The sequence below is a fragment of the Vipera ursinii genome, assembly GCF_947247035.1.
Source record: "Vipera ursinii genome assembly, chromosome: 2".
NCBI lineage: Eukaryota > Metazoa > Chordata > Lepidosauria > Squamata > Viperidae > Vipera > Vipera ursinii.
In genome coordinates this window covers 209,228,897-209,300,985 of record NC_139513.1, presented here as the reverse complement: position 1 = coordinate 209,300,985, position 72,089 = coordinate 209,228,897, and the positions used below count along the sequence as shown (strand labels likewise).

Sequence of the window (72,089 nt, the reverse complement as noted above, 5' to 3'; positions counted from 1 at the left end):
TCTCAGTCATTTCTCAAGACACTTTTAACTTCGTGTGTAGGCACAGTAGCAATTGGGCCAAACTAAGACCCTCAGATATAATCCTAATGGATTTTCAAAATGCTCATGTTAAAGTTAAGGGAGAAGCCACTTTGTTGGTAAAAATTTAAAGGGTTTTTGGGGCACCTGGATGTAATAGTAGTAGGGGGCCAGAAAATGAGTCTTATTGGACTCGATTGGTTTGATGCCTTAGGTATTCAGATTACTGGCATAAACCAGACACAAACTGCAGACCTCGTGTCAGTGTGCAAGGAATACGCGGATGTTTTTGATTCAACACTTGGAACATACACAGGCCCACCTATCTCTTTTAAGCTAGATCCCAACATAGTTCCAATCAGGGTTAAGCCTCGTAGGGTCCCCTTTGCCTTAAAACATAAAATTGATTCTGAAATTGATAAGCTTGTAGAACAGGGCGTGTTACAGCCTGTTGATGGTGGGGAGTGGGAAACTCCTATAGTCACTCCACTTAAAGCCAATGGGGAAATTCGCATTTGTACTGACTATAAATGCACTCTAAATAAAGCCCTCAAGCAACACGCTTACCTGGTTCCAGTGGTCAACCATATTTTAGCCTCCTTGCAAGGGGTTACTATTTTTGCTAAACTTGATTTAGCACAGGCCTATCAGCAATTGCTGGTTGATGAGGCCACAGCCGCAGCTCAAATGATCGTGACCCACAGGGGGGCTTTCAAAGTTAAACACTTACAGTTTGGAGTCAGTGTTGCACCGGGTATTTTTCAGGGAATCATGGAGTGTACACTCAAGGGTATTCAGGGCATCTGCCCTTATTTTGATGATGTTCTTATTGCAGGGGAATCCCCAGAAGTGTTGGCCAGTAGGCTCAGGGCTGTTTTGCAGAGGTTTCGCGAAGCAAGCCTCAAATTAAAAAAGAACAAGTGTATTATTGGGGTTTCTTCAACAGAATTCCTGGGTTTCCAAATTGATGCTAATGGCATTCACCCCGCTGATTCTAAAGTGAAGGCCATTAAAATGGCTCCTAGGCCCAAATCAAAAGGAGAGCTACAAGCATTCTTGGGTCTCCTAAACTTCTATCACACATTTCTACCTCATAAGGCCACAATAGCAGAGCCCCTCCAAAGGCTTCTTGATAAGAAAGCTCCATGGAAATGGACTAACTTACATGAACAAAGTTTCCAGGAATTAAAAGCACTATTGTCAGAAAAGTCCACTGTAACTCACTATAAAGAGTCTAAACCTGTATGTCTTGCTTGTGATGCATCTCCCTATGGGGTGGGGGCAGTTTTAAGTCACATAGAAGAAAATGGGAAACAGGTTCCTATAGCATTTTCCTCAAGGACATTGTCTTCTGCTGAGTGCAACTATGCTCAGATTGACAAAGAGGCCCTAGCAATCATTGCTGGAATAAAAAAATTCCATGACTATTTATATGTCAGGGATTTCACGGTCTACACTGACCACAAACCTCTGTTGGCACTTTTCACAATGGACAAACAAACCCCACACATACTATCTCCAAGAATGTTGAGATAGTCTATTTTCCTATCTGCATACAATTTTAAATTAATTCACAAACCGGGCAAGGAAATGGGCCATGCTGATGGCCTCAGCAGACTAACACTGCCACTAATGGATCCAGATCCGGCTCCTGCTGCTAGAATATTGTCCATACAGGACATACCTGAGTTTCCCCTCCGTGCAGGGGACATTGCTGCTGAAACTGCCACAGATAAAATACTTAATAGTGTGTTGTCATGGGTATACACGGGCTGGTTGGAAAAAAGTCCAGACTCAGAATTTCAAAGCTATTTTGTCAGGAGGCATGAGTTATCTGCACATAAAGGGTTCATTTTATGGGGAAACAGAGTCATAATTCCCACTTCCCTAAGAGACAGGGTTTTACAATCATTACATGAAGGCCATCCAGGCATTGTCAGAATGAAAGCTTTAGCTAGAAGTTATCTCTGGTGGCCTGGCCTTGATAAGGACATTGAGGCTCAAGTCCATGGTTGTTATATATGCCAGCAATCTAAGCCTGAAATGCCACAGGCTCCAGTTCACAGGTGGGAGGCAATGCACACTCCCTGGTCTAGGGTTCACATAGACTATGCTGGGCCCTTTCAGGGACAGCTCTTCCTTATAGTAGTGGATAGCCACTCCAAATGGATGGAAGTAATTCCAGTTCCTAATATGACTACTGCTAGGAACATCCAGGTGCTGAGAAAACTCTTTGCCACACATGGGTTAGTTTCAGACAATGGGGCCCAATTCACTGCTGCTGAATTTCAGGCCTTCCTTAGAGCTAATCTCATCAGACATGCAATGTCTGTGCCTTTTCATCCATCTTCTAATGGTCAAGCTGAATGCATGGTGAGGACAATGAAGGAGGCACTCAAGTGCATTGTCACAGTTGACTGGCATCACAGACTGACAGATATTTTACTCTGCCAGCATTCTACGCCCTGCACTGCCACAGGCAAAAGTCCTGCAGAACTACGTTGGGGGAGGCGTTTGATCACTAAACTGGACAGGTTGCATCCAGATAGAGTGGCAGCAGAAGCCTCTCAACCAAAACCCCCGAGGGGGCTGCACATGGGGGATTGGGTTTGGGCCAGGAACTATGGTCATGGGAATCTGTAGGTTCCTGGTCAAATTACCAAGGTATCCGGACCCCTATCTTATGAAGTGGGGTTGGAGGGAGGGCGAGTTGTCAGACGACACATTGATCAGCTCAGGAAACGGTTTCCAGAATGGCCACTAAGTGAGGACTGCATCATAAGTCCCTCCCAAGGTCCTCAAACATGCGGCCAAGCCAGCCCTCACATGGACTACCAGGACTTTTCCTTCATAACTGAGGTAGAACCAGAGGGAGATCTGGGGAGCTTTGAAGTGCAACATGGACCCCCTGAAGGAGCAAGCCAACCGAACTTCAGCAACCGCTGTGCCTACTCTGCCAAACAGTCTGACTCTGGGGTGGGCCAACCTGGAGAGGCCAGCCAGAGTGCATCGAATCCCCTTGACTCAGGAGCACAAAAGGACACAAATCTACCCAGCCCACTGGGTAAGCTGGTAGACCAGAAAGTGATGGGAACTCTGAGATGTTCCTCTAGGGCACACAAGCCTCCTTCATATCTTGCAGATTATGTTGTAAAATAAAGAGCTATATATTGTTGTAAATCCTGTTGCCACTAGACTACAGAAACTAGTGCTATGATGTAACTGTTTAAAAGTACCATTTTGGTAGCCTATTCATTCAGATGTTGTTTAATAATATTGTAGTTCACATTGTCATTATTATTATTATTATTATTATTATTATTAGTATTAGTATTAGTATCACTTTTACTTTAGTGTGTTTGGATATTGAGTCTTGACAATTGTTGAGACTAATTGGTGTTATTATGGTCTGATCTAAGAGGGGAGGGGTGTTATGTACTGGGCTTTTTGAGGGAATACCACGGGGGTTTCTGGAACAGCTAACAGCTCTCTAGCAACCCAGACTACAAGTCTCCTGTGCTGCAATTGGCTATCTCCAGGCGGCAATGGTTGATTCAAACCTATTGGCTGCCGCCTAGGGGCTAGACTATATATTGTGGCTAGTTGCAGCCATTTCCCCAGTACAGTCACTGCACAAAATAAATGATGAGTTACCCTGTACTCCATTCCGCGTCTTCATTCCTGTGCCAAAGAACCGGCTATTTAACAGTTATCATCCTATAGGAAGACATGAAAACTCCTAAAACTCTGTGCTGCATAGTAAAGAAGGAACAAATCCTTTAATCACTGAGCAGAGATGAAAATACTTGAGAAGCCTCTTGATGTCTGTCGGTGTGGTCTTGAATGTCAAAAAGCCTGTAATAAAACTCAGCGTGAAAGAGCTATAAGCCCAAGGCAAAAACTGAGAAATTCTTCACTCAGATCTAATCTCAACAGGCTGGTCCCTCTCAGACTCAGTGTACCTCTTAGCTGCAGGGTGATCAAGCTGGATGATGGGCAGATGACAAATGAATTTTAATATTTAATAATTGCAAGCAGGCCTTCCAAAATCTGGAAGTAAATTGGTTTCCTCTATCTGTTAGGACCCAATCGACTAATAAGTTTTACTTCTGTACCTGAGCCTAGAAACCATTTGAAGAAATCCAAGGTCAGTCCAGAGATTTTAAAGAAGAAAGGATATTTCTTCATCTGCTGCCTCCTCACTAGTGTCTTTGGAATTATTATTTGTGATTCAGTGTATCTCCACTTTAGCCAGTGAATTTTAATTTCTTAGTGAGAGCCAGAAGTGTAAATAAATCAGTGTTTTTTTCTCATTAAGCCTATGAACTACAGGTAGTCTTCGGGTCACTATGGCAATTAGGACCAGAATTAGGATTATTTTTAATTTGGGGAACAGCCACCACCCCCACCCCCACACACACATTCATAATTTTGTCCATTCCCATTCCACTTATTAAAAATTATTCTGAAAGAGATGCCAATATATAAATTGCAATCAATGGAAGCAATTTGCCTAGTTTGTCATAAGTGCTCACTTCAGTTTTCTGTTAGAACTTTGTCATGGAAATATTAATTTTCAGTTCGGTATACCTCATCCCATCCTATATTATGAACTTGTGTTTACTGCAAATTATCTGGGTTCATCCTGTAATATGTATATATACATAAACAGTCATGCCTCCAACACACCTCTTGTGTCACTATAAGCAACTATTTATTCATACATATGTTAAACAACCAAAGAGGCATTGCATATCCTTATTTATTCCCTGCTCAGTGTTGAACCATTCTCTAAGCCTTCAATTTTCTTTTGATGCTTTACTTCTATCAGGCCATTCTTACCACATCTACAGCCAACCTTCAATACCAAACATTCAACAATCCAAGCCTATATGCTTTCTGTAAATGAAAATGTCCAATAAAATTTCTTTCTCACATGCATATAATTCTCAATTATCTTCTGAAGAGCAAAAACTGGGCTGTATAGCCTCTATCTGGCATACAGCCTTGCTATGCTATACTATACCTCTCACCTTTTGTGCATCTTTCTGCCAAATATTTTTTGAGATACACTTACAGCTTTCACATTCACTTTTTCAACCTTTCCCATCTAACAATGTCATCAAGTTCCCCGAGTCCCAAATGACCCCCAATCTGCCAGAGCTATAATGTTCTGGTTTTTGGCAAGTGAAGGTGAGTTTTCTAAAAAATTTGGCAAACCATATAAGGCTCCTTGGTGGGCCTCACTCACTAAAGCAGGGGTCTTCAAACTTGGCCCTTTTATGACTTGTGGACTTCAATTCCCAGAATTCCTCAGCCAGGCACGCTGGCTGAGGAATTCTGGGAGTTGAAGTCCACAAGTCATAAAAGGGCCAAGTTTGAAGACCCATGCACTAAAGTGTACAGCTGCTCCATTAACATCTCACATCCATACTTTAACATTTCTCCAGTTACACCATCTACACCAACAGACTTACTACTGTTTTTCAACATCTCATAACATTTATGATTTCTTCCTCGTGAATTGCTTCTTAGGACATATAATTTATTTATATTCCATTGTTGGACATATCACTATCATTTCTATGTCAAGCATTCCTTCCTGCATTTTCTCATTTCAGTTTCATCCAAATGATTTTTTTTATCACTTCTTTTTAAAGAAAAAAAAATCCTGTCATTCTGACAGAGGCTCTTTGTTTACCCCTCTTCACCCAATTCTAAAACAATTTATTTTCATCAAATCATTGGGGGGGGTGTTCCTGCTACTATTAACCATTAATTGTTCTCTTTCATTGCATTCTCCCTGCAGCTATTTCTTTTCTGTCTATATGCACTTTATACAATATATTTCCTCATCCTTGGTGGAGGCACTGCAGAAAGCCACTGTATTTTGGAGAATGTGGTGACATCTTTTAATTTCTCCTTCACATTAAGAAGTTTCTAGAAGTTTAAAATTTGTTCTGAGTCATGATAATATTTAGCTCGCTTATTTTTCATTCTTGCTTGGTAAATAAAGAAAAAAAGTGGGGGCTGGATACTCCACACAGCATAGGAAACCCCAAGATTTGGATTAGTCCTGGTTTATCTCTATAGTTCCCAGACTCTTGTTCCCATCTTGTTCAGTCAGTTTGCGTGATAAAGAGATGCACCATCCAATCAAGGTCAAGTCCTGCAGTTTTGTTACCAGGGGAACAGAGTTATGAGATTTTAGTAACAGGCTTTAATAAAAAATCTCAGTATTGCCCTTTGAGCTTCAACCCAGACATAAGCCATGATGCTCTGTAATCTGGATGATTTGGGATTTCTTCCCTGTTGTTTCACTGAGGCTTCCGACAGCTGAATGGAGATCTGCATTCTTCCCTGGTATATTATACTTTTGTGTTTCTGTTTACATCTGTCTGCTAAAGTTAATAAAAGGTAATGGTTTCCCCTATACAGTTGTGTATGACTCTTGGGGGGTGTTTTCATCTCCGTTTCTTAACCGAGGGAGCCAGCACTGTCTGAAGACATTTCCACGTGGTCATGTGGCCAGCATGACTATGTGCCAAGGGGCATGGAACGCTGTTACTTTCCAACCAAAGTGGTACCTCTTTATCTACTCGCATTTGCATGCTTTCAAACTGCTAGATGGACAGGAGCTGGGGGCAAGTAACAGGAGCTCATCCTCTTGCACGGCGCACGGATCTTGAACCTGGGCTGTCTGCTTTCCAGCTGACAAGATCAGCATCTTTAACTGCTGAGCCATCACCCCCCGCCACCCACTAAAGTTAATAATAAACCTTAACATCTCCTTACTCATTTGTATTTCCCTGGATCCTCAAAGAACCAATTTTCTGGCATCTGGCCACTGCCTGGCACTTGGCAATATATTCCTCATTTTGGCAGCAACTATTCTCTTATATGTAATTTGCATCTCCACAGCCTCTTCCACTTAATCATTCTACTATCGTTTTTCACTCTTTCTGTTAAGGTAACTCCACAACCTAGCACCTTGTCGCATAATTCATTCCTCCAAGCAGTTTCACATCCTCCTGCCTTATGTCCACATTCCATTAGTAGCTCATTACTGGATATTAAGAGAATTCCATTTAACAAAACTGGAAAAAAAATCTATGAAACTATTTTTTTACCTCCACTACTTCATTTTAAACAGTAGGTATTAGAGAAATTTACCCTAGATTAATAACATTGAAACCTATCACTACGTAAGCATTTTGAATCTTTGGATCCAAAAAAATCTTTGGATTTTTTTTTAAACTTCAGTTCTCTTGATTATTTTATTTATTTATTTATTTATTTTAATTCCATTTATATTCCGCCCTTCTCCGAAGACTCAGGGCGGCTTACAAGCTTAGCAGTAGCCTTCATTCTATGTATATGCCTGCTTATTAGGGCTTTCACACACACCCAAGCGGCATTATTACAAAGTCAGCTTAACTGCCCCCAACAATCTGGGTCGTCATTTTACCTACCTCGGAAGGATGGAAGGCTGAGTCAACCTTGAGCCTGGTGGGATGCGAACCTGCACTAATTGCAGGCAGCTGGTGTTACTTAAGGAGGCATTAGCCCACTGCTCCACCAATTTTCTCCTGGATTTTATCAGCTTCCAAGAACTTACTTCTGCCTGAATATCAGCTTGGCTTCTCTGTCAAAGACCTGGAATACCAGAAAGAATTTCAGATGTAGCATTCACTGGTGCAAGACTAAATATATTCCTTAGTGATTCTGCTATTATGACTCAAATCTTGAATTAGGGAATAGAATTCTGATACAGTACTTTAAGTGCTGAGGTAAAGAAAATCTTGCTTTGCTATATACATCACTAATATAGAGAGCCATACAGTACATTAAAATATTCAGGTGCACAGTATTGCACAGAAGGAATACAGTCTTAAAAAGATAACCAACACCCAAATGAGAAGTGTGCTCCCCCCAGCATGTATTTCCAAAAGTAGTGGTTGTCAAAACTTTGACAGTATAAATTTAGCTTTCTAAAGCAGAGGTCCCCAACCCCCGGTTTGTGGACCAGTAGTGGGCCGCAGCATGCCTGCAACCAGTCAGCACAAACAAGCAAAGCCCCATCCACAGGATGCAGGCAGCACACAAAACCCATGTCCCCTCCAGTCCGTGGAAAAACCTTTCTCCAAGTAACTGGTCCCTGGTGCCCAAAAGGTTGGAGATCTCTGTTCTAAAGAATTAGACTATATATGACCTGAATAAGAGACCTCTTTTAACTTTTGCATATATCTTAACAAGGCTGTTAGTGAAAGTGTCTAACTAGGGGCATTTGTTTTAATTGATACCTTTGCTTTCTTCTAAGTTATGTCTGGGGAGCAAGATATGATATGATATGATATGATATGATATGATATGATATGATATGATATGATATGATGATATGATATATTTATTTATTTATTTATTAATGGGATTTATATCCCGCCCTATCTCCCGAAGGACTCAGGGCGGCTAACAACAAAACATATAATAAGTACAGAAATTAAGATAAAAATAAAATTAAAATCATCTGTGCAATAAATTAAAATTAAAAACTAAAAATAAATTAAAAATTGTAAATATAATTAATTAAAATGCCTGTCAGTCCAGATCAGCCTGGTGGAATTGGAGTGTTTTGAGGCCGTGGCGAAAGGATTGGAGATATGATATGATATGATATGATATGATATGATATGATATGATATGATATGATACGATACGATACGATACGATGATATGATATGATATGATATGGTATGGTATGGTATGGTATGGTATGGTAAGGTAAGGTAAGGTAAGGTAAGATAAGATAAGATAAGATAAGATAAGATAAGATAAGATAAGATAAGATAAGATAAGATAAGATAAGATAAGATAAGATAAGATAAGATAAGAAGATAAGATAAGATAAGATAAGATAAGATAAGATAAGATAAGAAGATAAGATAAGATAAGATAAGATAAGATAAGATAAGATAAGATAAGAAGATAAGATAAGATAAGATAAGATAAGATAAGATAAGATAAGATAAGATAAGATAAGATAAGATGATAAGATAAGATAAGATAAGATAAGATAAGATAAGATAAGATAACCTTTATTGTCATTTTTTCACTGTGGGCACAACGGCACACATTAAAAATGAAATTTAGTTGCCCGCTCTCAAAGTGAGACACATCTAATCAGCGGAACAGCTTGCCTCCAGAAGTTGTGAATGTTCCAACACTGAAAGTTTTTAAGAAGAGACCGGACAGCCATTTGTTTGAGATGGTATAGTTTCTTCTGCTTGACCAGGGGGCTGGGCTAGAAGACCTCCAAGGTCCCTTCCAGCTCTATTCTATTCTATTCTATTCTATTCTATTCTATTCTATTCTATTCTATTCTATTCTATTCTATTCTATTCTATTCCATACCTATTATCTATTCTATTCCATTCCATTCCATTCCATTACATTACATACCTATTTTCTATTCTATTCTATTCTATTCTATTCTATTCTATTCTATTCTATTCTATTCTATTCTATTCTATTCTATTCTATTCTATTCTATTCTATTCTATTCTATTCTATTCTACTAATGTATCTAATTTAGGTTCTTATTCCAACTACATAATAAGGAAACATAACAAGAAACAGGTATAATAGTACTTTGATCTTCATGTGCTTTCATTAGCCCTTTTTATTTCTTTTGTCTTCTAGGGTGATTTGGTTTTTCATTCTCCTTGTTGAATTTCCTCTAGTCTCTAGCTTCCTTCAAGAATTCAGATGCTAGGTTCTGCTGCCACCTAAGTGTTTCCTTGCTACCTCACAGTGGTTTCATGTCTGATTTCTAGATTTTTTTTTTCCAGCAAGATTTGTCTGGATGGAAGGAGTGCTTTTTTCCCCCGACTTGGAACTCTTCTCATGCTTGGACCCAGATACCAACTCTTCTGTCATTTCCTGATGCTCTTAGTAGCACTATATTAATAGCTCATGGTATGAATTTTATACATGAATTTTCATGTATCTCCACCAGGAAGGAAATTAATGCCATTGTTCAGGAAAAGTAAAAGTTCTTTCTTCACTGCAAGAAACCTATTACTATTACTTGTTATTTTAAAAAGCCTATTCTAGAAATCAAAGTGGATTTAAGAGCTAAATGAAAAGAGGAATTCTATTAGCTCTGTTCTACTGTCACTGTAGCACTCCTTTCTGACAAGGTATGAGTAGTGACTACAATTGTTCCACAAGCTGTTGAGCAGAAAAGTAGATGGGAATGAATTGACATTAAGTGCTTTTGAATTAGAAGCAGGATGCAAGTATTTAGTAATGATGAACTTTTCCAGTCAAAATTATTTTGCACAGCAAATCCTTATAGCCTTCATGGACCATTTTACTTCACCGGCAAGTTACCTTCTAGGAAATGAAGCTGACCTTATTTTCAGTGTGCTAGTTCAAACATGCAGTCTCAGCTTTGCACATGCTCCTTGCAAGTGATTGTGTAAATGTACCCTGGAAAAGATAGGTGAACTTAATTCATCTGAATAAAAACGAAAGGAATTACATCTTGTTGCAAGAAGAGACCAGGTAAAATATTGCTTGTCATCTAACATGTCACGTAGAGAAGAATGCATCAAATGTTGGTAATATAGGAAATGTCTTCAGGAGAAGCTTTTCAGTTAACCTCATTATGCTGAATTTAGGATTTGCGATTGAGGCTATGACAATTGTTAATCCATCCTCTTTAGACAGAGCTTTTGTGAAAAGAGCTTTTTCTTAAGATGTCTTGTTCACTTTTCCTTATGATGATGAAAGGTACTTTTTCAGCAACATCAGGAATAATCCAGCTGTTGTCCAGCATGGAAAGTTAAACGAACTTCCCAGAAGGAAAAAAAACAGTGGCAAATTGCTTCTGTATTGCTGTCCATAAATCTCCACCAAGTTGCCCATTCAATTTGGATTCAGTTCGAAAAAGCCACCGTTTCTATAAGCTAATATCCTTCTATACAGCCATCACATGCTTCTTCAGTTGGTGCCACAGGGGTTCTACTGATTTTATCAACTACGGAATTAAAGAAGAAATAATTGTTCAGATTATGTTGCCACTTTCCCTTTGTGTAATGTATGTGGAAGGACTCTGGCAGACAGGAGGAAGAGCTGAAGACTAGATCGTGATCAGGCAAGCAGCAGGTTTGCTTGCAAAAACATGGTATACTACTCACAAGGGCCCTTCCCTAACAGTTTTCTGGATTGTTAAAGTAAGGAGGGAAGAGATCAGGGGTGGGATTCAGCCAGTTTATACCACTTTGGCAGAACTGGTAGCTACTTTCTTGTTGCCCAGGCCCAGAATGGACTTCCAGAAGCGCCATCCACACAGAGAACCAGTTGTTCACCTATTTGAATCCCACCACTGGTGAAGATGTACTTTCAAACTTGCAAGATTCTATTAATGTAACCTTTGCATACGGTTAGTTAGTTCTTGGGTACTTGATGTGCTTCTTGCTTGGATTATCTCACAAGGCTAACATTAGGCCACTTCAGTAAAAAGCAGAAGGGTTTCCCAGGAAAAGAGCTTTATTCAATGTAAAGCATAAAATTATTAGGTGGCCCTTGGCTATTTACAATATGTTTTGGACCTGTCTTACAGGGTAGGGGTGTGTGTGTATGGAATTATATTCATCTTGAACCCGGTGAATAAATATTGTAGCCTTTTTTTAATGTATACACATTTTGCTCCTGCTGACCTCTCAATTGGATCATTATAAAGTAAGCAAGTCAGAGAACTAGTTTTATTATATAAAGTAGTAGCAGAATTCATGGCACTTGCTATATAAGACCACTTTCAAGCTGATACTTCAAAAATGATTACTCAAATTGGTCAAAAGCTCCAGGTATTTAGACTGGCACTTAGAAGCCCATTAGGAACTTGATTAGTTAGAATTCAGGTGCAGATAAAGCTCTCAGTTTGAGATTAAAAGAATCTGGTTCATTTCCTAATGCAACAAAAGGGGATAGAAAATCTTTCTTTTTTCAACTCGCACTGTTTACTAGGTTATTTCTTTGGCTCCCTTGTGTAGCCACTATATATCTCATCAATTTTCTGTTTCTTTGATTCTTGACTAATTTTCTAAGATATCTTATAAGCTTGTTCCTTGTTCTCCATGACAGTACATGTCAGCCCTTCAAGGGAGGTTAGGCTAGGAAAGAGACCTTTAAAGAATTACTGGAACTCTCCTTTGTTGATGTAGGTAGGATATAACAATAGCATCCTGAAAGCCTGACAGAGATTCTCTCTCACCCAACCACTCCTTTTATATCAAAAATAATCAAGGTAGGGCAGCATTTCTCACTCCTTTCTCCCTGTGATCTTGGAACCACCTAAAAAAATCTTTCAGTACTCCTGGAGCACCAGGGAACTACCAGAGGACTGGAAAAGAGCTGATGTGGTTCCAATCTTCAAAAAGGGTAGGTTGACATCAATATCTAGGAAAATCCTGGAGAAAAAAGTCACACGGTGGATTTGTGAGAAATGAACAAGGTGATTCCTCAAAGCCAGCATGTGTTTGTTAAAAACAGACCATGCCAGACAAACCTTATTGCCTTCTTTGATAAAGTGCCTAAATTAGTAGATCAGGGAAATGTTCTGGCTAGAGTGTACTTGAAGTTCAATAAGGCATTTGACAAAGTCCACAACCCACTTCTTGATAAGACAGAACAATTGCAAATGGACAGTACCACCACCAGATGAATTGACAGTTGGCTGACCAATGGCATTCAGTGTATACTCCTCAGTGGAGTTACATCTATGTTTCAAGGTTCTGTCTTGGGCCCGATGCTCTTCAACATCTCGATAAATGATCTAGATGAGGAGAGAGAAGGGGAACTGATCAAGTTTGCAGATGACACCAAGCTGTGGAAAATTGTCCACACTTTGGAAGATAGACTCAAGATTCAGAAGGATCGTGACATACATGAGCATTGGGCCTTATCCAACAAGATGCAGTTCAGTGGTGAGAAAAGTAAGATCCTGCATTTAGCCAGGAAAAAAACACCAAATACATAGGCATAGAATAGGAAGTACCTGGCTCAACATTAGTAACAATGAGAGGGATCTAAGTGTCTTGATGGATCACCACTTAAATATGAGTCAGCACTGTGCTACAACTGCCAGAAAAGCCGATGCAGTTCTAGGTTGCATCAACAGAAAGATAGTGTTAAGATCACAACAAATGATAGTATCATTCTATACTGTATTAGTGAAGCCACATTTGGAATACTGCATCCAGTTCTGGTCATCACAATATAAAAAAAAGATGCTGAGGCCCTAGGAAGAGTGCAGAGAAGCCAAAAATGTTAACAGGTCTGAAGGCTAAACCATATGAGGAACAGCTAAGGATAGGGTTAGCCTTTGATGAATGTCTTAGGTATGTTTAGCCTAATAAAGAGAAGGCTTAGGAGTAACATCATAGCTATCTCCCAATATTTGAATGCCTGTCATAAGGAAGAGGGATTTATTGATTTATTCTCCATAGCACCTGAGGGCAGGACAAGAAACAATAAGTGGAAACTCATCAGAGAGAGATTCAACCCGGAAATAAGGAGGAATTTCCTGAAAATAAGAATGCAGTTGTAGGTGCTTCATTGCTGGGAGTCTTCAAGAAAAGATTGTACAACCATTGTTCAGGATAGTATAAGGACTATTCTTATACTTCAAAGTTTCTTCCAGCCCTATGATTCTTTCAGGGCTAAGCTGTTATTTACTTAATAGTTTGAAATTCTTCTTCAAGGCCACCTCCATTCCCTATTCTATTTTCTATTCTTCAAAGATTTCAGTGGGACAACTTTTTGACCACCTAAAAGACAAGCCTTAGTTTCACACCCACTCTTTTGCGAGACAAATTATGTTTGGTTTTGTAATCAAAACTTTTCTTCAACTTCGGGATTCTGAACCACTATTTCTTATTGTTCTTTTGAAATTCACTAGACTTAAGCAGACCAGCATTCCAAGATATCTCTGCTGTTTTCATTACTCCAAAACATTACCTAATTGCTATTATCCACAGCAACACTCTCCACAGTCACGACTTGCAGTTTCTTCTGCATCTCAGCCATCATCTGCAGCACTTATTTTATTGCTTCTTCTTAATAGTCAACCTCCTTCATTCTCTCTTTGGCAACACAAAGCAACTTACAGACATTTCTGAACCTAAAATGGATTCTTAACCTCATAAGCCATATATTTAATATTTCATATAGCCACAGCTGAGCTGTCAATTCACAACAAACTTGTTATTATCCTGTTTCATTATAACTAAAGCCAATTTTGGCATCATTGTAGTCAACCTTTGGGGGCCCACAACTAAGGTTAAGGGTCAATGCCAGGCCAAAGTAGATTAAAAATCAACTCCTTTATCTGCAAGTTTCAGAATACCACGGTTTTGACAGAGAAGAAAATATGCATAAACCTGTCACTATGCAATCCAAAGAGCTATGTTTATCAACTGCTGATTGCTGGTTCTGGACTTAGTTTATGTATTCCCAAATACACATACGGTATTTTTTCCTATTTGAACTAAGTTTCATTTGTGGATGGTTTAATTTGAATTCTGTCTGTTCAAATGCGACTACATCAAAGCCCGAAAGAAACATCATTGAGGGGAAAGACAGTTTGTTGAATATTAGAGAATTAGAAAAGAGCTACAAATTTGTGGTTAGAGGCTGGATTTGGCCTGAGAAGTCCCTGATCCAATTTCAATTCACACATGAAAGTGGAATGATAATTTTGACTCTCTCTCTCTCTCTCTCTCTCTCTCTCTCTCTCTCTCTCAACATTATAAGATATGACTGTAGGATAATAGGAAAGAAGAAGCTGTCTACAAATCAAACTAATAAAGTCTACCTCATAGGATTCCCATGAGGATTAAATAATCAATCAATTTAATCTATAGATCATTTTATACTTAGGAGATCTGTTTAAGGATGATTGTGCTCCAACAATCTATCCTCCAGTTTCAAGCTGCATGCAATCTACAAACTAAAAGCACAAAGTCCTTTGCTGAAGAAAGAGCAATTGCCCAGTGATGACCAAACTCCATTAATTGCTGTTTTGCACATTAACCTTGAATGTGTTTACAAGGAAGAAAATACAAGCTTTCCTTTCCTATCCTTCCCACTGTCACCCTAACTTTGATTTTCTCTTTTTTTTCTAACCTAAAATAGCATGGCTGCTTGCCTTGTTTTAATCCTTGGCATACAAGGCTCTGAATAAAGCATAGATAGGAAATTTAAATTACTTTTCTTTTTATTCTCTCTCTCTCTCTCTCTCTCTCTCTCACACACACACACACACACACACACACACACACACACACATCACTTCTGTTCTGCTTTTGGTGAGAAATCTAATTTCTCATCATACATTATCCTTGTCCTTCTTCTATTTGCTTCTCATTAAAGGTAAAAAATGTCAGATTAGTAAGTAATGCAGCCTGTTCTCTAGAATGCTTTCATTATTCAAAGCTACCTGAATTTAAGACTTCACTGGAGCCTCACTGCTTCTCTTCCAAAGATGTGTTTCTGTGTTTAACCCTTCACCTAATTCTGAGCTTAAAATGGAATTAAGAATGACTGCCATGGGTTCAGATGAAAAATTTCCTGGAATTCAGAAAGGAAAGGAATTTGCTCCTTACTCACAATGTCCACTAGAATCAATCAGAGTGTCTTCTGTATGAATATATGCAGATTGCAAATGAAAGCTGAGCCGGTAAAGGATAATGACTTAAGAAAATACAACTCAGTCTAAACTAACAGATCATTTTCTTCAGCATCCTGTCTGCCAATACAATGAGCAGACAGATGTCATGATAAGGTGTACCAGTGGGGGAAAAAAAACTATTTCCTTTGATTGATCTTAATCTCTACCATATGATTGTGGAAATGTCTTCAGAGATGGGCACCACCCCCTGTAGTTGACAACTGCTAGTGGAGTAAAATCCACAAGGACTCCTTTTTTTAGAAAAAACAAAAAACAAAAACCATTTGGTGGTAAGGTATAAACTGGGGGAAATTCAACAAAATGTTATAATGTATAACGTTCCAAGGCGTTGTCACAGCAACAACCTTGTAGGGCTCCCAAATCTTGGCAGCGAAGCTCTGAAGGGCCCTTAGATAGCAGCAAATAAATGGAACTTTTCTATATTGTAGGCTCCTCAGTGCTGTCTGAGCTTAGTTGTTTTCATGCACACATTTCATTACCATCTAGTTCAGGGGTAGGCAACCTTGGCTCTTTTATGACTCGTGGACTTCAACTCCCAGAATGGCTCCCATGCTGGCTCAGGAATTCTGGGAGTTGAAGTCCACGAGTCATAAAAGAACCAAGGTTGCCTACCCCTGATTCTAGTTCAACTCTAGTTCAAATATTGTCTTCTGTTGGTACTTCTGTATTGTTCTGCGACCATTTTCTTATCATGCAGATATTTGCAATCCAGATCTCGTAGCCGTTTGCTAAATGATTTTTCAGGTTCTTCCATGCCTCCGATCATTCTGTATTAAATGCTCACCAAGCCTGGTCAACCATCCCTGGGATATTTTGTCATCACCACCACTCCCTTTTATGGATTTCTTTTGAGGAGGACAAGTAATGCCTACAAACCTTGGGGATTTTTCCAAACATGCTGATATCCCCTCTTCTGTGTAGTCATGTTATTCCATGAGAAGTAAGAATCATGCTTAATTCAGGATATGAAAGTGACATGGATAAGTAGGTATTGGATATACTAACAGACATAAATGCTAAATATTGCTGTTCCTAGTTTTTATTTATTTTATTTGTTTATATTTGTTTATATTTCCTATTATCAAACCACCTTTTTCCCTCAGAGCTCTGGATGATTTTGTGCTAGTGGGTTTTAAACTTGGGTTGAATATTGCACAACGATTTCTTATTTGTCTTAAATCAGTAGTTTATCTAGTTTAGCAAACAACTCTGATTTCTTTTTTCTTTCTTCTATTCTAAATGAAAGCATTACTTCAGTGAGATTGTTTGCTTGACGGCTAGGATTTTTAGATCTGGACTGAACCCAGAACAAAAATCCTTCACCCCCAATACTGTCAAACTCTTACTAGTACAGAGTTCCCAAATTTGTAGGCTGAGGTTTTTCACAATACTTTGGCTTTTGCCCAATTTTTTTAAACTGAAGATGCAACCCTCAAAATCACCCAAAGCACAGAGCTACAAATCCTTCCCAGTGGGAAATAAAAATTCAAAGAACCATTCAGTTGAGAGAATCATTATATAATCCTCTTCCAGTTCATATATCACAACACGAAACCCACAGTGTATCAAATCTTCTCTAATATACATTTTTCTCCTCTTCTTCTTACATTCCCCAGTCCTGTCTCATTCTGAGTGGCAACAGTTATAATCAAACAGTGCCTGCTATCTGGCTCTGTGCCAAATCAGAACATCAAAATAGAGACTGAATCTGTTTTCAACCCTGATTTGTGAGTATATTTTTGTTTGTGCTTGGGGTAATTATTGGGTAGATTGTACAGCAGAAACAGGGCCTGAAGAGAGAGAGATGCACTGCAGTTAGGCATACAGTCTTTATGAGGAAGTATTCCCAAGGCTGCTGCTTACAGGAAATAAAATAAAACTAAACTTTATTTAGGAAATACCTTTATGTCATTAGGAGGAGCAGCACATCTCAATTTATAGCTTGACTTTATGCCCCTGCTGTAATTAGCCTTTCCTAAGAGCTTTTCCCATTGCATCCATCAGCTTCTTCTCTTCTGTGTGTAAACTATTTGGAGAGAGAGTCTATTTAAGAAATACATTCCTGGATTTTAACCCTTTCTTGCACTTTGCCCACAAGAGTTCGGTCCAGACAATGGTTAGGATGCCCTCCGATTGTTGGATTCTGCTACCGCTTTTCCCATCTCACGCAAGCCAGCAAATGAAGAACCAATTGCTTCCCCGCTTCTGTGCGTGAGCCTTTGAAGGATTGGTGATTAAAAAATGGACAACACATTGTTCTTGGGCTAGAAGACGGCAAACTATTGTCAGTCTCACCCAGTTAATAAACAAGGGAACCACAATTCCTTTGATGGACAAAGAAGGGAGGAAGGAAAGAGGGCCCAACGTTTCACCATTCTACAAATTAATCTGTAAGCCCCCTGCAAGAGGCCACCCCACCCACCCCAAAAGCCCAGAGCAATCAAATAGCCTTAAAGGCATATAGAGAAGACGGAGGGGGGAGGGAAGGGGACCGCCAGCCAAATTGGCTAATAAGAGCGATAGCATTTGTATAAAATGGAGTTAAAATAGGTGAGCCTGACAGTCCTGCTTGAACCAAGAGAGTTGGGAACTTCCGAGTCAACTTCCCAGCGGGATAGAGTCAGGCTGAGGATGTCATGCATTTCTATACTCCCAGGATGGTAGGTGCCCTGTCCTCAGATTTAATGTAGAGGGAAGCAGGAATGACCTTGAAGAACCAGAGGAGGAGGAGGAGGAGTCAACAGTCAGAAACGTCTCAGACAAGCCCCTCCCTAATTCACATGAAGATGGAAGGGAAGGAGAGGGAAGCGCATTCCAACTTACAAGGTTCTGGTTTTTATAGCTTTTCAGTAAAAGTAGTGGCCTTGGTTTTCTAGTCTGGAGGTCTTAATTAACATGTTTATAAACTCTGGCATCTGTAATTGCCATTCATCTAGACCAGGGGTAGGCAACCTTGGCTCTTTTATGACTCGTGGACTTCAACTCCCAGAATTCCTGAGCCAGCAGGGCTCAGCTTGGAAACCTCTCCCTTTTCCCTCAGCATGGCTGGCTCAGGAATTCTGGGAGTTGAAGTCCACGAGTCATAAAAGAGCCAAGGTTGCCTATCCCTGATCTAGGTTAAGGAAGGTTGACTTCAAAAGTACTAAATAGGAGTAAGTTTCAATCTAATATCAAATTTAATATGGAGGCCAATTGGGTTCTGTTTGCTGTGGTCAAGCTGAGGATGCAAGGAAAGAGGAATAGAGGTATAGAAAATAAGAACAAACAGATGTTCTTTTTATGGCAAATCTCCAAAAAAACCAAAACCCTTTTAGAATGGGATAAATGAAGAAAAGCTCTACACTTTAAGTATACCCTAAGTTTGACAGGCTGGCGTCATCATTTCCAGTTCTTTTTTTGGACTGTTTTTACAGTTGTTAGTAATAGCTGTTTCCCCAAATTACTTTGCCCTCTTGCTGACTTCCCTTCTTCTTCCATAACCTCTGTTTTCTTACCTTGCCTGCTTAGGGGAGTTTCAAATCCAAGTTTACACTCCTGGTTTAACAAGGTAACTGCTTTCCTTTTTAAAAAAAATCAAGGAGTTCTGTAAAAATATTTTTAAAAGTAGAGTGCAGGAATAGTGCTTGTGTTGACAGTCTACTTCAAGGCCTGACTCTTTTTCCTTTTTTATCTTAAAAATTGGAATTGTCAAGAACATCAAAGAAGTGTTACCAATAAAGGAGAATATTTGTAGTTCAGGATTGAAATTAGAGGTCCTTGGTGCTCTTTGAGCTTGGTTGTTTCTTGCAGGCGTTTCATTACCAAGCTAGGTGACATCATCAGTGCTAGCTTGAAATGAAAATAAGTGCAACCTACAAGTTCTCCAGAAACTATTTTGTCTCAAGGATTAAAATAATAATAATTTAAAAAATAAAAATCAAGAATTCTCCGGAAGAGCACCAAGGACTTTTCACTTCAGTGCTGAACTACAAATAGTCTCCTTTATTGGTAACGTTTCTTTGGCAATAATTCCAAATTGACAATTCCTGACAATTCCAATTTTCTATTGTGGTGATGACAATCATCCTAATGACTGCCTATTTTATTTCCTCAGCAATCCTACAGTAAAATCAAAGGCACAGTGTTTATTCTCACTGCTTGCATAACATTTTAGACAACATTGCCATCAAATACATCATCATGAATCATTGGCACTCATCTCCCATAGCTCCGGGCTTTTGGTACAACATGAATATTCTCATCTTGAAAAGATAGAGCAAAGATGCTTGGAAGGGAAGTCTCATGTAAATGTTATAGTAGGAGTTGATCTGATTCAATTTACAGGTCAACTCAGTCTGTCAAATGACTGTTGGATACTCATCAAATCAATCTGCTTTTCGGATTGATTTTTCAGAGTGAAGGGTTACTTATTTTGTATTTCCAGTAACAGTATTCCTATCTTTTATTAGAAATATGAGAGAAGGAGCATGTGATTCAGATTCCAGTTAGCCTCTTCAAAGAAATGCGGACTGTTCTGAAGCAAAACAGGTCCTTCTAAGCCAGAGGTCCCCAACCTTTTCGGCACCAGGGACCGGTTACGTGGAAATACGTTTTTCTGCAGACCAGAGGGAGCGTGGTTTTGTGTGCTGTCTGCATCCCACGGATGGGGCTTTGCTTGTTTGTGTGACCCAGTTGCTGGCATGCTCGTGGTTGGGGACCCCTGTTCTAAGGCTTTTCTCACTGAAATGGGATGTTCCTAAAAGCTCAGGACCACTATGGAGTTTCTTTAAATTTACAGTAAAATCCAATTGAAGGGGCCTCATTTCAGTGGGTGCAGTATGAATGCCGTGGACCAAGCTTACAAACATCTCTCAGAAAGAAGAGGCCAGATAATTGCATCTAAAGAAGAGTGAATGAAGCAGTTAGCCTAAGGTTAATTTTACCTTCATGTTTTCTTATGCGGTTATTTACATAATAATGCTATTATGCAAGAAATAAATTGGTAGAATTATTACTTCTATATTTCACAAATAAATGGAAATAATGGGCAACTTGCTCCCCTTATTAGTCCATTAAATTGAGGTTTTACTTATATTACATTTCTTCAAGCTTTTCTGTTCTAGCCAAAAGAGAAAGGGAGAGTAGGAATATGGTTTCTGGACAATTTCATGGTCAAGCAAAGAACTTTAAGGGCTCTGTTATATTTCTAGCCAGAGTGCTTTTGGAGAAGGATGTAAACATTGGTTAAACATAAAACTGAAATAGTTTTAACTCCTGAATCCTTACTCTTTTGAATACTTGACACTATCAAGGTAATCCAGACTCTAAGGTGAGCTATTTTTTTAGGATTGTGCATCTATACACAATTTGTTTTAGAAATCAGTTCATTAAGATGGTATTTACAGCAACAGCATATATATTTTTTTCAAGCAAATATGAAAGCTTAAAAAAGAATGTGATTCCTTGAATTGATAGCAGAGGTGCTGTGTTTATCACTTTATAAAATAAGTGGTTAAAATGCAGTATTGCAGGCTGACTGCCCACTGCCAGGAGTTCGCTCCTGACAGGCTCAAGGTTGACTCAGCCTTCCATCCTTCCAAGTTCAGTAAAATGAGGACCCAGATTGTTGGGGCCAATATGCTGACTCTGTAAACTGCTTAGAGAGGGCTGGAAAAGCACTATGAAGTGGTATATATGTTTAAGAGCTATTGCTATCTACCCACTTAAAATGTATTGACAACTAACCTAGACCATCTATAGATTGGGCTGACACATACCGTAGATTCCGGCGTATAAGACTACTTTTTAACCCATGAAAATCTTCTCAAAAGTCAGGGGTCGTCTTATACGCCGGGTGCTGAAAATTTAGGGACAGGGCTGGCTGGAAAACCTGGAGCGGATCTTCCATTTAGTTTGCGCAGGGAAAGCGGGACCAATTGGAGTAGAAGCTGCAGTCTGTGATTTTTTACAGGCTGGGGTCTGGGCTTTTTTCCTTCTAAAGTTGAAGAGCAGCTGTAGGCAGGTGGGGAATGCAAGAGCAATTTGAAAGGCAGGTGGGGAATGCATAGCCAGAACAGCAGCTTAGCTCTAAGAACACATTTGACTCAGGAACTGGGCGGGCTGGCTGGAAAACCTGGAGCGGATCTCCCATTTGGTCTTTTTTTTTAATCCCATTTATATCCCACCCTTCTCCGAAGACTCAGGGTGGCTTACAATTTAAAGCACAAATCAGTGTGCTTAGCAGTAGCCTTCATTCTATGTATATGCCTGCCTATTAGAGCTTTCACCCCCCCCCCCAGCAGCATTATTACAAAGTCAGCTCATTGCTCCCAACAATCTGGGTCCTCATTTTACCTACCTCGGAATGATGGAAGGCTGACTCAACCTTGAGCCTGGTGGGATGAGAACCTGCACTAATTGCAGGCAGCTGGGGTTACTTAAGGCTCTGCGCAGGGAAAGCTTTAGAGTGAATTAGGAAAAGTGAAAAAGTGAATTAGGAAAATAGGAAAAGGGTTGCTGGAATTGGGTACGTGTAGTTTAACGAAGGGTGAGGGGTGACACGATAGCAGTGATCCAATATCTCAGGGGCTGCCACAAAGAAGAGGGAGCCAAGCTATTATCCAAAGCACCTGAAAGCAGGACAAGAAGCAATGGATGGAAACTAGTCAAGGAGAGAAGCAACCTAGAACTAAGGAGAAACTTCCTGACAGTTAGAACAATTAACCAGTGGAACAACCTGCCTCCAGAAGTGGTGAATGCTCCAACACTGGAAGTTTTTAAGAAGAGACTGGACAGCCATTTGTCTGAAATGGTATAGGGTTTCCTGCTTTAGCAGGGGGTTGGACTAGATGACCTCCAAGGTCCCTTCCAACTTATTATTATTATTATTATTATTATTATTATTATTATTATTATTATTATTAAAGTTTAATCCACTTGCACTGTTTTATGTTTACATGTTTGATGACAAACAGCCTTATGTTTATAAGTGACAGTTTTCCTACTAAGTACCTGCATGTCATAAGCATTTGAATTAAAATTACCATATTAAAATCAAATCTGATGCTTTTTAATTTTTATTTGGTGTGCGTTGGAAGAGGGGTAGTCTTATACGGCGAGTATAGCCCAAACCCTATAATTTAACAGGAAATGTAGGGGGTCGTCTTATATGCCCAGTCGTCTTATACGCCGGAAAATAAGGTATTAAGTCATAGTTTGTTAAACAATCCACAAATAACAGGGTTCACCATACAAAGCCACATACCATCACATTCATGCTGGAAGATGCTAAGGCACTTCTGGGTTGAAAGGATTAGGCAGTGACATTACGCCCAGTTTGGGGCTCCTTTCATATCCTTATTGATGTGTCCACCAAAGTGGTACCTATCTCCTTGTGATTGCACACTTTTGAATTGTTAGGTCACCAGGAGCTGAAGCGAATGACGGGAGCTCACCCTGTCACACAGCAGCACTAGGATCTCAAACATGGGCTTGCCATTTGTTAGCCCAGCATCCTAACCATGTGAGCCACCACTCTGCTAGCCATAAACCATGGTTTAGAATAAAAGAAATACTGATTCATTCATATTCTAGCATATGCATTGGAAAGTGTTTCTCCTCTGCCTAATCTTTGTTAGTAGAAAAAGCAGCTCGACTGTAGACCCCATTATTCAGATATGTGGTGGACTCCCCTTTGTTGACTGCATTCTAAAAGAAGTTAGATAGCTATCTGTCTGTAATGCTTTAATTTGGATTCCTGATCTGAACAGGCAATTGAACTTGATGGCTTAAGTGATCCCCTCTTCTCCTATTATTATAAGGCGAGAATGACCTTTGTCAGATAAGATAAGTGACAACAAACTCCCACAACTGCCAATACCTATCCTCAGGCTTATTATCATTAATAATGGATTTTAGTCAAATGCCCCTAACAATGAGAAAAGCAAGGAGATGTCCAGGGGTTTTTGTTCCTTCTTTTGAAAAGGTCAGTTTATATAATAGCATAAATTCCAAATGTTCAGAGAAAGCAACCATTTACAATTATACTTGGCATTAAGCTCAGGTACAAAAAAAAGGTCAGCATTTCTGCACCTTTAAAAACTGCAGAGAGTAGTAATTTGCATAGCAGAGTGCATCTGCTGAAATTCCATTTTTCCACAGAGCTTTTAAAAACTCAGAAGCCCTTTTTCCCCTTTTTATGCATAAGTACATCGATCTCAATAAATTTCAGACCCTGTGTAATTCCTGTATTGCTACTAATTTTGGAAGATAACTGATTCATATCCATGTTTTCTTTTTATTCCAACCAGATTCACACAGAATGCTGTATCATTAATTTGAGGAGGGAGTAATTTAGTGTAGTGTTATTATGGTCTGTAAATAATGGAATGTGTAAACTTATTTTTGGCTTATTGAACAAACTATAGTTAAAAACCTTGGGATTAGCTTCGTGTGTGAACACAGTCGGGTATATCCAACCAATCTTCTAAATTGTTAAAACAACAACCACAGAGCAGTTCTATACCTGTTCATGGGGAAATGACTTCAATGGAAAATGTACCTACATTGGTGTATGTGAAGTTGCATTCTGATTGACAGTATTTTATAAAATGATAATTTATTAAACTTGTATGCCATCTGACTTTTAATAACAGAATAACAGAGTTGGAAGGGAACTTGAAGGTCTTCTAGTCCAGCCCCCTGCACAAGCAGAAAGCCTTGTAACATTCCAGAAAGTGGCTATCCAGTGTCTTCTTAAAAGCCTCTAGGCAGTTCACAACAGTTAAAGAAACTCGAATGAAATCAGCAAAACATAAAATATAGAATTAAAAGGTAAAGATAAAACCACAAATTGTTCCTTGATAACATATTACATATTATATTGAACTATCACAATCTGATCTTCTTACAATCAATCAGAATAGATAAAGTTCATATGAACAGATTAACACTTATATTTTCTCAAGCAGTTACTAAATGTAGCATACGAAGGAAGAACCTTTTGTTTTTACATTGTATTTGGGGAAGAAGAAGGATGATAAGAATTATGAAACTGCCTATAATCTATTAAAACAAGCATGACTAAGAAAAATGTTTGAAATTTCTGGAACTTCATTGGATATTGTTGTAAGCTTGGAAAGTTAGCATAGATTTTTTTTTCAATGCCCTACGTAGTACCAATATTAGAAAACACTGCTTTTAACTAACAATTTTTTGCAATAAATGCATTATTTCTGCAGCCTCATCATGTTGCATGTTATTTGATTGATAGTTGCATAGATTTAATCCTTCTATCAATCAAAGAAACCACAAAATGGTTGCATTTTAATTCCTCTCAATGAATCCCAACTCAAAGGCCCTTTCTATTTTAGACCCTGCGGTTACAATGTACTTCATTTCTTTCTCAATTTGCTAACGAGGCTGAATGTCATTATAGGAGTGAAGAAAAAATGCTCACAATTTTGTTTTGTTTTGTTCTGGGGACATGACACATGTCATACAGATGAGCTTTGCTGAAGACACTGAGTCACAAGAATTGGGGACAAGTTTACCAAGTGTATTTTGACTTAGTGTGAATTGTGAACCAGATTTAAAAAATATAGTGCTATGCAGACATACTCAGAAATACATCTTGCTCAATCTTATGGGACTTATTACCAAGTAAATTACATATTAGAGCCAAACAACATGTAAGTCTGAATTTAACCATGGTTATTGCTGGCTAAGTCTTACAAGTGACCATTATGTGTCACAGCTTTGCAACAAAGTCTTATGTATTTACTTGGAAGCAAGTTGTACTATGCAGAGGAGGACTTACTCTTATAAGAGTTCATAGGATTTCAATCACTAGGATAAACTTATATTTGGCATGTCTACTAAACAGTTCATCTCTCTTTTCATGTCTGTTAAATTCAGATTCCATTGAATTAAATACAATTTACTCCCATATAAGTGTGAATAATGTTGCAGTGTGGATCTCATGTCTCTGCCTGAATGTGTGTTGATCCTTCCCCGAAATAGCAAGTCAGCCAATTAGGGATTTCAATCCTCCTTCCCTTCCAAGGGAGTCGGAGCCTAAATCCCTAAGGCAAGCTTTACAAATTGAACAGTAAAGTTGTGTGAATAAAGAAAACACATCCTCTACTAGAATCCCTTCTCGGTTGTAAGTTTTGTTTGACATGTCTTTCCTGGAGACTCAGGCTTCCTATAGCAACAAGGCAGACCATCTGCTGTTGGAATCCTTTGCTAATATTTGTGTTAATGCTGCCTACTATTTTGCTAAAGGCAAGGTTACGTATAATATTTACAATTAAAATATCTCTGAGACTGTTTGTCTCACACCTGCCTGCACTTTAGGGAGTTAAATCCTGTTATGGTTCACATTTTCTTATTACGATTATATTTTCTGTGAATACATAGATTAAAAAAATGTATTCTGAAATACTGTTGTAGAAAATAGAGAAGAAACATTTTCACAGATTTCTCAGGATCAAAACCTTCATACTATTTTTTTTAAATTACTGGACTTTAGCATTTCTGCTTTAAGTTCTATCTGCCTCCTGGAGAAACTCTTTAAGTTTCCATTTTCTTCTCTTATACCGGATTGGTCAGGGGTAGGCAACCTTGGCTCTTTTATGACTCGTGGACTTCAACTCCCAGAATTCCTGAGCCAGCCATGCTGAGGGGAAAGGGAAGAGGTTTCCAAGCTGAGCCCTGCTGGCTCAGGAATTCTGGGAGTTGAAGTCCACGAGTCATAAAAGAGCCAAGGTTGCCTACCCCTGGGATAGGTTATCTGCCTATATAACCAATACTATCAGTCACTCAAATATTTCTTGCTCCTAATGACCACTTGAAAGTACAATCATTGGGGAAAGGGATGAAGCGAGAACATTAAAAGGAAACAAAGTTTCTGCAACACTTTGGGCTAAGAGCCTAAGCATGGTTGCACCTACAAACAAAAAATATGTTGATAATGCACTCACCACACCCAGGCACAGTCCAAGCACTGTAAAACTTAACATGTACATATAACAATTAAAATTACAGAAAAATAAAATCAGTACACATTATAACAGTTGCAATCAGAATGAAAATACTGTAGAAGCATAAAAGCCTAAACCTACTTGCCACCTACCTTTGCTAATGTAATTTACAATAAAGAGCCATACAATTGCCACTCACGGCATCTGCTAATAGCCACTTCCACCAATCAATCTTCTTTATTAAATAAATGGGTCTTCAAAATCTTCTAAAATGCAACCAAGGATATATGGACTTGAAGTCAGCATGGAAAGAGGAATATATGGCAGGAGAATCTGAGGACTCTTGACTAGACTGGGAAGTAAAATCAGATTAGTAAAGCTAATCTATGTATTTTCTGTGCAAGAAAATAACAAACCATTATTGTAAATAAGCTGGGCAATGTTTTTATTTCAAATTTTTTTATCATGGCAAAATTTTTAAAGGAATTTGGAATACTAGTTAAAAGCTAGAAGCCTGGAAATTTTGAGTTCCACTAAGGTACAAAGCCAGTTGGGTGACCTTGGGCCAGTCTCTCTCTCTCAACCCTAAAAAGCAGGTAATGGCAACCCGCTTCTGAAATCTTGTCACAAAAAACACCGTAAAGGTTGTTCAGGTAATCACCAGGAGTTGATACTGACTTGAAGGGATCTAAATAAAAATAAAAAATAAAAATCATTGAAGGTAATAAGCCACAAATAGTCAGGGTTAAATTCTACAAAGTCTACCATTCTTGCTATTTCCATTTTATTCTGACTGGAAAAAACACAGGTGTAGCCAATTTGACCTTTACAGCTAGACTGTTTTCTGATTTCAATGCAGCTCATATGAAATTAGTTCACCATAAAATCCCATATTACAAACATAAATTGAATCTTTAAATCTTGAATCTTGAATCTCCAATCAAGGCTAAATCAGAACCAGTTGGCTGAGGCCTAGTCTCTCATGCAAACTCTACTGCGGGGGTCTTCAAACTTGGCCCTTTTATGACTTGTGGACTTCGACTCCCAGAATTCCTCAGCCAGGCATAAAAGGGCCAAGTTTGAAGACCTCTGCTCTCCTCCTTCTCCAGCCCACCTTTCTTCTCATCTAAAGATTTATTTGTGGGATTGTTTTTGACCACAAATTTAAGAAGGTTCTTAATAAAGGAATTTCAAGAGGGCTTCCCCATCCTCCAATTCATCTGACCAAGAATAATAAAATAATATTATCCATTGGAGTTCTTCTCCTTTTCTAATTCTTAATCTCCTTTCTCAAAACGTATAATAAAAAGTCAAATACCATTTCTTCTAAAACTGTCCACGGTTACTTTTCCACGATTGTAAGATCCTCTGAAGGTCCACATGGAGAATCATCAAGCTCCTTCTAAACTCAGCCTAAATGTTTCCCAATTTTGCATTCAAAGAAGATTCCAGTAGAGGACATTCAGTTACAATGTACTTGAGGACCTTCATTCCAGATATTGCAACATCTCTTAAGATTTTTATCCTGCTTTTGTTTAAGCTGATAGCTTTCCTGATAGTTGTCCAAGAAAAGAAAAGAAAAACTTTAGTACAGTACCAGATTTGCCTAACCTCCGAGAAGTCCACAATCAACAAATGACTGAAGAATGTACATCTTTCTTTTAGTAATTTTGGTTATACTTTCTTGATGATGCAAGGAAGAAACAGCCAAATTCAAAATCTTAGAAAAAATAACTTTAGAAGCATTATATACATATAATGGTTTTCAAGGCCCTACATGGAATGGATCCAGAGTACCTCGGGGATCACCTGCTGCTGGCGTCAACTTCCCTCCGCCCTGTGCGTTCCCACAGAGAGGGCCTCCTCAGGGTGCCACCGGTCAGAGAATGTCAGCTGGTGGCCCCCAGGGGGAGGGCCTTCTCTGTGGGCGCCCCGGCTTTATGGAATCAGCTGCCAGTTGAGCTCCGGATGGCAGCTGACCTTCGCTCCTTCCGACGCGGTCTGAAGACCTATCTATTTGAACAAGCCGGCCTGGCCTGATGGGGGATGTGTTGGGGTTTTTATTGTGGATTTTTATATTACTATTTATTGTTTTAGCTCGGGCTCCTATTTAATTCTTTTTAAATTTTTGTACTCTGTATTTTTGTGTGTGCCCTGTTCACCGCCCTGAGTCCTTCGGGAGAAGGGCGGTATACAAATATAATAAAATAAATAAATAAATAAATAAATAAATAAATAAATAAATCTCCCCCCCCCGAGTCCCAGTGGTTTCAAATTCTATTAAACAATAAGAATTTAAATATCATCTCTTCTAATTATGGTTTTAGTAAAATGTATAAAGTTTTTTTTTAATTGTTGCTACACCGTTGACTTTTCAGCAACAGCAAATGTAGTCCAGAGTAACTAAATGTTTCTTCTTCTTCTTCTGCATTGGCAGGCAGACAGCATACAGGGAAAAAAAAATATTTAAATGCTCTGTTCTTTCCTTTCATCCCAATAGGATTCTTTACTAAGTCTTCAGCCCACTGATTTCAGATTTCCCAAGCTGAAATCAGTGGGCTGATATATTAAGCAAATATTATCATAAGCCTCGCATCTTGTCATCCTCTAAAGCAGGCAGTTTTGATCTTTTGATCCACAAGATTTCCTTTCTTCCTACCAGGTTAACTTTAAAATCACAATAATTGGCATTAAATATAATATGTTTGGGTTATCACATACCATTTGTCAGGAAACTTTGAAATGCCTCCTGTATCTCAAAAGAATAAAATAACAACTCTTTCAAAAGCCATAAGTCATCCAGCTCAAAATCAGAAATGGTGTTAGTCTCAACAAGAGAAAAACTCTTAACAATCCACTCAATATTTTTTTGTGATTCCAAAGAAAAAGAGAGACAGTGAGAGGGAGGATTAGTGATCCAGCCTGGATTTGAAAGACATTCAAGAATTTCAGTTGCAATCAAGGTAGCTTTCCCCCAATCAGATTCCTTGGTCTCTCCAGGTCTGAGAGAGGCCTATATTTATTGCCTAATTTGCCAAAATACGTAGTCATCAGTATCATTTCAGAATTCTACTTTGGGGTATGGCACCCATTCCCAGAGAGTTTCCTGTTTAAAAAAAACATAATTATTGTAGTGGTAACACAAAGTATTTATTTATTTAGCAAATGGCATCATATATGGACTAGCAGTATATATTAACATTTCATATAGATTAGTAAAACACAATAAAATATAAATGTTACAAAAATCTATGTTCAAATTCCAATATCTAGGCCACATAACCACTGAAGCGCAGCATTATTTATATTAAAAATATCAGATACTGGACCAGTAAATGCCCTCAGCTTAAAACTGGTCACAACATGCTCTACAGTTTGACGTGGGACCCTGCAGTCACACTAAGGGGAGGATATTATACCCCATTTATACAGAGAGTCCCAGCAGACAGCATGTGAGGTGCAAATCCTATTCATGATTGTCAATTGCTGGTGTGGTAGTTCAAAACATGGCACCTTTTTGTGATGTTTGGAACTAGTTCACCTCCTTGTGCTTCACCCTGGATAGTGCAATATCGTGAACTAAATGAACAAGCAGCTGCTGGCAGCCAGACTACTCTGTAGGACAAAGTATCCATTTATCATTGAATGATCTGCTTCTTGACCATCTTCCCAGAAATGGTAGTGTTTGACATTGATCTGTAGTTGACATAACTCCTGGATGTCAAGAGAAATTCTTCAGTAACAGTTTTATAACTCCCTCATTTAATCACTAGGAATATATCTCATCCACAAAGATGCACATATATATGTATTAAGTATTGTCAAGTCTTTTTGAATGCACCTTGCTAATTAAATCTTTCTTTCCTATTTTGGCCTAACCCAAGGCTATCCACAGGATATAGTAACAACTTATGACAGCTCATTATTTGTGTAAATTATTCAAATTGCTAATAATCCTCCCTAAATTCTTTATTAGCAATTTGAATAATTTACATACATACATACATATATAAAAGGTAAAAGGTAAAGTTTTCCCCGCACGTGCGTGCTAGTCATTTCCAACTCTAGGGGCCGGTGCTCATCTCCGTTTCAAAGCCAAAGAGCCAGCGCTTGTCCGAGGACGTCTCCGTGGTCATGTGGCCAGCATGACTAGACGCCAAAGGCGCACGGAACGCTGTTACCTTCCCACCGTAGTGGTCCCTATTTTTCTACTTGCATTTTTACGGGCTTTCGAACTGCTAGGTGGGCAGAAGCTGGGACGAGTAACAGGCGCTCACTCTGTTACGCGGCACTCGGGATTCGACCCGCCAAACTGCCGACCTTCTGATCGACAAGCTCAGCGTCCTAACCCACTGAGCCACCGTGTCCCTTACATACATACATATATATATATATATATATATATATATATATATATATATATATATATATATATATATATATATATATATATATATATATATATATACATACATACATACATACATATATATACACACACACATACACATATATACATATACATATATATATATATATATATATATATATATATATATATATATACACAGACACACAGACACAGACACAGACACACACACACACACACACACACACACACACACACACATATATATATATATATATATATGGATCCTTGGTTTTTCGGGTTTCTCCCCGCGTAGAACTAAAGGTGTAGGCGCAACGTTTCGACGAAATGGGATTTCGTCGAAACGTTGCGCCTACACCTTTAGTTCTACGCGGGGAGAAACCCGAAAAACCAAGGATCCACATACAGGCACCCGCGAAAACCTCAGAGAACAAATATATATATATATATATATATATATATATATATATATATATATATATATATATATATATATATATATATATATATATATATATATATATATATATATATATATATCCATGTGGTTTTGAAAGCTACCATGAAACTTCGATTTGCATTTTATTTTAAATTTCCCTATGGACGTTATCATTTAAAGTTATATCTTGGGTAGCAATTACCTCTGCAAGGCAAATCTCTGAGGTACTATATAAAATAATCTATTTATATTTAACAAGGATGGTGATCTTAAGACTCGATACATCTATCATTCTCAAAAACAGTTTTCTTTCATTTTATAGAGAACAGGAGTCATCTTTCCCTTTCCAAAACTTCTCATTCTTTGGGAAAGAAAAATACAGAGTCTGGAGTATGCAAGCCCTTATCAAGTACAGGTAGTCTTCAACTTACAACAGTTCATTTAGTGACTGTTCAAAGTTACAACGGCACTGAAAAAAAGTGAGTTATGATTTGTTTTCACACTTACAACCATTGCGGCATCCTCATGGTCATTTGGTCAAAATTCAGATGCTTGGCAACTGACTCCTATTTATGATGGTAGCAGTGTCCTGGGAACATATGATCACTTTTCGCGACCACCTGACAAGCAAAGACAATGGGGAAGCCAGATTCGCTTAACAACCAGGTTACTAGCTTAACAACTGCAGTGATTCACTTAACAGCTGTGGCAAGAAAAGTTGCAAAATGGGGCAAAACTCGCTTAACAAATGTTTCACCTAGCAACAGAAATTTTGGGCTCAAATGCAGTCGTATGTCAAGGAGTCCCTGCACGCATCCAGTTTGCCAAAATGTTGAAGAAAATAGAATAAAAAATTGTCTCCTTTCTTCCAACTTTTCTAGGAGCTGCAGATTTCTAGCTTGAGATGCTGCGTATGCCAATGAGGGTTGCAGCTCAGTGTGTTAGAAGAAGCTCAATTTCTGAGCCATTTGAACAAATGTTTGACTTTCAGAAAGGCCTCAGGCAGCCATTTTGATTCCTTCTTCCACTTTCAACAGGTGTACAAGATTGAAGCATATCCCTCTGTTGAGGCAGACTTTGGAAAAAGAGTCTAGAGCAGCTAGTTCCTCCTTAAATTTCATTTGGCTCAAATGAAATGGCATACTGCATCTAGTATTGGTTATCACATTACAAAAAAGATGTTGAGACTTTGGTAAAAGTGCAGAGAAGAGCAACTAAGATTATTAAAGGCCTGGAGACTAAAACAGATGAAGAACTGTTGCAGGATTTGGATATGGCTAGTCTACAGAAAAGAAGGACTGGGAGTGACATGATGGCAGTATTCAAGTATCTGAAGGGCTGCACAAATAAGGGGGGTGGGGGTGGTGTCAACATATTTCCCAAAGCACCAGAAGGCAAGACAAGAAACAATGAATGGAAACTAATCAAGGAGAGAAGCAACCTGGAATTAAAGAGAAACTTCCTAACAATGAGGACAGTTAACCAGTGGAACAGCTTGCCTTCAGAAGTTGCGGGTGCTTCATCAGTAGAGGTTTTTAAAAGACTGGACAGCCATTTGTCTGAAATGGTATAGGGTCTCCTGCTTGAGCAGGGGGTTGGACTAGATGACCTCCAAGGTTCCTTCCAGATCTATTCTGATACAAAAAAACAATTGGACTTAGGCTTCTATTGGAACTAAATTACTCGTGTAAATTACTTGATCAGTTCCTGGCTTCTACAGAATTCATTGTGAGACTGACTCCTTCCTCACAATTTGGAAAAGAACTTTTGGAGACTTATTATAAAAGTTACTTTCTATTTCATATGAAGGAAGCATTTATTTGCATACGGCAGGGGGAAGGAAAAATATCATTATTCTTACTGTATTATTAGATGTACCATAGTCTCACTGGGATTTTTTGCTCATTTGCCTTCCTGCTTTTTCCGCTCTGATTATGAGCTTCTCTGGAGTTCTACTAATTAAACATTTACCATGAAAAAAGCTAGCAGAAATTAATAATTGAAGCCAGATCATGGTCACAAATTTCCTGTCTTCCTAGATATCTCCTTCACATGAACCAGGAAACAATCTTCACAACATATATTCAATGTTTGTTTTTATTTACCTGTTTTGTTTTGGTTTTTTGTGCTTGTTTGTTTTTTGCAGATTATTCTTGAGCAAAGGAATGAGACTTTTTAAAAAAAAAACAATTAGAGACCATTAAAATTAATTACAGTAATTCATGCTTTAGATTTATAATAAAATGATTATACTGTATTGCCGGATGCTTTTCTGTAAACGTCTGTTGTAGTAGTTGAGGGAGTGAAATGAAGAGGAGGAAACATTTTAAGAAATATCTATTTTACAGTTCTTGCTTTTTTTGAAGTGTTATGCTTTAATATACAAAGAAACTATACTGCTAATAGTGATCACAAGAATATATTTTTTTACAAAATGCCTGTAAATTAATTTATATGTCCAAAAAGTTATTCTCCTTGCTTGTTTATCAAAAAAATAATATCTGGCTGAAATTTTGATAATGTAAAAAAAAAAAATCAGCAAATCGTTGTTCTAAAATGGGTCTTTTCTAGCATTCCCTTAAACCCAAACTTTATATAAAGCATCAGTATTGTAGCACAATCTTTTTCTTTATTTTTCCCTCAAAATCTACTTTTGGATATGAAAAGCTATATTTTAACAGCTTACATACTGTTTACATAAAAAATAAATTACTTAAGGATATGCAACTATATTTTCTCATATTTATCTAATGGTACTTTTACATCTACCTTTTTCAATTCATTTTCTTTCTGTCCTTAATTCCCCAAGAATAAGAAATGTAAATTGTAAGCTCCTCATAGCACAGTTCTATATCATTGTTAAAATACACCAGGCAATTCATTCATATTCTTAAATAGATTGAATTGTAACACTTTCCCCCTCACCTAAGCCTGTTCTCTTGTGTGTATAATTTGAACATAGCCAGGACTTTTTTATCAGCAGTTGTAAAGAAATAGAAACAAAATGTTTAACTTATGTATTCTATTAAACCCTATTTTCTCTCTGTGTTTCTTTCCAACACAACAAAGCATAGGCTTTATTACTATCCCTCTGATTTGGCACTGCAACCAAATTTCATTTGTTACATAAATCCTCATGAAACATTGGCTTCACATAGCCAGTTAGAACTGTTTCCAGTACCACCTGAAGTTACAACAATGTAAGGATTACTGTTCCAGTTAAGATACATTTAGAGGCCCAAATCATGCTGCCTGTGATGGATATGGCTAACAGAGAACTCTCAGCTGAGAAATTTAAGTTATTATACTCTATAAAAATTGTCATGTATCTTTGAAAGTGAGTTTGTGTTAGGATACCTAGTGAAGCTCTAATTTTATGGACTAGATGCCTGTTTCTTCATAAGAAGAGGTGGTTATATAGTGAGAAAGAAAGAAAGAAAGAAAGAAAGAAAGAAAGAAAGAAAGAAAGAAAGAAAGAAAGAAAGAAAGAAAGAAAGAAATAAATAAATAAATAAATAAATAGTGGGTCTTTTTGTTATCTAAGGATGTACATTGTGTGTGTGTGTGTGTGTGTGTGTGTGTGTACGTAGTTTTCAAATGCCCCTTTGGTTGCCTTCAAAGTTATATCAATATTCTCCAGTAATGCTACAAAATAACATCTGGAATCAGTCCAGATGCCATATATAATATCTTTTGTTATGAATAAAATAAGGCTAAGGAAGTTCTAAAGCCAATTCAGTTTATGTTAATGAACTATTTGACCTTCTGCCTCCCATCAAACATTTCATGTTTTATCTTAAATTGGTATAAAAGTAAATGCAAAAAAAACCCACCTCACCATGCTAGCTGTTTTATTAACTTGAAGGATTGTGCTTTCAGCAATATATCACTAAATATTTTATCCAAGCAATATTAATGATTACATTTCCATTTGAATTTCAGCCATCACTTCATATGCAGAAAGAAACGTAGAGAAAACAGGATGGCATTAATCATGTTCAAATGATCTGCCACACGAAAAGAAATTGTGAGACTATTCTAATTTAATATTTCACCTGGATTCCCCTCTCTCCCAATCTAATTCAATAAACTGGGACTATAAAATCTTAGTGTATGACAAAAATAGCTCTTACAAAAATGACAGTAAAATCAACATTGCCTCAAAAACCAAACCAAAGGTGGACTAGAAGGTGAAATTTTCCATTACTGTTTTTGTAATAGAACCAGACTCAGGTGTAATTTGGGGGTTATTCCCCAAAATATTTCCTCCCATGTATATCTTTGGTATTCTAACTTCATACAAAAGAAGTCCTTTGAAAAAAGATTTGGGAAATTTATATTCTGCCTTTATGCCTTTAGCCTTGGTGGAGCAGTGGGCTAATGCCTCCTTAAGTAACACCAGCTGCCTGCAATTAGTGCAGGTTCGCATCCCACCAGGCTCAAGGTTGACTCAGCCTTCCATCCTTCTGAGGTAGGTAAAATGAGGACCCAGATTGTTGGGGGCAATTAAGCTAACTTTGTAATAATGCCGCTTGGGGTGTGTGTGAAAGCCCTAATAAGCAGGCATATACATAGAACGAAGGCTACTGCTAAGCTTGTAAGCCGCTCTGAGTCTTCGGAGAAGGGCGGGATATAAATGGAATTAAAATTTAAAAAAATTATGAGATTAAGATATATGTATTGTAGCATTCCCTAGTCCAGGGGTCTGCAACCTTGACAATTTTAAGACTTGTGCACTTCAGCTCCCAGAATTCCTCAGGCAGCTATGCTGGCTGAGGAATTCTGGGAGCTGAAGTCCACAAGTCTTAAAGTTGTCAAGGTTGCAGACCCCTGCCCTAGTCCAATGAGGAAGGTTGAGGTAAGAGCACAAAACAACGTAAATGTAGCTGAAGGTGGATTAGAAACTGTCAAAGAATCAGGACCATAGAAAATTTATTCAAGCCTATACAGAAGAAACTAGTCAACTAAAATTCAATACTAAATTGGTACCAGATAAGAGTCTATTGAATTCAGAATGGGTTGGATTTATACCTTTTGTAGCAAGGAAGCAACTCTAATTTTTTTGACATGTACATTGCAGGGGAAATCACTTTCTTTGATTCAATTGTATAGAACTATGACTGCATTCTTCGTTTACCTGGATTACACATTCTCTCTTCTCTGTCAATGTAGGCACAGGGGGGAAAAATTTCACTTCCATCTTAAACATTTTCTCAGATTGCATTTGCAGATTGTTCAAAACTAATACTTGTTTTAATAAACTACAATATTCCTGTGTAATGTTAATTCATAACTGTAGATTGCAAACCGCAAAGGCTGTGTTCATATATCATATTAAAACATATTGTGGCACAATATAATGTGTTATAGCAGCCATTCAAAACCGAATAGAGTGTGGTTTGTTAGAAGTGTAGCTTAGAGAAACAGCCATATCCTTTTTTTAATTCATACCCATCAGTACCCATCTTTATTTCAGTTATCATAGCTGCTATTAAGATAACTGAAAACTGAAATGAAAGAACGTATGAGGATATTTTACTGCAACACTGAACTGTGGTTCATAATTACATTTGCAAACAAGAATATTAATCAAAGTAGCAATACTTGTATCACATTATTTCTGCAGCTCTGCCTGTCCTCCAAATATCCACAATGTAAGAAGTGAATGGCTGATAATAGCCCTATGCCAAGCGTCACTTCACCATGACCAATCAGTATTACTACTGAAGACTCTATATTATATTTGCTTACTCTCTCCTTTCTGATTTAAATTGTAATCAAGCCATTCAAAATATATGTTTTTAATATACACCACCAAATACAACTGTGTACAGATTACAGGGTATGCATGGGTATACATCATTTATTGTTGTGAAATATCTTTAATCACTCTTTAAGCAAAATGGAAGTTCTCATATAAGTGTGTGTGTGTGTGTGTTTGTACATATTCATATATATACAACTACACACACACACACACACACACACAGAGAGAGAGAGAGAGAGAGAGAGAGAGAGAGAGAGAGAGAGGGAGAGGGAGAGGGAGAGGGAGAGGGAGAGAGAGAAGTTTCAGTAAAAAAATCCCTGCATTTCATTGTAATCATATATCATGATATCAGACAAATGATATCAGATTTTCAATCCACTGAGTAATTGGGACCATAAAATTGAGGGATTCATATCTTAACAGTTAGAATAGCGTGGAGAATCCATTTCTGTGTTCAGCATCAATTTCCAAGTAATACATGGATAGTTAAAAAAAAAGATATCCAGAAATTAAATCTTGTCCTTTGACATTTATTTCTAGACCATAATAACTTGTGCACATAGCAAAAACGTGTTTGAATAAAATGTTATTGTATCTCCATAGAAGTTGTTGTGTCGTTTTATTCTTTATTTTTCACTCTGATTGTATGCTTTTATGTTTTTCTGTTTCAGTAGATACAAAGGCCTGTAACAGAATCATAATTTTGAAGGAGGAACAATGGAAACTTACAAGATTGCTTCTGATTGCTTCCTTTCTTTTCTTACCTCAACCTAATGGAACATTTGTTGCCAAGTGACAGCTCTTGGGACTGAGGAACTGGGTGTGTTGACTTCTCCAGAGAACTGATGATGATTCTACTTCTCTTCTTTCTCGCTGCCTGGAATGGAATGCCCTTACTGTAAACATGAATCCATTTGTTTCTGTATGCACTAAAGACTTGTTGGAGAAATGTTATGATAATGCTAGTTAGACTCCTCCAGTTTATTTCCTAGGGCCCATGTTTATCAGAGCATATCTGTGCAAGCAGAACCCAACCTTTTTAGAGTCCCTACAGAAAGATGCTTACAGTGCAAAAGGACAAGCAAAGTTGATTATGGAAGTTCATATGTTCCAATAAAAAAAACTTGGATTTCTGAGCTTGGTGGCCTCACGAGGCTCTTAGAGTTGCATTGGCTAGGTAGGTGGCCATGTAAGTTGACTGATTGATTGATTGATTGATTCCATTTGGATGCCACTTGATTCCAACCAATTCTGGGCAGCTCACAACAATATTAATACAATAAAATGCAGACAATTAAGTAAAAAAAGTACAAAAATAATTATAAAGGAGTATTTTAAATAAACAAATGGGAGGGACACTGAAGAGAATACTGTTTTTTTTTCTTTAGGAAGCAGATGAAGCGAGAACTAATATCATTAAGAAAAAGCATAGCAGAGCAAAGAGAAATGAAGAGGAAGCTCCTTGCTCTTGTGGTACATGACAAGGTCTACTTAATCTGAAATTAGGTTATCGTGATCTTTGGAATGGAACTGACCACTGGAATGCCAAAAACTGCTATATATTCAATCCAATCCTTTTTCCATTTAGTCTAGTATTATTTATTTTGACAAGGACTTGCCATTCCTAGTCTCAGGTGTATGCGAAAGACATCTTTGCTGCCATATCTAAAAGTTGTTCGTAAGATCTGAATTCAAAACATGCATAGCACAGCCATTTTACCGTGTTCCTTCCTCTAAAGTTGGAATAAAGTTGGTCTTCCAAAGATTGCTAGATGCAAGTTCTTATCAGACGTGGGTTACAGGAATTGCAGTCAATGCAGGCAGATGCAGAGGTTCGGCATCCCTGTCCTAAGGAATGATAGCTCGGGAACTTGAATTACTGTAGCACAATTTTAATGAAGCATCTTTAAGAATTAAGAACTTGGCTAGATAAGTTAGGCACAGCGGTGCATGGTAGAGGAGGAGTGAACAAAGCCACAATAGTTCACACAAGTGGATCCATAAACGGACACCAATTTTGGGATCACTACAAGATAGAGGTTCTCCTGGATCCTAAAGATTCTTTTCCTCTCACTCTCAGTGAAAAAGCACAATATTTCAATCGTATACTCCCCTAACTCCACCTCGTGGTTTCACAAGATGCAAAGGGTCAGAACTGAGTGAATTATGTACCAGGAAAATATTTAGAAAGACAGGCACCTTGGTCATGTACCAAAATTATCCTGTGATCTTCAGAAAGAGACAACAGCAGAATCCTCACCCAGAGGAGCTGTGAGGGGCTGTAAAAAATGTATCTGGGGGCTGCCTTAGTCATCGCATGCCTTTTAAAACTTATAGAATAAACTATAAAGAGAGCTGTAACTCAAATGTTAATATCTCATTACGTTTTATGAGGAGAGAGAGATGGGGAGGATAGGCACAATAAAATTATTTCCCCACAGAGTGTATGATACCAAGAAAGGACTTGCCAACAAAGCTGGGGCTCTTTTTTTACCTGATTCTGACTCGCAGCTTTCTTCCTCTGTTTCACAGTATTTGTGAACAAAAACATAAAAACTGGGGTGAAGCCTGATTACTTTTCTTCTTAATATATACCTTCCCTATTAACACAAAGAGGACATGCAGAGTAAAGCTTTTACATTTAGGCAGGAAAAAGAACCAAAAGTACAAGGTACCGATTAGGTGAAACCTGGCTCAAAAACAATAACTATAAGAGGGACCTTGGAGTCCTAGTGGATGATTACTTAAATTTGAACCAGCAGTGTGCAGCAGCAGCAGCAGCCAAAAAAGCAATACAATCCTGGGTTGTGTAAACAGAGGCATAGAATCACATGAAGTATTTGTTGTGTAGTGGGTTCTGGAGCGCAGGAAGGACGCCAAGACGATGAGTACAGCATGGCAGATCTTTATTAGGTGGAAGTGACTGTACTGGGGAATAGGGGTTACCTGCCCTCCTTTTATACCTGGCCAGGTGAGCAGCCAGCCAATGGGTTTGAACCTCTGTTTCCCGCTGAAACTGGATTCCTGCCAAAACAGTTACAGTTCAACGCCCGCTGGTGGTGACTGCTATGTAAGTGTGTATGTGTTCTCTTCACCTGGATACATTACAGTATTAGTACCGCTTTAGAAAACCTTAGTAAGACCACACCTGGAATACTGCATCCAGTTTTGGTCACCACATTACAAAAATGAAAAGAGCAACCAAGATGATTAAAGGCCTGGAGACTGAAACAGATGAGGGACAGTTGCAGCATTTGCGCAGTGGGTTAGGATGCTGAGCTTGTCGATCAGAAGGTCAGCAGTTTGGCGGGTCGAATCCTGAGTGCCGCGTAACAGAGTATTTCAGTTCATTATCGCATGCTTTTAGATAGCATTTGTGGAGATGCAACTTAAATAACTTTGGGAGACTCCAACAGATGATGATTTTTTGCTATTAAAATATAAAATGTTATCTTTGTGTAGAAAATTCAGATATGCACTTTTTTATTTTTTATTGTTTAAAAAAAATATTGTTTAAAACATTGGACACGATGTGAACGGACTGACATACCTTCTTGTCTTACATTATTTTTGAGATTTACATATATATATACACACATAATATACACATCAGTTATAGACAATTATACCATATTTAAAGCAATCAACCAATCCATGAACTCAAATGGAGACCTTCCTTTTGTTCCCACCAAACGTAGAACTTATTCCAGATTTTATAATAAACTGATTGATCTATATTCTTGATTTCCAGGGTTAATTTGTCCATTTCTGTGCACATCCAAATTTTATTTATCACCTCGCTTTCCTCTGGTATTTCACTCCTTTTCCAATTCTGGGCGAATGACATTCTTGCTGCTGTGATGATATGGATCAACAAATATAACTCTTCTTTGGAGTATTTCTCCTCTGTTATACCCAATAAAAAAAAATCTGGTCTAAACTCGACTTTGTGTCCTAGTATTTCTTTTAACCAAGTCCAAATCTTTTGCCAATACCTTTGTGTCTTACTACAAGACCACCATACATGAAAATATGTGCCTATTTCTTCAGAGCATTTCCAACAACTAGGAGATATTGTTTTATACATTTTAGCTAAACGTGCTGGGGGGAGGTGCCATCGATAAAACATTTTAAATAAATTTTCTTTATAGGCTGAGGCCAGTGTTATCCTTTTATTCCTATCCCAGAGCATTAGCCATATGTCAAGATTGATGCCATGTCCCAAATTTTTGGCCCAAGACAACATAGGTTCCTTCACTTGTTCCTCATACATTTTATATCCCAAAAGTAAACTATACAATTTCCTTATTTGTTTGTCATCTGACTCCAATAATATTTTATTCAAAGCAGTTTCTTGGGTATTTATCCCCCATCCTTTCTTGTCTTTCCTGAATCGTGATTGTATCAGTAGATAGGCCCACCAATCTAATTTTATCCCTTGTAGTTCTAATTCGCTTCTAGATTTCAATTCCCCCTCATTATCCATAATATCTTTCTATGTAATATTATTACCCAAATTAAACAGATTTGGATAAACAATCGCTTCGAGGGTGGACAGCCAGACTGGAATTTTAGTATAGTTTTGGTTTCTAATTTTGTTCCAAATATTGAATAACACTTGTTTAATCCGATGTTTTTGAAAATGTAGAAATAATCCTTGTTTCTGAGTCCAAAGAAAAGCATGCCAACCAAATTATAAATCATAGCCTTCTAAAGTTAGTAATCTTATATTTTCCAGAATTATCCATTCTCTAATCCAATTTAATGCTGCGGCATGATAATATATTTCCCAGACTGGCAATCCAAATCCCCCGTTTTCCTTTGCATCCTGTAAATATTTCATTTTAATTCTTGGTTTTTTCCCTTGCCAAATAAAATTTAATGACAGTTTATTCAGATTTTGAAAGAATTTTGAATCAAGTTGTATTGGAATATTTTGAAACAGGAACAAGATTTTAGGCAAGACATTCATTTTAATCACCGCAATTCTCCCCAGTAGTGAAAGACTCGTTTCTCCATCTTTCCAAATCACCTTTTATTTGTTTCACTATTTTATCATAATTTTCTTCTTTAAGTGAAGAGATATGCACTTCTTGAATTAATGAACTACCCCACCCACTAAATGCCACTTAAATTTGGCTGAAAAATCAATAGCATATTTTTTATTATTCATATTTTAATTTGCTAGTATTTTATTAAGGGGTTTTATATTTTAGTATGTATGCTGTTTTAAATTACAAGGCATTATAAGTATTCCAACAGGAAGATGGCATATAAATCCAGAAAATAAATAATACACCGGGTGTTATATAGCCACCTGAGCTATAAACTGGTTGCTTCCTCTCTATTCCAACTATCAACAGGCTGAGATCCTGCCTTATAATTGCACAGTCTTAACCCTTCTCAGAATTCATTAACAAAATTAACTATAATTTACAGAAGTAATTTAATTTACCAGGTTTTGCAACAGGCTGAACTGTAAACTGATCATAAGCGCTGGGGTCATAAAACATGGCTAATGCGGTTACTACTCTGATTCAATGAGTTTTGCAAATTTACCCTCCGATAATCCTCACCTGCTGAGATTTGAACAGCCAACTTCTGTTGGAGGCATAAAGGCAGAATAGGCAGGTCTGCTTGTTTGTTTTAATCCACTGACAATTTTACAAGGCAATTGTAGAACATTCAGTAATCTTATTTTCACCATGTTGTGTCACACATCCTGTATTTTTCAGGAGAAGACCTACGCACCCCAAATTGCAAGTGTGTCTAATAAACGACTGTCAAATAAATCTAACTTTCCTTTTAATGTTGCCTCCTGAAAACAAAAGGGTAATAACTACAACCTGTGTTTTGTCTTCAGTTAAATATCCTAGGATTCTTAGACTTTTTGCTGGTGTAGCTCAACCAGGTGCCAAATTGTTTATTCCCCTTTAATTCACCACTTAAATGAAAGGCCAGGGAATTAAAAAAAATGATAAAGCAGAAATGAGGATGCTTTGTCAATCCAGCTAATCTAGTTTATAGATGAACCACAGTTGGGATCTATTCAAGAAACTATGACTGAACTAATGATGTCTTGTGTGAGGTATGAACCCAGTTACTCTAATTAGCATTGGGTCATAAGCTTTGCAGGATGGGGACTGCAAAGCTATAAAGAACAGAGACCTATACTCTCTAGCAAGAAAGCAATTGAGGGGGGGAGATAAAGGTTGGATCTTATCTGCACCTGCTTAAAGATGGAGGTATTTCTGGAAGGAGGGAGAGAAGTAGAGAGGAAGAAAGAAAGGAAGAATGTACACAGGATTATAATGAAATATCGTAAAATCAGGAGGATTTGCTCTAATCTCAGTTTCAACCCTTTTTTGCTACTTGCCACTGAATCCTGGGACAGAGCCTTACCTAAAGTAGTCCTGACTTTCATTGGTTACTTTCTTTGGGGAGCTTCCCTGCTACTACTGTTTGGAGGAATATTCGTGATCCTTACCTACAAAAGCTACGGAGCTTTCTTTCCAAATCAATTCTTCCTTCTGCCAGGCTGGCTGGCTATCCTGACTGCTGGTCTGCTTTTTCCAGCTGGGTTACTGGCAGTCTACATCCCTGTGAAAAGTTCTCACTATCTTCAAGGGACTCTTATGTATTTGCTGCTGGTCCTGTTCTGCCTGGAAGCTTCCTCAATCACCATGACCCAAGTCTACTCGGCCAAAGCATGCTACCAACTGAAAAGCAGCTTGGGTCACTTTTTTCACCAATACAACTGGAGTTTTCCACATCATCACAGCACTGAGATCGTGGATTCCACCCACAAACAGTTAAAGTGCTGTGGGATCTACAATTACACTGACTGGACAGAAGGGCTCCCAAAGTATCTCCAGAGTGGACACATCTTTGTTCCAGAAAGCTGTTGCAAAGGGACTTTTTTGGACTGCAGTGGTGACCTAAACCAATCAGAGAAACTCTTCAAGGAAGGATGCCTCATGAAACTAAAGAAAAGGCTGTATTTTTTCACACATTATATGCTGTGGTGTGGTGTGCTGGTCATGTGCCTGGAGGTGTTAGCTGCTGTCAGCAATGGAATACTAATGAAGGCGCCACCAGCCCAAGACGTCCACATGTTGGATTCTTCTGCTTTTTCTTAAATTGTTTCCTTTCTCCCTTTAAAATATTAGGTTGTGTAAAATTTGCCCTCTAGTTAGTAACACTTGCTGTCTTAAAGAACACAACTTCCTATGTGTGTAGAGATCAGATTGGTGTGCTTAGATACAATTTTTAAAAGTTAAACATAACGTAAAAATTAAAATAAAGTAATTGCAGAGACTGTACTGGAAAAATAGTGTTTATTATATTGTATATGAGACAATTAAGTCCTTGATATTTCACTGGCGGAGCTATTCAGGGTGTATTAGAAAATTGGCATTAATGAAATAGGGGTAGGAATTTAATGTCACAAAGATCCATCCTTCAAGGGGATTGAGGTCCGAAGGGAGAGGTGACAGGGAAAAGACAGAATAATTATTTTTTGGAGGAGCATGGAGTACATCATACACCAGGCAAGTGAAAGGAGAGGTAGAAGGGGGGGAATCCCCCCCCAAGAGAATTCAAGAAGGAAAGGGTGAGAAGAAAAGCAGAGATTGTAAGAGATGATTCAGAGCATGAAATAGAAAGCACTGAATTCTCAACATATGGCTCTGGCATAAGAGTGATTTTGTAATTTTGAAGGTGAGAGCTCGGAGGGCAGGATGGGAGGTGAATATGTGGCCATGCCTTGGCTACAGGCATTTGCTTAATATGTATTTGGGCATCAACAAATGACTAATTCTGAAATAAATATGGATTGTTCTTACAATCTCAGGTCTATTTTTACATCAAGGAATATTGACTCCCTTTAAGGATCTCTACATGCACATTTCCATAGGGGCACACCTGACTGTTGTTGTTAGTTGTGAAGTCGTGTCTGACCCATCGCGACCCCATGGACAATGTTCCTCCAGGCCTTCCTGTCCTCTACCATCTTCTGGAGTCCATTTAAGCTCACGCCTACTGCTTCAGTGACTCCATCCAGCCACCTCATTCTCTGTCATCCCCTTCTTCTCTTGCCCTCAATCTTTCCCACCATTAGGTTCTTCTCCAGGGAGTCCTTCCTTCTCATTAGGTGGCCAAAGTATTTGAGTTTTTGCTTCAGGATCTGGCCTTCTAAAGAACAGTCAGGGTTGATCTCCTCTAGGACTGACCGGTTTGATCGCTTTGCAGTCCAAGGGAGTTGGAGGAGTCTTCTCCAGCACCATAGTTCAAAGGCCTCACTTCTTTGGCACTTGGCCTTTCTTATGGTCCAACTTTCACTGCCATACATTGCAACTGGGAAGACCATGGCCTTGACTATATGCACTTTTATTGGCAGGGTGATGTCTCTGCTTTTTAGTGTGCTGTCTAGATTTGCCATGGCTTTCCTCCCCAGGAGCAAGCGTCTTTTAATTTTTTGGCCGCAGTCCCCATCTGCGGTGATCTTGGAGCCCAGGAAAATAAAATCTGTCACTACCTCCATTTCTTCCCCATCTATTTGCCAGGAATTGAGAGGGCCGGATGCCATGATCTTGGTTTTCTTAATGTTAAGTTTCAACCCACGTTTTGCACTCTCCTTCACCCGCAACAAGAGGCTCTTTAGTTCCTCTTCACTTTCTGCCATTAGAGTGGTATCATCTGCATATCTTAGGTTGTTGATATTTCTCCCGGCAATCTTAATTCCAACTTTTGATTCATCTAGCCCTGCCTTTCTCATGATGTGCTCTGCATATAAGTTAAACAGGCAGGGTGGCAGTATACAGCCTGTGTACACCTGACTAGAACTCTTTAATCCTTAAGGAGTTTATGTTGTACTAGTCTCTGACATGCAATTTTAAAAGATTATAATTTCTTTGTAGAAAGAACAGAAGACTAGACCAAACATAATAGCCTCCGGTGTTTATAACCAATGAAAATCAGGAGATTCTTATGCAATTTCTGCATCATTTACAGTGCAATGGCTGCCCTGAATTGGCTTCTGAAGCAATTTATTAATAAAGCAGTCATAACAGTTCCATTTTCATTTATTTTTAAGTGCCTACACTGCTTTTCAGCCTTTAAGTAAGCGTAATAGGATGTTTACTCTTACAGCAAATCTGGCAGCGCTTTCAGAATAATTGATGGCTTTCAAATGCCATTGCATGAGACTTGCTTTACAGGTGGCTTGGCAATGAGGACACAAAGCATCCAAGATTTTCCATGGCGGATATGATCCCACCCTTTGGCTGTCAGAAGATGGCAAGCAATCCTACTGGCTAGTTGGCACAAATGCCTTCTTTGCCTCTCGACTAGACTATTGTGATTCTCTGCATGGGGCTGCTTTCATCCAGCCTTAAGAAGCAATACCTCATTCAGAATGTAGCAGTTTAAATACTTAAAGATGTGCTATTGCATAGCCATTTAACGAACACCTTTGCACTGGCTACTATTTGGATTCCAAGTGGTCATTGCTATCTTTGAAGCCCATCAAAGATCAAGGCCTCAATAGCTGCTGGATTGCCTTCACCTAGTAACATCAGCCCTTATGAAAGGCTTGCGTAGAATGGGCAGACTTTGGGACCCTTCTATCAGAAACCACAGGGACCTCAGAAGTTTAATTTTTCAGTTGCAGCCTTCTCCTCTGGAGCAGTTTGCCCTTGGACCATCAGAATGGTCCCTTCTGGCCTCTAGAAAGTCCATTAGACTGTGGTTGTTCCATTAGACCAGGGGTAGGCAACCTCGGCTCTTTTATGACTCATGGACCTCAACTCCCAAAATTCCTCAGCTGACTGAGGAATTCTGGGAGTTGAAGTCCATGAGTCATAAAAGAGCCGAGGTTGCCTACCCCTGCATTAGACTGTGGTGCTGGAATGCAATGACTACTTAACCTGATGAAGAATGTTTTAATTTTTGTCCATTAAATCTGAATTTTTTTGTCTCTATACCTGCACACATATCTGTGTTCTTGTTGTTTCCCCCTGTGTATTGAACTGTTGTAGTGTTATGTTTGATTCTGATTCTTATCTAAATTTATAAAGGCCCACTTTTTGGCTTTGATCGGTGTGGTTTAAAAGCCTTGTAAAGGAATCCATTGTTAATAACAAGCTACTTTCAAAAAGACATATTCGGGGGAGAGAGGCGATAGGAGAAAGGACCTAAATTCAATCCTTGGTGTCTTAGATACAACTTAGAAGGATCTCTACTGGGAATTGGCTAGATCAAAAATGAGACCCTCTACGTCTCACTGAACTATAATTCCTGGTATCTCACTTAGAACTTGGGACTATAACTCCCTTATAAGGTAGTCCCCGACTTACGACTGCAATTGAGCCCACAATTTCTGTCGTTAAGGGAGACATTTGTTAAGTGAATTTTGCCCCATTTTACCACCTTTCTTGCCAGAGTTGTTAAGTGAATCACTGGAGTTGACAAGCTAGTAGCGCGGTGTAAGTGAATCTGACCTCCCCATTGAGTTTGCTGGTGAAAAGGTTGCAAAAGGGGATCACATGACTGTGGGACACAGCAATGGTCATAAGTATGAGCCAACTGCCAAGCATCTGAATTTTGATTGCATGAAGATGGGAATGCTACAAGGGAGGTAAGTGTGAAACATGCTCATAAAGCCCTTTTTTTTCAGGGCCATTGTAACTTTGAACGGTCGCTAAATGAACTGTTGTGAGTTGAGGACTACCTGTAGTGTCTACGTAGCATCACCCAGCCATCACTAAATAACATACAATCTGTCCTCATGGCAGTTATCGTAGCATAATTGTAACTGGAAGATGCTGTAAATTACCTAAGCAATCAGACCAGGGGTAGGCAACCTTGGCTCTTTTATGACTCGTGGACTTCAACTGTGCTGGCTCAGGAATTCTGGGAGTTGAAGTCCACGAGTCATAAAAGAGCCAAGGTTGCCTACCCCTGAGATAGACCAATCATGCAAAGTGGCACAGGGGGCTTTCTCTATTTCTTGACAGCAGTCAGAAAGTGAAATCAAGGGAGATCTCAACAGAGTAATATTCGTTCTCAGCCATGTCTCCCCCAAGCATCACCCTCAAAGCGTGCACAGTTTGCTACTGATACATAGGGACCATCAGTGCACAAAGAGATCCATCTTGCTCACATGCTTCTAAAATATTCCTTTTTAATTAAAGGGGTTTTGTGTGGGTGGTAGCTAATTACATTAGAGCGTGAAAAGAAAGGCTTTTTTTTCCCCAAAGACTTCTGGTGTATTTGATCTTTTAAAGCTTGCCAACAAGCGCCTTTCCTAATGACAGAGCCAGCAATTCTAACAGCAGATATTCCTTTTTTTTTCTTTGCTAGCGCTGTACATCTGTCAGTTTCTTATCTGGGATTATGAAGGCTTCTTGGGGAGATTAGCCAGAATTTCTGCTTTCTTTGCTGCTAAATTTGTGAGGTTTGTGTGTCTACATTAATTAAAAGGACTTTGATGCCTCTCTCTCTCTCTCTCTCTCTCTCTCTCTCTCTCTCTCTCTCTGAAAGAAAGAAAGAAAGAAAGAAAACCACGATCAAACCACTTCTGAAAAGTAAGAAGAAATCAGGCAGGTATTGGAGCCCCCATATTCATCTGACTCTCCAGAGTAACAATGGAACGCTTACCATTTCTGTTCCTACATTGATCTAAATATGTAATCAAAACACTTCAATTTAAAGCTTAATCACATAAGTAAAAGGAGGGAAAATGATTTGCACCACATTGTATTCTTTGGCATATAGGAAGAACAAGAAATATAACGGCAGGTACAATACGGGTTGCATAATGTATTCATCCACATTGTTCCATGTGCAATTCAGTATACTATAGGGCTCTTGAAGCAAATATATGGTGTCTACTGTAGGGTGTGCCAAGATTTGCACCAGCATGACCCGTGGTGGCACAGTGGTTAGAATGCAATATTGCAGACTATTGTAAGCTAACTCTGCCCACTGCCTGGCGTTCAATCCTGACATGCTCACATTTTTTTAAAAAATTCCATTTATATCCCGCCCTTCTCCGAAGACTCAGGGCGGCTTACAAGCTTAGCAGTAGTCACAACAGTGACAGCTCATATTTGTGTAAATTTTTTTTTGTCGATGGCCTTCGGTTAGGCTGAAACAGGAAATAAAGATTTGTCCCATGTTTGGGGCCTAGCAAGGTAATCTAAATAGTTAACAAGCATTTAACACATATCTCCCTTGCTTCTCAGCTAACAAAGTGAGATAGAGCTTGTGGCCTAGAGGTAAAAACAACTGCCTAATGTGCAATCAGCCCAGGTTCCAATCTCAGAAGGGTATGGCTGACTGATGAAAACAAATAAGTTTGAAATGCATATCAGTCTCCCTTTAATTCTTTGTTAGCAATCTAAAAAGAAAATTACACAAATATGAGCTGTCACTGTTCTGACTACTGACTACTGCCTGTCGATGGCCTTCGGTTAGGCTGAAACAGGAAATAAAGATTTGTCCCATGTTGAACTTCTAATCCAGTATGCTGCTTTTATGAAAACACTCATCCAGATCTCTGAAGGCTGAAGTCTTACTACCTTGGAACAATGAACCAAGTAAGTTCTACTTTCTACTAGAGATGTAAGACTGACCTGTCTAATATATTGTTTTTGAATTTAGCGCTCATTTCAGTTCTCTTATCAGCCAGTGCAGCATTTTTCAAAAGTTCAAATAAATGGGAGTTCATTTGCTTGTTTTAATGAGCTATTGAAACCATTCAACAAACTGTCAAGCACATTTGTTCATTTATGCTCCCACTCTCTGCCACATAGGCTGTCTCTTCCAAGTCCCTGCAAAGGCATCTGTAATTAGACTGAAACAGTGGTTGACAATATGAGGGGGAGGGGAATCTTCCCCAAGCTGAAATCCCAGAAATATCCAAGTAATGAGGAGAAATGCTGCCTACCAATTTAGTGAAGCTGTCACTCGCCACAAAGAGCACTTCTGCAATTTAAAACAAATGAGCAACAACAACAAAACCTCTGCAGAAATTCAAAATATTTTGTTTGTCGTTATATTAAGAGCTAATCAACACTTAGAATTCAAACTCCTTGTTGATGGTTTTCATGTGTACAATTATTAGAAAGATTTAAAGTAGATAAAAATAAATTTTGGTGTTAAACAATGCGGGGCTCCATTTGAATTGGAACTATGTACAGATGAGGATCTTCTTATAGCTATAATGTATATATTTTTATTGAAATATGAAACAAGAGGAACAAGTGAAAGAATGTGCTAAAATGGGCTAAAGGTTCAGTTGTAATATATACATTGATCAGTATATATCAGAATGGGGTTGAAAGGACTGAAATTTAGACTATGTTATACTTAAAGAGAATTTTTACAAAATGATGTATTGTTGATACATGTCACTGGAAAAATCAATGTTCATCATTTTATAAAAATGTAAAGGTTCTTCAAACTTATGCTACAATGTAACTAACAAGAAGGAACATTTATTATGTTTGGTCAGCATGTAAAAAAAGTCAAAAAATGTGTTTCATGATGTTTTTGCTTACCTTTGTTTAGGTATAAAGCCACAACAATATTATGAGAATAAAAACACTATTCTGTATCAGAACAGCCCTGCTCCAAAGCAGTAATTTCTGTTTAAAAACAAAAATCCTTGGCCTCACTCCTCTATTAACTAATCAGCATAATATCCTGGAAAACATCACTGTAGCCAGCATCTCTATAATATATTGTGGTGTTGGCTATTCCCTCATCCCATCCTCTCTATTGTACACAGCCCCTTGCTTTACACCCTCTACACTTATGACTGCATCCCTACTAATCCCAGCAATATTATTGTTAAATTTGCGGTTGATACAACAGTGGTGGGGCTTATCTCCAAGGGGGTTGAGTCTGCCTACCTGGATGAGGTGGAGCAGTTGCTCTTGTGGTGCAGAAACAATAATTTGGTTCTCAACACCACTAAGACCAAGGAGCTTATAGTAGATCATAGGAGTAATAGATCAGACGTTCAGCTCCTGATCATCAGCGGAGACTGTGTGGAGCGAGTGGCCAGCTTTAGGTTTTTTGGTGTTACCATAAAAGAGGACCTGACCTGGAATGCTCATGTTATAGCATTGGTTAAGAAGGCCGAGATTATATTTCTTGAGATTTCTCAGAAAACAAGAACTGAATGGAAAACTGCTGGTGACCATCTACTGTTGCTCCATAGAGCATTGTAACCTATTGTATTTGTGTGTGGTTTGCTGAGTGCACAGTAGCAGATACGAAAGCACTCCAGAGAGTCATTACCATTGCCCAGAGGATTATAGGCTGCCATCTCCTCTCCCTCCTCCCCCCAAAAAACTGTACAGTTCCCGCTGCCTTAGGAAAGCTCAAAACATTCTTAAAAACTCATCTCATCCAGGACATTCTTTTTTTTAACTATTACCATCTGGCAAATGGTACAGGATAATAAAAACAAAGACAGATAGGCTGAAAAATAGTTTTTATCCCAGAGCTGTAACCATATTTAAATATACTGTGCAGTGCAACATTGAAGTGCACAAGTAGGGGCAGCGCAATGGTGAACAGAATGTGAAGGATGTGTGTATATAATGTATGTTCTTATTTGTGATTTTTACTCGTGTGTAGTGTGCACTGTGGACAGCACTTAATTTCATTGTGAGTTACACAATGACAATAAAGATAGTCTATATTGTTTACTTCCGGTTCCACCCCGTAGCAAAACAGCCAAGGGATTGCGGAACTCCACACCCCACAGCTGGTTTTGCCCTTCTAGAGAACCCTAAATGGGTCTAAAATTGCCCTGGAAAGGCAATGAAGAAGGAGGGGCACCTCAATCATGGAATGATGGTGGTTGATCCGTTTGATCCAGGGGAAGCCCTCCAACCCTACAGAAGAATGGCTAGCTGCACATCAGTGTCTAGCCCAAGCTACCAGCAGCCGAAGTCCACTAACATGAACCAGAACAACAGTGAACAGCGTGCTTGGAACTGGGTGAGAATATTGATCTTCTCTCTTCTATTTTGTAATTGATTAATCCCCAAAGCAAGAAATCCTCCAAAAGTGAGAAGGGATGGAATTACACCCACCCTTCCATAGACAGAAGCAGCAAATTAACTTTGCAGGGGAAAGAAATATACTGAAATGAAATTAATAATGTTAGTCTGGATAAATCTGAAAATTAAGAAAACCATTAGGATTTTACATCTGAAAGAGTTTTGATAAAATTATATAAAAAACAAGTCTTTGTTTGAAAAGTTAGAAAATAAATAACTACTGACATCTAGTGGTGAATTAGAATATAGAACAACAGTTACACTGACTCAGAAATTGATAAGACACCCAGAAACAAAGAACAATCTATTCCAGGGGTGTCAAACTGCCGGCACATGGGCCAGACACGTCATCAGGAAACCACAGCCACACCATTGCCGGCAATGGCAAAAAAGCTCCGATACGTTGTGCGACGTCACGTGACGTCATGAGTTTGACATGTCTGATCTATTCCCTTGAACTTTAATAATTTTCAGCCAAATAGAAAACAGCTGGGAACAAAGAAAGAAAACATACTGGGCCATCTACTACAGATTGAGAACTATATTTGCTTCAAAAACTGCTGACCTTCCGAGATTATAAATATTTACTGAGCTGTGATCTTTAAGCTCAAGAACTGTCTGAAGAAAAAGAAAAACTTTAACGGTTGTCTAACCTTCTAGGGGGGAATTTTACTGGATAGTCAAACATTTTGGACTGCAACCTTGGCTGGAAGATAAATTGTAAGTACCCTGAACAGAAGAAATGTTATAAAATACTACCTTCAGTGGTGCTTTGATAATTGGAAACACATTGGATTATAAAAAACCATATATAAAGATAAGAACTATATAAAATTTGGTTATTTGGACTTTAAGACTGGCTGGTTTAAAAGGCTAAACACAGATACTATGGTACCAGTGAAAGAATATCTGGAAGGGGAGATAAAATGGATGCTGCACACCTATCAAAAAGTGCTAGCAAACTATATTTAATATCCTCTTTTGAAGGCCCCAGCCTGGAACATCAGAGATCTGCAGGAGCAACACTTCAAGACAAGGCAAATACCTTCTAGGAGGAAATGTATGCAATGCTGTGACAGATTCAAATGACAATGATTTCAAATCATGATGAGATTAAGAACAACTTTGATGGCATAAATGAGCACATTTCCAACTTAAATTTGCAAGTAAAAAAATTCTCAGAAAATGATGATAAAGAATGAACAAACAGATCAGATAACAGAGGTCAGTGACCCCCAAAAGGGAAACTACAGATGAAGAGAACTACAAATTAATACAAACAAAAGAAAACTTGCAAGTTTTTACCATAACAATGGAAATGAAAAAGATATCCTATACTTCAGGACCTCAAAATCAACTTGAAAATTGGAAAGAAAATCTTACAAAATGGACTATAGAGCAACCAGGACAATCATTAAAGTTTGGGAGACAAAAAATATATGTCTTATCTAACTTGTTTTTTCTATTCCCAACAGCATTTACAAAAATACAGGAAAAACTCCTGGGCAAGTCGAACACATTAACTTGGAAAACTACTTGACAAAAGAAGAAGGCTAGAATCAGACTTGAGAGATGTTATGGAATCTACCTGAGGGAGTACTATATAATCAAACATCTGTTTGAATATGGTTAAAAGAATAGATAAATTATGGATATAAAGGGGTCTCATAGTAAGAGAGATAAGACATATGAGTAGTATAGTAATTTTTATAATATATGAAATGTAAAAATATTGGAATGTGTACATGAATGAAAAGGTTGGATATTTAAAGGTTAGTAACTTTGGGAAAATTATGACTGATAAGACTGGTTTGAATACAGAGGGGAAACTAAGTTTAAATAAGAATTTTGAAAACAGGACATAAGATGATTACTATAAATACAATTGAAATATAAACTGATAGAAAAGATGCTATATGCTGATGTTACCGTTATTTGTATAAATACAAGAAAAAAGTTTATATTTAACTTTATATGTATTGAATTTTAAGAACGATATTTGCTAAATGTTGACAAAAGAAGAATACTATAGGATGAAGAGAAGATCAAAGAAATATATCATTAATTAACATATTGCTTATGGAACTATAGAAATTAATTATTATTGATTGTTTTTGAAACATATGAACCCAGACAACATGCTGCTTACTAATCACTAAAGAACATTGTTGTAAAAAATTAATAAAATATTTTTTTAAAAAAAAGATATTCTAGATTCTATATATATATTCTATTTTCTTCAACGTACAGTGGTTTCTATGTTATGGTATCAGCACCAAATTGGATGATGGCATCCCTGGTCAAAGGAAGAAGAGTCAAGGCATCACTGCTTATGTTTCCTTAAAGAAAAGGAGTATTTCTCCTTGTTCCTCCTGCTGCTATGAAACTACTGTTTCAGCCAGTCCAATATCCAAATGGCGTCAAGGCAGAAGCCCAAACATTTTTCCAGAGCATCTTTGCTGAATCAGCTGCCAAAAACTATGACTGTACTTGTCTGGCTGGCAGCTATATGCCATGCTATGATCTTCCAGCATCCATTAATTGTGTTCGGTTGATGAAAAAGAATGTATTCATTAATGCTCAATTTGGAGATATTATAAAGTGAAAACTAGAGATGAAAGCCTTGTCTATGAAAAGCGTTCGTGAAAAATTACTGCAATTCTGGAAATATATTTCAGTGAGTTCAACGGCTAGTGCCTTTTCCTTGGGCAAATTTTAAAATTATTATTCTGCGTCTTAATTGTCGAATCAGAATCTTCACCCAGCAATTGATGAGTCTGAATCAGTACTTATTCCTCTGGAATGAATTTATTCAGCATGACGTATTTCAATTGTCATTTATTTATAATGCGTGCACACATAATAAAAATGCCAGTTTCCATAGTTGAAAAACTAAGCTAGAACGGTCTTTTGGGGGGTGGCATTGTGGGTATGTTTTTCCTTGCAACTTCTAGCCAAATTCAGTCCACCTTCTATTTTGATTTGTGAGGGGAGAGGATCAGTGGGTTTTCCCATCACACCAAATGTAGACCTGTTCTGTTCTCTTTTTAGCGAAGCGATAGAAAGTTTCCCTATCATTTCATGGATATTTGCCTAAACAGAAAAACAGGATGGTCATAGATGAGTAAACAAAGCAATGGGAGTAAGAATGACTTCTGAATTACTGCTGGCTTCCCCATTGACTTTTCTTTCGAGGAAGCTGGCAGGGAGCACTGGAAATGATGGCCACATAACTGCAGCTGACTGACAGTTGCAGTGTGGTAGCACTGAAGTGACCCACAACTTTCTCAAATGACAATCCCATGGGAATCATGGGTCCTGGATTTTGGACACATTCTATCAGTTATTAGCCCATTTGAGGTAATTGATTAAAAAATGGTTGCCCCATGATGCACCGTTTCACCCAATTGAACATTACAATCAAGCAAGACATGAAAGTTGAAGTGATATACAGATCCTAAGCCAAGGCCCCTCGTGTAACTTCTTTTCAATATTAGGCAGGGGAAAAACATAATCCTTTTTCAGTCAGAAAATGCATGTTCTTTGGCTGTGCAAGCACTTGAACCCTAGGCTTGTTTCATCAAATGCAGTAGTTTACATCCTTGTTCATATTTTATATTATTTGAAATATTGATTTATAAATCCCTACTTCTAATATGAATTTTTATGTTGTAAAAAATAGTATATAAATTCTATGCCTTGGGAAGTTAAACTACTATTTATGACCTAACATATTGAAATAAATGGTAGTGTATTCTCTAGGTGCATGAAGTTGTATTTGCATATGAAGCTCTGTGTGAAAGGAAAGGAATCTAGTGGTAACCATTATAGGACATACCCTGCTTAGTCCTTGCACCAGTTTTCAACCTCATTTCCTTGAATTTAGTCATGTTTCTAGTAAAGAGCAGTTTTGCTGATAAATCACCATAACATACCATTCACTAAGCGTTATTACATGAATGATAACAATAACTTTACATATTAGTTGTCTCTTACAATGCACTATAATATAGTTTAATAGTTTAATAGTTTATTAAATTTTTATACCGCCCTTCTCCCGAAGGACTCAGGGCGGTGAACAGGGCATATAATAAAAATACAAAAATACAAAAGTTAAAATAGAATTAAATTAATGCCCAAAATAAAACAATAAAATATACAAATATTTTAAACCCTAAATTAACTCCCCATCAGGCCAGGCCAGCTTGTTCGAATAGGTGGGTCTTTAACCCGCGCCGGAAGGAGCGGAGATCCGGTGCCATCCGGAGCTCAACCGGCAGTTGATTCCACAGAGCCGGGGCTCCCACAGAGAAGGCCCTCCCCCTGGGGGCCACCAGCCGGCATTCTCTGACCGGAGGCACCCTGAGGAGGCCCTCTCTGTGGGAACGCACAGGGCGGAGGGGAGTTGACGCCGGCAGCAGGTGGTCCCCGAGGTATTCCGGACCAATGCCATGTAAGGACTTAAAAACCATCACTAAGACCTTGAACCTCACCCGGAAGACAACTGGCAACCAATGCAGCTCGCGGAGCAAAGGTGTAACATGGGAGTACCGGGAAACTCCCAAGACAACTCTCGCGGCCACATTCTGTACCAGTTGGAGCCTCCGAGTGGTCTTCAAGGGAAGCCCCATGTAGAGAGCATTGCAGTAGTCAAGACGAGAGGTCACGAGCGCATGAGTGACCGTACACAAGGCCTCCCGGTCTAGATAGGGCCGCAACTGACGCACCAGGCGAACCTGAGCGAAAGCCCCCCTAGTCACGGCTACTATATGCTCTTCTAAGGTAAGCTGCGAATCTAGGAGGACTCCCAAGTTGCGCGCCCTATCCACGGGGGGTAAAGACTCACCCCCCATAAAAAGAGATGGAACATTTTGAATGTCCCGGGATGCCGGAATGTACAGCCACTCAGTCTTGTCAGGGTTGAGTTGAAGTCTGTTCCTCCCCATCCAGACCCGAACCGCCTCCAGGCAATGGGACATCACAGCGAGGGCATCACTGGGGTGGTTTGGGGTCGAAATAAAAAGTTGGGTATCATCAGCATATTGATGATACCCAACTCCAAAACCACGAATGATCTCACCCAGCGGTTTCATGTAGATGTTGAACAGGAGAGGCGAGAGAACCGACCCCTGAGGAACTCCACAAACGAGAGACCTAGGGGCCGATCTCTGCCCCCCTGCCAACACCGACTGCGAACGTCCCAGGAGATAGGAGGAGAACCACCGAAGAACCGTGCCTCCCACTACCAATCCCCTGAGACGCCGCAGCAGGATACCATGGTCGATGGCATCGAAAGCCGCTGAGAGGTCTAATAGGTCTAGGACAGAGGAACATCCCCTATCCCGAGCCCTCCAGAGATCATTCACCAGAGCGACCAATGCCGTCTCCATGCTGTACCCGGGCCTGAAACCCGATTGGTACGGATCCAGATAATCCGCTTCATCCAGGACCAGTGGGAGCTGATGCGCCACCACACTCTCAACAACCTTCGCAAGAAAGCGAAGGTTGGAGACTGGACGTAAGTTGTTCAACACAGCTGGGTCCAAGGCTGGCTTCTTGAGGAGGGGTCTCACCACCGCCTCCTTCAAGACGGTGGGGAAATTACCCTCACTCAAAGAAGCAGATATCACCGCCTGGAACCAGCCTCGTGTCCTCTCCCTAGCTGCATAAACCAGCCAGGAAGGGCACGGGTCCAATAAACATGTGGTGGAGCTCAGCCTCCCCATAATCCTGTCCACTTCATCAGGGGTCACAGAATCAAACTCCTCCCAGATAACATTGACAAGACCGCCCGTGTCCTGATCGTCAGACTCTGCCCAGCTGGAGTCCAAACCGGTCCGAATCCGAGCGATTTTATCCGACAGATGCTGACCAAACTCCTCGGCACGACCCTGCAAGGGATCCCCCCTCACCTCCTGATTAAGAAGTGAGCGAGTCACCCTAAACAGGGCGGCCGGGCGATTATCTGCGGACGCGATGAGGGTGGAGAAGTAATTACACCTCGCCGCCCTCATCGCTGTGAGATAAGACCTAATATAGGTTCTTAACCGCAACCGGTTGGATTCGGATCGGCTGGACCTCCAGCAGCTCTCTAGGCCCCGTTTCCGACGCTTCATCTCCCGGAGCTCCGTGGAAAACCATGGAGCTCGTTGGGATCTGCACCGGGTCAGGGGCCGCAAGGGTACAACTCGGTCCAGTGCCTCAGTGGCTGCCCTTTCCCAGGCTTCCACTAAGGCATCCGCCGAGTTGTGAGCGACGGAGGCAGGTGGGGATCCCAGCGCTGCCTGGAACCCATCAGGGTCCATTAAGCGCCTGGGGCGGTACCATCTAATTGGTTCCGTATCCCCACGGCGGGGGGTGGTAAAACGGAAGACCAGCCGCAGGAGGTGATGATCGGTCCATGACAGGGGCATAATAAATGGAGAGCCCCCACCAAGATCATCCAAACATCGTCCAGATAAAAAAACTAGGTCCAGGGTGTGGCCTCCCTCATAAGTTGGTTCAGAAATTACCTGCGTCAGGTCCATGGCCGTCATGGAAGCCATGAACTCCCGAGCTAACTCAGATGACCCTCCCAGGGATGGTAGATTGAAGTCACCCAAAACTAAAAGTTTGGGGAACTCAATCACCGAACCGGAGAGGACATCGAGTAGCTCAGGCAGGGCTGCCGCTGTGTGACTAGGCGAAACGTACACCAGCAGCAAGCCCAACTGCGCCCCCGAACCAAACCTCAAAAAGAGAGACTCACACCCGACTATCTGAGGGACGGTGGTCTCCCGCGGACATAAGGTCTCCCTGATAACTACCGCCACTCCCCCGCCCCTACCTTGAGCCCGAGGCCGGTGTAACGCTCGGAAACCTGGTGGGCAAAGATCAACCAAAGGGACCCCACCCTCTGGGCCCAACCAGGTTTCGGTGATACAAGCCAGGTCCGCATGCTCACCCTCCACCAAATCCCGCACAAGGGGAGCCTTGTTAACCACGGACCTGGCATTCAGGTAAACCAGCCGGAGCTCAGGAGGCTGCACATCCTCGCTCCCGGCACCTCGGGGAAGAAACAGAGGGTCGGAGCGCCTCACCGCTTGTAAACAGCGGGGACGGCCCTCCCGGTAACGATACGGCCCTCTGTCCATACGCCTGCTGCCATACCCCAGTGTCGTGGGAATCGGTAATCCCACGACCCGCTCCAGAGCCCCAGATGTAACCACACCCGCTCCCCCCGAACGCAGTCAGACCCAGGCCTGGCCTGCACCATGGTTGTATGGCCACCCCCCATAGTCAAACAACCATTACCCCCCACCCCTCTCCCTAACCCCCTAAAAAATTTAACTAAAAAATTAACCAGGGGCCTCCTATTAAATTTGAATCGAGAGCCCCTGACCTTACCCGGCCATCTCTCAGGGTCCCAATAATTGGGCCCTTCATTGAGACTGGGAGTGGCAAAAAAGGCGGGACGCACCCAGGAGAGGGGGGCACCCCTGAGGGCGAGCAAGTCCGTGCTGGAGTATCTATACATAAGTCCAACAAGTCCAGATAAGGCAGTCCCGTAATGGAAAAGTCCAGTAGGAGGTTCTAAAGGGAGGGAGTGAAACATTCGGGCCATCAACCAACCTACTGCCACCTGGTTGGGTGCTCCCGGGGGCAGACCCCAACCCGTCCTCCCACGACAGGTCGAAAGTCTGATCCAGGGGATGGTCCAGAATGTACACCCTGGGTGGGGCATAACCCATAGAGCTCCCACCTCTATGGGAGTGCCGATGTAAAACAAGCCGCTCTCCCACTGCGGCTTGCACCCAGGTCCATCCCAGTCCAAAGGGGAATAGGGAGGCAGATGGAAAGTTAGTAATTGGCAGTCCACCGGAGCTGCTACGGCCACCGCAGACCAGATGAAAGCACCGACCACCGCCATATCGCTGCCGATGGAACGGGCCAGCAAGCCCCGAAAACGCCGTCGTTGCCATCACCGTCGGAGACCAGAACAAGGCAAACGAAGCAGCAGCACCGCCGCCGTCGCCGCGGTCGTCCTCTCCACTGCCCAAGGCAGCCCGAGGATGCCGTCACCGTCGCCACCTCCGCCGCCGGCAGCGGCCCGAAAAACAGTACAAGGGACATCCCTGCCACCAAGCTGACCAGCGGTCGTCCCCTACGCCGTCGAAACGGCCCGAAGACGCCGCAGCCGCGGAAAGCGGCCCGAGGCAGGTCCAACAGAGAAATCCCCGCAGCCGCCGCTGCCGTCGCCGCCAACACGGAAGCGCCAAAATGGAGGCACCAATCAGCTGGAGCTCCGAGGCCACCGCCGATCAGCTGGAACTCCGAGGCCGCCGCCGATCAGCTGGAGCCTCAGAGACGCCGCCGAAAACCGCCGAGAGCCGGCCAGAAACAACAGCGTTGCCCGAAACAGCAGAAAACGCCGTCACCACCAGCTACAACCCCTCAGGAGCAGCCCGAGGCAGCCAGGAGACGCCGAGGCTGTAGAAACCGGCAGGCCGAGACCGAACACAGCAAACACAGCAGCAGCGCAGACGAAGCAGATGGAAACAGCAGGCGAAGCAGCAGACGGAGCAGATGGAAACAGCCACTCATAGACGGGAGCAAACCAACAGCAAGCTACCTCATTCTTTGCCTCTGGAATTAATAGTCCAAATCCCCTACCCAGGGGCCCAAAAGGACCCCTGAGGGGCTCCCAAGGGACGCCCAACAACTGGAGCTCGCGGAGCTCAGCCCAACACGTCCGCCATCTTGAGAGAGAGAGCTTTGCTTTATACATCAATTCCACTAAATGTAATTTACTTTATACATCAATTCCACTAAATGTAATTTACCCTCCAGTAAATGACCTTAAACTTGCCTCGTTAAATTTATTGGAGTATATTTTTGAGTCAATATGTAGGAGATTGAGCTTCAGAAAATGTAATGTCTGTCTTATAACAGAATAAGTTGGAAGGGACCTTGGAGGTCTTCTAGTCCAACCCCTTCTCAGGCAGGAAACCCTGCTTGAGAAATTGAAATTTCAGACAAATGGCTGTCCAATCTCTTCTTAAAAACCTCTAGTGTTGGATCTCCCACAATTTCTGGAGGCAAGCATTTCCACTGATTAATTTTTCTGTCAGGAAATTTCTCCTTAGTTCTAGCTTGCTTCTTTCGTTGATTAGTTCCCATCCATTATTTCTTCTACTTTACCAAGAGCTTGTTCCAGCTCAGAGAAGAAGATCACGAAACTCAAGGGAGCTTTCTGTAATCATGGAATTGGTAGTCCAAAAGGTGCTTTTTTAAGGAGGCAACTGGACTTCCCCACCTCTTCAATAGATCTATTTCTACCCATTCTAGGGGTCATAGAAGCCACAAAATGGATGCTATTGAATTACATGGAACCCCTAAAACACTATTTTGGCACTCTTGTTCTACTAGTAATGGCAACATGTTCCGAGAGCCAGTTAAAGTTCCTAATATTATCCTTAAAGTTTAGATTGGGTTGGGTTTGAGTCAAGCATTTTATTGTAAAATTCTAAGAAATTCTATATATCAGAGGTCCCCAACCTTGGTCACTTTATGACTTGTGGACTTCAACTCCCAGAATTCCTCAGCCAGCCATGAGATTCAAGGTGCTGGTGATGACCTATAAAGCCCTAAATAGGTGCTCCTATTTATGGGAGCACCTTCTGCCAGCGTTAACTTCCCATCGTCCTATGCGCTCCCACAGAGAGGGCCTCCTCAGGGTGCCGTCGGCCAGGGAATGCTGACTGGAGGCCCCCAGGGGTAGAGCTTTCTCTGTGGGCGTGCCTGCCCTCTGGAACCAGCTCCCTGTTGAGCTCCGGACGGCTCCTGACCTTCGCTCCTTTCACCGCGACCTGAAAACTTGGTTATTTGAGCTTGCCGGCCTGGACTGAGGGATTGGAATTTTAAATTTTTAGAATGTGATTTATTTGTTGGGGCTAATTTAATTTAATTTATTTTTAACTTTGTATATTGTGTTTTAACTGCCCTGTACACCGCCCCGAGTCCTTCGGGAGAAGGGCAGTATATAAATCCAATAAAATAAATAAATAAAATATATATAATAGATTGTCTTCCAAGTCAAACTGTGCTAGTCATCGTTATATGATGTGGTCTAATGAATAAGCAACTATTGTAGTGTTTCTCAACTGTACTGTATGATTGAAGAACCTGGAGAAGCTTCTTGAATAAGAATTGAACGTCTTCAAAGAAGAACAAGAAAGTCCAGTTGCCTCTTGAAAAAGCACCTTCGGGACACTTAACTATTGGTTTTCACATTATAACACTAAGCCAGGGGTCTTCAAACTTGGCCCTCTTATTACTTGTGGACTTCAACTCCCAGAATTCCTCAGCCAGCATTCTGGGAGTTGAAGTCCACAAGTCATAAAAGGGCCACGTTGGAAGACCCCTGCACTAAGCTAATGTTTAATGTTTTGTTATATAAATCCTGCCCTACCTGGGTTCATATATCACATTGAGTCATAAACATTGTTTAAAAACCACAAGGATGTTTCACCCCACAGCCCTAAAACCATTTCTAACAAGGCCGGTTTACTGATCAGAACTGATCTAAAAGATTTCTTACTGTATGTCACCTTCAAGGGAAGTCTTTCGGAAAATACTTCCAAATAAACAAACCTTCCCCCAAAGTAGGGATGTTTTATTTATAGGTAAAATAAAAATTTTCAATTCAATTTGTGGCAGACATAGATCATTACCAATAAAATAAGTATCTTTAAGCCGTTTAATCTGTATGGTAATGTCTCCTTTTAAGTTAAGCAGTTTCCCCGTCTAGCCTAGCATTTCTAAAATTTCCTAGCAGCCCCTCCATTCCAGGGCTTTTAGCTTTTGATAAAAGATAAGGTCGAATGCTGCCACCTGTGGAGGGAAAGTGCCTCTCAGAGAATCAGGTAAGTATATTCTGTTGTGGCTCCAGCCCCAGCGGAACAAGAGATATAACATTGGAAGGATGCAAAATAAAGGAACACCATCTCTTCCAAATGGATCGCTTGATCTAAAAACCAAAAAAGGGAAAGGGAGATCTGGTCCATTAAAAAAAATAAATCAGGTTTTATCTTTCTCTTCTTTAAAAACTTTTCTACATTGGTTTAGGCATTGGCTTGCACTTTAATAATACTGTAAGTGCCTAAAAGCCAGTGTTCTGGAGAGCCTTTGTTTATGATAAATAGGTCCTCAATAGCTTGTAAGTGCTTGGGGTTTCATTACAAAAGATGTAAGCTGTGGTAAAAGAATTGCCTGCTGTTTCACGTTGCTTTCAGAAACCACGAGCCATGAAACCAGTGTAGGAATAGATAGCCCGACAGATTAGAAAAAACGTTAATAAGGAAGCTTTTAAAATTTCCCTTTAACTTGGCACAGACGTGATTTTTACTTTTTTTCCTCCTCCTCCTCCTCCTCCTCCTCCTTTCTCCTACAACATCATTAAAACTAAATCTTCCCTCCTGCATTAGGTAAAACTCCAAGGAAACAACCTTTCCCCACCCTTGATTAATCCAAAGAGTGAACACGGGACGAGACAGATGGGATATAATTTGGGCATGGAGAGAAATTGTCATCAGCCCACTTTAATTAGCATTATAGCCAGGCGCCCGCTCTTCAGATATAAGCAGATATGACAAAGATGTGTTTCATGTATTCAAGAGGGTAATTAAGCTGCCACATGCTCAAACCAATATGCACACAGGCCTGATTAAAAAGCTGGAGACAAAACAATGATGGATGAGGTTTTAATGTGCATGGCTATGGAGGAGGAGAAGGAGGCAGAAGAGGGGAGGAGAAGGATTAAGATAAATCAATGTGGTCTTGCAGTGAAAAAAGTGAAATGGATTAACAAGGACTAACAGAAAGCTGAGAGGGGTGAGTAAAGTAATACAATACAGGTAGTCCTCAACTTACAACCGTTTGTTTAGTGACGGTCCAAAGCTACGGTGGCGCTGAAAAAGTGACGTGACTGTTTTTCACACAACTGTAGTTGCATCCCCATGGTCACATGATCAAGATTCAGCTGCTTGGCAACTGACTCATATTTATGATGGTTGCCATGTCCTGGGCATTGTAGGATTCCCTTTTCTAACCTTCTGACGAGCAAAGTCAATGGGAAAGCCCGATTTACTTAACAACCATGTTACTAAGGTGATTCACTTAACAACTGTGGCAAGAAAGGCCATAAAATGGGGCAAAACTCACTTAACAAATATCTCATTTAACCACAGAATCTTTGGGCTCAGTTCTGGTTGTAAGCTGAGGACTACCTATATGGTTTAATATTGGTAAATATTAAATGACAGAACAATGTTTTGCCAAACACCATTGCTAAGATCTGGTCTGGAGTAAGAATCCAGCATCTGATTATTATTTTCCTTTCAACAGAAGGCAACTAGACACTTCTGGAATATGATGTTTCATTTCATTTCTACTTAATAGATGTGACTAAGGTGTCACAGCTTTTCTGTGAGTTTGTCTCCTTTCTTTTTAAAAAATGATTTTAAAGGAGTGTCTATCACCACATTGAAGCTACAGACATTCAGGTATACTGGATGAAAGATTTTCTTTATGTTCTCATCAAAAATAGGTCTGAGAGAAGGTTAATAACCAAGAGTGGTGCAGCTTGGGATTAAATCTCAAAAAGCCATACTTTACATGCCAGGTCAAACAATATACTGGTGGAGCTTGACAAATCTCAGTTGGCAATATGTTTCCCAAAGTGGGCATTATTTCACAAATTACCGGCACCTGACTGGCCAGCTTCATTAGGCCTATAGATTTGAAGTACTTTGTCAATGCTGCTAACATCAGACGTTTTTGCATTGACAACAGATGGGAATGTAGCCATCTTTTCCTTTTCGCTTTTAGAGTTAGATGATGCTGGGAGGGGGGAATGTGAATGAGAGTCCAGCTAGACATAACAACACTAAACCTAGCATGAGAATCAAGGTTATTGAGCCCAGAGCTGATAAAGAATTGGGAGGCTGGAGAGCTGGAGAGGAATCCTGAGCTTCAGGCTAATTGGAGAATGTGATTTATGACTGTTAATTGGTGGAGGGAATTGTGCTTTGATACTATGTGCCCAGGGGAGGGGAATTATTTTTTCGCTTGAATTATGTAGTGCCGACGCGGTGGCTCAGTGGGTTAGGACGCTGAGCTTGTCGATCAGAAGGTCGGCAGTTTGGTGGGTCGAATCCCGAGTGCCGCGTAACAGAGTGAGCGCCTGTTACTAGTCCCAGCTTCTGCCAACCTAGCACTTCAAAAGCATGTAAAAATGCAAGTAGAAAAATAGGGACCACTATGGTGGGAAGGTAACAGCGTTCTGTGCGCCTTTGGTGTCTAGTCATGCCAGCCACATGACCACGGAGATGTCCTCGGACAAGTGCTGGCTCTCCGGCTTTGAAACGGAGATGAGCACCGGCCCCTAAAGTCGGAAATGACTAGCAAGCATGTGCGGGGGAACCTTTACCTTTACCTTTATGTAGTGCCGATATTATGCTACTTGAATAAAAGATCCTTTAAGGTAAACAATGCCTCAAAGTTCTTTGGAAGAGTTTCATCTGTTGGAATCATGACAGTCATATTAGATATTGAAAACACATGGGAAAGAACATGTAGAAGACCATGATGTTTTAAAGCAGCCCAATCCCAAGATGTATATGGCTTTAAACCAGGGGTGTCAAACTGCCGGCCTGCAGGCTGAACACGTCATCAGGAAACCGCACCCACCCCATTGCTGGCAATGGAGGAAAAGCTCCGATACATTGTGCAACATCATGTGACATCGCGAGTTTGACATGTCTGCTTTAAACAATCTTCCCAACCTGTGTCTCCTTCAGCTGTATGGACTTTATAATAATTGATATATACCCAATGGGGTATCCAAGTTGGGAAAAGCTTTTTGAAAAATTAACAGCAGAATCTTGAATCTTGAATTGAAGTCAGCCCACAGTTAAAATGCATCCAGTATGTTTTAATTAAAATAAGAAAAAAACACAATCAAAATGCCAAGCTCCAATAGCAATCTAATGGCTTTACTCCATTCCAATTTCTGTTTCCAGATGCTTTTCAAGAATAAGTCCTTAATGAGCACAACGCAATAATCTAATTTTAAGGTAACTGGGGTATGAGCTATTAAGGCAAGATATGCTTTTGTTAGTTAAGATCCCTGCCAGCAATTTCCAACTGGCAGTATTTGAACATTTATTAAGAATGCCAGAATAACAGCATTTCTCTCTGTTCCCTAAAATCTATTTGCTAACTCTGAACATTCTCAAGCATGCTCAGGGCCATTACATAAAGTCTTGCAAAGTTAGTAAGCAACTTTGAGAACAATCTCCAGAGCATTTCACCCATGCTCAGGGAGAAAACTGCAATTGAGGATAAGGTCCTGTTCACAAAATAGCTACCATGGTATGTGCAGCTGTTACAAAATACTCTTTTACTGGAAGGCAAACTAATGAGGTTGATTCCCACCATTCATACAACCTTCCGGGATCAGCTGCAAAAAATCAAGACAATCACTGGATATTATTGAGTTATTTTTTATTGACGTTGAATTAGTGATGTCAAGTTGCAGTAGACCAGGGGTCTTCAAACTTGGCCCTTTTATGACTTGTGGACTTCAACTCCCAGAATTCCTCAGCCAAGCTCACTGGCTGAGGAATTCTGGGTATTGAAGTCCCCAAGTCACAAAAGGGCCAAGTTTGAAGACCCCTGCAGTAGACCCACCTGGACAGCTTATAAAAAGCATCCCAGAATGGAGGGTAGTGCAGATCTACAAAGGGGAAGTGCAACTGAAATATCTTTGACAACTTGCTCCTCTTTCATTTTTGTCTTTGTCCCAATTTATGGCTTGCAAATAGAGTAAGCCTACCTACATATACTGTATAGCCTCTGTATGCCTTTGATGTTTTTTTAACATATTTTTTTCTTAAAGCATGCTAGGGTTTTTTTTATTAATTAAAATATTTTTAGCAAAGTGAGTCAGGGAATCCAGCAAGCATCAAAACAGTTCCCATTGGTACCCATGGAACTGTTGTCTTACCTTTGCCTTATTCTAATCAAATGGAATACAAGTTCAGTACAAATTAAGTTCCATTAATTAATCTAAATAAGTCTGAAAAGCAATTAGAGTTATTTTTTGAACAAACTCTGCAATGGGGCAAAAAAAAAAAGCCTACAGGCCTCACAAGCAAACAACTTGCTTGCTTGCTTCATTTGCAGCCAAAAATGGACCAATCCAGATCATACAGCAATTTTGCCCAAATCAGCAAAAGGAGTTACGTGTATAGGACAGGATTGCTGTTGAACTAATAGAAGATAGGAGAATTCCACTTTCCTATTTCAAATCTCACACTGTAAGAGATAGTGTTTAAAATGTGGGTTTTGTCTGTAGACAGAGGAATAATGGTAGTACAGAGATGATCAACATCATTTTTGTGTTTTGAGGGGGCCAACCTCAGACATGCAGAAGGGTTAATGAGCTCTTAATGACACTAGAATTTGATGCTCTAGCCACTGAGAGAACACTACCCTGCCCACACAAGGATTTTTTTTTAAAAAAAATACCCTGACATTAAAATATGGCGCAGAAAAATGTTGTTTGTGAACTGGCAGAAAACATTATTATAAAACAAAATAAGAGTGCATAAGAGAAAATCTTATATCAGATCAAGGAGCTCGCCCGGAACTAACAATCTTTCCAAGAGGACATTGGGTCTTGTTTGCATTCTGTGCAGTTTCACATCAGTGTTGTTGATATTTAAGGATAGGAAACCATCACATTGTAAGAGAATTTAATAGAAAATAGTGTAAACTAAAGAGCAGAATGCCTCCTGCCTTTTACCTTTCTGGTTTTTACTTCTTTCCAGCTGGTTCTCATTGTAATTTGACTGAGAAGCTGTATCAATGTGAAACAATCTCTCAGTAATTTTTCCTTCAGAAACTCAGCAGATACATTCCCTCTAAGAATAATGTATATGTGGCAATTCCAAGAAAGACATTTACAATAGTAATACACACAAAAACTCAAGGGAGTGTCTCTTTTTGAGAAAGTTATTCTGATAAAACAGAATAAGAATAAGAATAAGAATAAATATAATAATAATAATAATAATAATAATAATAATAATAATAATAATAATAATAATAATAATAAGAAGAAGAAGAAGAAGAAGAAGAAGCACTAGAAACTAATGCCATGAAAGCAAAGATACAAAAATCTACTGACAATCCAAATTGCCGACTTTGCAACGACAAAGTTGAAACTGTTTCACATTTAATATGTGAGTACAGCAAAATTGCGCAAACTGATTACAAAGCTAGTCATGACCGAGTTGCTAAACTAATCCACTGGGCATTGTATAAAAATATGACTTGCCTGTGTCCGAAAAGTCGTGGGAACATAGGGTGGAAAAAGTTGTCGAGAATGAGAGGGTGAAGATCTTGTGGGACTTCCGAATACAGACAGATCACCATTTGGAACACAACACACCAGATATCACAGTCATAGAGAACCGAAGCGTACAGTTGATTGATATCACTGTACCAGGGGATGCCAGAGTCATAGAAAAAGGACTGGAAAGAATTACAAAATACCTGCGTGATTATGGATGAAACGTGTAACAGTGATACCCATTGTCATCGGGGCACTGGGAACTATGACCAAAAACTTTGCAAAATACATCAAGAAATTGAAGCTTCCTGCAATAACTTCAGCAAAGCTACAAAAAACTGCGCTACTCGGAACATCTTACATTTTAAGGAGGTACCTGGTTGATACCTAGGATGCTGGCAGCAACCCATGTCAACCATTAGTGTCAGTCAATTTGAGTGTTCAGTTGACTGAGTTTCATGTTTTATGAATACAAGTATAATATTATTATTATTATTATTATTAATAATAATAATAATAATAATAATAATAATAATAATAATAATAATAATAATAAAGTTGGAAGGCATCTTGGAAGTCATCCAGTCCAACCCCCTGCTCAGGCAGGAAACCATATACCATTTCAGACAAATGGCTGTCCAGTCTCTTCTTAAAAACTTCCAGTGTTAGAGCATTCACCACTTCTGGAGGCAGGTTGTTCCACTGGTTAATTGTTCTAACTGTCAGGAAGTTTCTCCTTAGTTCGAGGTTGCTTCTCTCCTTGATTAGTTTCCATCCATTGCTTCTTGTCCTGCCTTCGGGCGCTTTGGAAAATAGCTTGACTCCCTCCTCTTTGTGACAGCCCCTGAGATATTGGAACACTGCTATCATGTCCCCCCTAGTCCTTCTCTTCATTAAACTAGACATATCCAATTCCAGCAACCATTCCTTATATGTTTTAGCCACCAGTCCCCCTTCTCTGTAGTCTTTCTAGAGTCTCAAGATCCTTTTTACATCATGGTGACCAAAACTGGATGCAGTATTCCAAGTGTGGCCTTACCAAGGCATTGTAAAGTGGTATTAATACTTCATGTGATCTTGATTCTATCCCTCTGTTAATGCAGCCCAGCGCTGTGTTGGCTTTTTTGGCAGCTGCAGCAAACTGCTGGCTCATATTTAAGTGATTGTCCACTAGGACTCCGAGATCCTTCTCATAGTTACTACTATTGAACAAGGTACCCCCTAAACTATACCTGCACATTTGGTTTTTCTTGCCTAAATGTAGAACCTTACTTTTTTCACCACTGAATTTAATTTTGTTAGATAGCACCCAGTGTTCAAGTCTGTCCAGATCCTCCTGTATCTTAAGCCTGTCTTCTAGAGTATTGGCTATTTCTGCCAGCTTGTTGTCATCTGCAAATTTGATAAGTTCCCCATCTATTCCCTCATCCACATCGTTGATGAAGATGTTAAAGAGCACTGGGCCCAGAACAGAGACCTGGGGCACCCCACTACACGCTTCCCTCCATGTAGATGTGGTTCCATTGAGGACCACACGCTGAGTATGGCCAGTCAGCCAGCTACAAATCCATCTGGTGGTGATGCTGTCTAACCCACATTTTTCTATCTTATCAAGTAGTAGGTTGTGATCTACTTTATCAAATGCCTTACTGAAGTCCAAGTAAATTATATCCACAGCATTCCTCTGGTCCACTAATTTTGTCACTTGGTCAAATAATGCAATAAGATTTGTCTGGCATGATCTGTTTTTGACAAACCCATGTTGGCTTTTAGTAATGATTTTGTTTGCCTCTACAGTAGATGCTCACTGATTTGTTGTTTGATTATCTTTTCCAGAATCTTCCCAGGTATTGAGGTCAGGCTGATAGGTCTATAATTTCCTGGATCCATTTTTTTTCCTTTTTTGAAAATGGGAACTACATCAGCTCTTTTCCAGTCCTCTGGTAGTTCCCCAGTGCTCCAGGATCTCTGAAAAATATAGTTCAGTGGTTCTGAGATCACATCTGCCAGTTCCTTGAGAACCTTGGGGTGTAATCCATCTGGTCCTGGTGATTTGAACTCATCTAGGCTGGACAGGTGCTCAGTTACCATTTTCTTGCCTATCTTAACTTGTGTTTCTATTCTGTTTTTTATGACACTATTTTTGATAGGTTGGTCTGCTTTTCCCCTTTATGTAAAGACAGATGCAAAAAAACGAGTTAAATAGTTCTGCTTTCTCCCTGTTGCTTGTCACCTTCTTGCCACTTTCCCCCACTAATGGACCAATCACTTCCTTCACTTTTTTCTTGTTTTTTACATGTTGAAAGAAGCTTTTTTTGTTATTTTTGATTTTGGTTGCAAGCCTTAGTTCATTTTGCGCCTTAGCTTTCTTCACTTCATCTTTGCAGGCTTGGGCTATTTGCTGATATTCTGACTTAGTTATGTGTCCCTCTTTCCATTTTCTATACTTATCCTTTTTATCTTTCAATTTATCAGAGAGTTCTTTATGCAGCCATGCTGGTTTCTTTTGAAAGCTGTTATTTTTCCTCTTTGTTGTTATTGTGCTACACTGGGCTTTTATTATCTCACTTTTCAAAATTTCCCAAGCTTCTTGAGTTGTTTTCCCCTTGAGGATTCTCATCCATGGAATCCTTCCCAAGCCTTCTCTAAGTTTATTGAAATTAGCTCTCTTGAAGTCCAACATTCTAGTTTGACTGTGTTCTATTGCTTGTGCTTCCATAATGTTGAATTCCAATATTGCATGATCAGTACCTCCCAAGGTTCCTGTGGCTTCGACACTTTCTATCATTTCATCTCTATTGGTGAGAATTAGATTCAAAATGGCTAATCCCCTAGTTCCCTTCTCTACTTTTTGGGACACAAAGTTGTCTGCTAGGTTTGTCAGGAATCTGTTTGATCTTCCACTTGGTGCAGAGTTTGTCTCCCCGTTGATGTCAGGGTAGTTAAAGTCCCCCATTACTATCATGATGTGTTTCCTACATACCTTAGTTAGCTGACTAGCAAAAAGTTAGCTGACTAGCAAAAAGACTAGAGATTTTAATGTGAGAAAAAAATGAGAATTGCTTATGGGAAGCTTGGGAATCCAAGTATTATTATCTTAGCATCTCAATTATGGTAGAGGGTGCATCAGGAAAATATGGCCTTGATCTTAAAAATGAAGCATTGATTTTGAATCCATTAGCTCAGACATGTCAAACACAAGGCCCAGGGGCCAGATCCGGTCCGCGAAGTGGTTTCATGCGGCCCGCAAAGCCATCCTGGAAACAGTGAGGGAACGGCCCCCACTG

The 72,089-nt window shown here is 39.7% G+C and overlaps 1 protein-coding gene across 1 annotated transcript; it reads left to right on the top strand.

Annotated features, from left to right (window-relative positions):
• Window positions 1-43,568: 43,568 nt before the first annotated feature.
• Window positions 43,569-44,468, top strand: LOC310634949 (tetraspanin-3-like; the record flags this gene model as incomplete). The annotated part of the gene is made up of 1 exon (XM_083353485.1): window positions 43,569-44,468. The coding sequence occupies one exon, from the start codon at window positions 43,569-43,571 to the stop codon at window positions 44,466-44,468; it is 900 nt and encodes a 299-aa protein (XP_083209611.1).
• Between the last annotated feature and the right edge of the window lie 27,621 nt (window positions 44,469-72,089).